General features: G+C 41.9%; 2 protein-coding genes across 2 annotated transcripts; both read left to right on the top strand.

The window, feature by feature from the left end:
* Window positions 1-47288: 47288 nt before the first annotated feature.
* sncb (synuclein, beta) lies at window positions 47289-61561 on the top strand (the record flags this gene model as incomplete). The annotated part of the gene is made up of 5 exons (XM_080415393.1): window positions 47289-47409; window positions 53130-53159; window positions 53591-53676; window positions 58335-58415; window positions 61467-61561. The coding sequence occupies 5 exons, from the start codon at window positions 47289-47291 to the stop codon at window positions 61494-61496; spliced, it is 348 nt and encodes a 115-aa protein (XP_080271519.1). The 3' UTR covers window positions 61497-61561.
* Window positions 61562-63857: 2296 nt separating this feature from the next.
* adirf (adipogenesis regulatory factor) lies at window positions 63858-65552 on the top strand (the record flags this gene model as incomplete). Its single annotated transcript, XM_080416564.1, has 3 exons — window positions 63858-63936; window positions 64661-64723; window positions 65449-65552. The coding sequence occupies 3 exons, from the start codon at window positions 63858-63860 to the stop codon at window positions 65550-65552; spliced, it is 246 nt and encodes an 81-aa protein (XP_080272690.1).
* Window positions 65553-72089: the final 6537 nt, after the last annotated feature.

Raw genomic sequence — 72089 nt, 5'->3', positions numbered from 1 at the left:
GAGCGGACGTGTCAGAACAGAGGTAGGCAATTATGTGTGATGCAATGCAGAGCGCGGGAAGAATGCGGGGCGATGCTGCAATTGGCAAAGGTGGGACGACTGCACTAGGCAGCCCCTTTATTAAGATTAGAGCACAGCTGTCATATATTAGTTGCAAATTAGACACTGCAAAAGCCCCTCAGCTTAACAAAGCAGAGCAAGTGGGCATCCCTGTCTGGTGCATGCACTGACAAGTGCATCAGCCACGTCCGGCAGGCCGTGCGGTCAATTCCCCGCCGCTAAGCCCAAACACAAGCCAACCAACCACAGCAGGTGACGATGCGGCGCCACCCAGTTTCGCAATGCATCGCTGCTGCCGAGATGCAGCCAGGACTTTGGTGCTTTAAACAAACGTCCAAACGAAACGGCGCTGTCCTTGTTTACTCTCTGGTGGCAGCCCGTGGCGGGCCGGGTGGTTCGTTCACCTTTAAATGGGGACGGCCGTGACGGGGGGAGCTAATGTGCTGAGAGCATCAGGCAGGGATATGTGTCGGTGGGCCCCCCCTTAGGAACAGTTTCAGAGCGCGGGGGGAGAGAGAGAGGGGAGGGGGAGACACCAGCCCCATCCCAGCCTGTCTGTCTTAGCCAGCAGAAACAGGTGTAAGCTGTGAAAGTGCTTGATGAATGTTCTCTTTAGTGTCGGTGACTGACTGCCCTTATTCAAACAGCAGACAGCTCCTCTGGCTAAGTACCCTGGGAGTAGACACTGTGGATGACTCACACAGACGTGTGCCCACACACACGCGCACACACACACACACACACACACACACACACACACACACACACACACACACACACACACACACACACACACACACACACACACACACACACTGTACTGTAGTGTAGTGTACTGTACAGTACAGTGCACCCATGCAGAGACGGACACACACAAACACACGGGAACATACATTATAGTAAACATGGAAACTGTCTCCCTCCTTCTCGCGTTCTCTCCCTTACACGCACTCACACACACAATTGTTCATACAGTAGTATCAATGTTGGTCCGCCATACCCATGTTACAATGTACAAATTAGGCATTTAGCAGACGCTCGTATCCATAGTGACTTGTGTGACATTGGAATAAGCAGAGTAAGCATGAACACTATAGTCAACAAACAAGGTAAATAGTCATATATTGCAGAGAGAACAATGTTGTCCCTTTAAAATAACTATTGCCATTAGGGAACTTTGACCTGTTGCAGTTTGGGGCCTTGAACCAGTCACCTACATATAAACCTATACGTATAAACCCCCCCCCCCCCACCCCCCGCCAAATGACGCAGTGGACGAGAACGAGGCGGTCTGATCCGTCTTGATGACGCAAGGCTGAACAGGCTGTCAGGGGGATGCAGCACGACAATGCAGTCACCCAACGAGGAAACGAAAATAGGCATAATGGTGACAGGAAGTGAAGGAAATGCAAAAGACAGCGTTCACTCTGCTGTCCATGAATATACCCCCAATTCAAAGAGACAGCAGCTGGACAGAGGGCCTGCTTGATGGAAACATATTGTTCCCCTCAGGGTTGAAGGCATTGAATGACAGGGGAGCCGGGTCAGGATCTGATTCCCTGCCAAGCAAAACGAGAGAGAGAGATGCATCACAATATGAGAGTCTAACATCTGAACACAGCTTTCATCTTATTGTCTCTGACTGTGAGAGGCATGAGGGAGAGAATAACAGCATACATGAAACACTTCATATAGACTCAAATGAACAGGCTCACATTCTTTGCATTTTATGTCCGTTTGATGCCAAAATCACCTTTTGGCTAAATATGCCGTTTTGAGATCACAATAGTTCACCTATACGAGATTTAGATTCAAGTATTTAGATTTTTCCGGGTGGGTGGGGAGAGGTTTTCTTAGTCAATTTGAATTTGTCAGTTCTACATGATGATTTTCCGATTTCTCCCCCTACCCCCCCCCCCCCCACACACACACACACGCACACGTACACGCACACCGCTGCCCAACAGCCATGCCTCCTCCCACTCACAGCGCTCCGCTGCTCCCTTCTCCTCTCTTCCACTTCACTTGTAAATATTCTGCAGGTCTTGTCATGGTGTCATGCTTGAATATGGAAAGAGCCTCTCGTGACGGTTTTGAAAAAGGAAACGGCAGGAGTGCCGTTTGGAAATGTTTCACAATCGCAGCGAATGACCAAGGAAAGGCGAAGGATAATGGCACTAGCAAGGCTGCTAAAGCAAAAACATTTAGCAAATCACAACCTTAAAGTTCCGACACAGGCGGATTCTAGTCTATAAAGCATTTCAAGAGGTTGGTGACAGCTCTCCTTTCAACAGCACTGAAGCATTAAAGAAGAGGTCCCTGAAAGCTAAGCTAACCCCTCCACAGAGCTATCAGGCCTGAAAGAATAAATCCTGACTGCTAGACTCAAAGAATCTCAGTCGACAGAGGGGTTGTCTGATGGATGATTCAGCCCTACCATACAAAGCCTTGGTTTGAAGCACAGAATTCCAATTCGTGTTTTGTTTCGTTTTTTTTAGAACGGGAGAAACGCTCACAGATTTGACATAGTAGCTGATGTTATACTTATTATGTGTCATATTGGTTCCATACTTAACCATCAAACTGACAGTTAAAATCAATAATATAATATGTATGTCTGGATCTAGGTTTGTGAACGTTGTCATGCCTGATAATGGATTGGAAGAGTGCAAGTAAAGCGGCCACTATCATTTCCTACATACTACAGTATTTGATCTACTCTTGGTTTTGTCTTGTTGAGTTATTCATCTGAACATCTGTTGTTTCCTTTCATTCGTTTTATGGGGTTGTTTTACCCCTTAATGGCTGTTAGAATTAAGACCCGCCGGACCCGCCGGAACGCATCTGTGTCATTTTAAGATTTCTGTGGCTATTCAAAAATAGCAGATCTACAAACTCATAGCGCAACACAGAGTGCCGCGCTACGAGCTTGTAGAGCTGCTATTTTTTGAAAAATCGTGGAAAATGTGTGCAAATCTTTGAATATTTGAATATTCAAAAATAGCAGATCTACAAGGTTGTAGATCTTATAGCCAAAGAAATCTTCAAATGACACACATGCGTCCCAGATTGAATGGGCTAAACTACGGTAGTTATAAAAGTAACTAGCAATGAGCATGTAAATCGAATATCTTTCAAAATGTTCTCCCGGGCCAGCATGCCCACAGACCCCCACCTAGATGTCTATCCGTATCCACACAATGTAATCACCTGTATTACCTCTTACTCCTCCTCACCTCTTTACCTGTTTGCATCCCTGTATGCTTTATTCCAGTCGTTCTCAAACTTTTTCATGTCAAGGACCCCCAAAATGATATGTATTTGGCTGCGGACCCCCCATCTCAAAAATATTTTGTGCCAGAGACTTTTCAAAAATAGCAGATCTACAAGCTCGTAGCGCGGCACTCGGTGCCGCGCTACGAGCTTGTATATCTGCTATTTTGGAATAGCCAAAGTATAAAATACGGTTAAAAAGTGGTTTCTGATTGCCCCTCGTTACTGTGCAACGGAAACCCCCTGCTTCCCAGAATGCAACTCTCCCCTCTTGAATACACTTTTGTGCAAACAAGGCCGTTTCCTTCCTTCGCAAATTGAAAAGTTGTGTAAAAAGTTGTGTAATAAATAATTAATCCAGAGAAAATGTATTCACAGCAGGAACTGCCGTACTATGGGCATGTCACCAGCCACCCTATAAGCCCCTCAAGAGACAGTTGGGGCAGTAGCGTGCCACTTAATGGACACAGGCCCGGGGTCTGATCAGCCTCGGTCGGGTCGCCTGGAGGGGAGGGTGTCTGTTGCAAGACACCGAAACACCCAGTGACTCCAGGGCCCTATTCCTCGAAAGGTGCATTAGAGCTAAAGCCTGGCTTTAACCCCTATCCTGGCTTAATTTAGCCAGGATTAGGGCTGAATCGGTTCCATGAAAGCTGAATTATCTTGAAGATTAGTTTAGCGGCTACATTTTGCCAGGGTGAACTGGCTAAACTTTAGCCAGTTCACCCTGGCTAAGTTTAGCCATGACCCGATTCCACGAAAGAGAATTGAAGCAAGCCTACCTTAGTTACCATGGCAATTTAGCTGTGAAGTTGTGAACAGCCAAGCTTACTTAATCCAGTGCCTTTGTTCTTCAAGTTTTTCCACAGTTAATTCAACACATGTGTTTGTATATGGACTCATTTGAATGACCCTGCATTCAAATAAAATGAAATAAATACAATAAGATATAATCAAATTAATTATATTACTGAAATAGTGTGTGACCATGAATCATAATTGTTTCACAATGACTCATGTGATATGTCATTGTCACTCTGTTAACACTATAGTTCATATTGTTGTTAGATGTTTGATAATATATTACCGATTTTTTAAAATATTATAAAAAATGTCTGACAATAATTTATATATATATATATATATATATATATATATATATATATAAATTATTAGTTACGGGATTAAAAGAGCCTCTTCACTGAATGTAAGTGAGGAGCATATTTTAAATTATCAATTTCTAGTCAATGGAGATTTTTTTTTTTTTTTCTTGTCCACCTTTGGCGCTACATCATGATGGCAAGGTAACTACACAACCCAAACCTCTACCAAAGTGGTCTTGCAAATGTGGGGTTATTGCGCGTCAACCCACCCCCCCCCCCTCTCCGTGCGTCCCGTCACGGCCCCCGTACGCTCTCAAGGGTAAGATTATTGTTAAACATCTGCATTACTTAATTAAAGAATTGTTATTTTGAACGACAACAAAATATTCTAAGTCTTGGGTCTGAGAGGCTAAATATCACCAAATGGTGGTCCGTGGCTCAAATGTTGAATACATAATGGACGCTTTGCGCTCGCGCGAAAATGTGCGGTTATTGCGCGGATTTTGGGTGTTTCTGGGCGTTTTTTTGTTACTTTATTTCGGTTTTAGGGTTAGGGTTAGGTTAGGGTTATGTTATTTAATTCTTATTTTTGCCTGATTTTACCGATTTTTTAAATTAAAAAAATCATCATATATATATTTTTTTTTTTATTAAATTATTTTTTTTTTTTTGCAAAGTCGATTGGGTGGGCCAGCCCCTGCTTGATATGAAAAGGGTTGAAAACCACTGGCCTAGGCATGCACCACGTTTCACTGGTTGAAAGGGAACTGTAGGTACATTCCGATGGCGTGATGTGAATCACAATGAACATGAAGGTCCTGGACAAGAAAAGGACGAGTTTGTTTTGTGACATTCAAAAGGTTTGACAGGAAGGAAAAACTAAAATGAAATAAATAAAAGTACAATACGGTGAACGAAGCAACAAATCTCATTTTCGTCTTAAGAGCGACATTTTAGTAAAGGAGAAGGTCATCTTTAAAAAAGCAAAACACTTTCAACTTGGTGTCCCTTCAGAACTCGCGTAAATTGCCGATCTACAATCTCACAATATGTCGCATTGGGATGCGTTGTGGGCTTGCCTTGTACATTCCATAGTGCCATAGTCACTGCATTCATTAGGTGGTTTCAGAGTTAAGAAGTTCTCTAAATGTATTGTGCAAAAAAATACAGCAATGTGTTGATATTTTTTTTTTAAAGTGCTTTTGTATACTTAGGTATTTTAACAGGAAGTACTCCAGTATATAACTTAAGTAAAAAAAAAACACTTTCAGTAGTACCAGAAATATTTATACTTTGAAGTAATGGTGTCATGTACTTTGTCCAACACTGGTTAGACCATCCTGGGTTAAACCCTGTTTGTATGAATGTGTACTCCCTACAGAACACATTCAACATACAGAGCTGACCAAGGGCCTCTCAAAGGCAAATGGAGCATTATGATTTTTTTTTCACGTTATGTTTACGGGTTGTCCGTCCGTCCGTCCGTCCGTCCGTCCGTCCGTCCGTCCGTCCGTCCGTCTGTCCGTCCGTCCGTCTGTCCGTCCGTCCGTCCGTCCGTCCATGTGCCATGGATGAACTGATTAGAAGTACTGTAGATGGTCAAAGGTCAAGATCCCTGTGACCTCACTAAACACGTTCATTTAATTCCTTCAGTCTTTCCTATGAGTGTTGACAAACGCAGATGTAAATGTTAGTGGTTGGCCGAGGCATACAACCGTGATGAGGTATCTCGAGTTTGTGGGCTTGTAAAGCCCACGCTATAGTTAACAGAGGAAATAAAACATCACCCCCTGATCCCTCAGTCAGGAAAAGGGAAAAAAGCATGCAATCTGTGCAAAGGCCTATGTGCAATATGACAATGTAAGAGGTTAAACACATGCATGGGGCTAAATCTTGTACAAAACAACATAATATGTTGTTGTTGATTTTTTTTTTAGAATGTTATGATCATATTATGATCATAACATTCTTAACTCTTTGACTGCCAGAGTATTTTCATAAAGTACTCCCCCAGTGCCAGCAATTTTCGTGTTTTTTTATTTTTATATTTTGAATTTTTCTCATGAAAATAATTTAAGGACACATAATGTAAAGACCCAGCACAAATCCGCCACTAGAGCGCAGCACATGACAGCTTTGATCATGTCGTTGGGTCTCTCTCACCCTTCTTCATAGATTAGACAAGGAAAAACATGAAAACGGATGTGACGTCCCCCCCATTGTTTTGATCGGCGAAAATTACGTTGTGATATACGACGGCGATGACTGATCGTCACCCAGACCATAGATTATAGAAGAGAAACTGTCCGTTTGTCCGTCATACCGTGTGAAAGACCGTTTATTTACCTATTTTGGACGAAAATGACTGGGGAAAAGAATCAAAAACCGGAAACGGAATCCAGGTCATGAAACCGGATGCAGATGTCCGTGAAGTAAGTGGAACTCGAGAATAACATTGAATATTAAGCAGCATAGCGCAATCAGAGATTAAACAATGAACGCGCGTCCAGCGCGTCGAGCGCGTCGACGGCCAACTGGACAAAGTAGCACTTGACGCGTTATCGCGTCGTCCGCAGTCAAAGAGTTAAAATAAAGTCAAAATACTTAATTAAAAAAAAGATGATCTACAAGCATGTGTCGTGACGTGACGCGTTGTGAGCTTGTGGGAAGGCTATTTTTGAACAGTCAAAGTATAAAATAGGGCTTAACTGGTTAATGAATGTTTTGTAATAATAATCTAAATCTACAAAGTAACTTGTAAATAATTGTAGTGGAGTCAAATGTGCAATATTTGCCTCTCCAGATGTAGTGGAGTAGAACTAGATGTATACAGTATACCGTTTTAAAATGGACATACTGTATGGACGTGTGTGTGTGAGAGAGAGGGCTGGTAGGTAGATAGATACTTTATTTATCCCCAGAGGGAACTGTGGTTGTCCTGCAGCATAACAGAATGAGGTAGTAAAACATAGTGTACACTGTACACACTGTACAAGACTGGACAACACACACATAGTGTAACAAGAAAGAATTCAAGCCTCTACTCCTGTCCCTAAAATCATTGAATATGTGACTAAACATTACATTGAAACAAAAAAAAGAAACGGCGCAATCGTCAGAAACAATCCTATACCTCTACTTAACACTTAAAAACAAAAACTACATAAAAAGACTAATTTACAACTCCATTAAAAACACATCTCATGAATCATTTAGTTTCTGGGGCCGATGCCCCCACAACAACTTCATTAAAAACACATCTCACCTTCCATTTTAGAGAGCCAGTTCGCCGCTACTCATTATGCTGTACAGTGCCGGATGGCAGCTGGAACGAAAGAGCGCCTAAAAAGGGTCCAGTGGAGCACCTCATCATTATGAGCCAGTGGCTGTGTGGGTGCTTTGCTGGACCTGGCAGGACGCGGCCCCTAGCAGCGGGCCGTCCTCCTCGCTGGGTGGTCCATGGTCTGACACAACGCATGGTGTGCTCCTGCTGCGGGGTGGAGGCGTTTTAAAACTCTGTACCCATTTATTGCAGTTAACATACAGACATTGTTATATAAGCTACCTGAGAACATAGTTCACTGTTTTTTCATTCCAGATCGACAGAAAATATTAAAGCACTAACAAATTATGAGTTTAAAGCCACAATCTGGGACTTATTATTTTAAAGGTTTCATGACATTCAGATTCACAAAGCATTAAACGTCTTTATCATGGTCCTTCAAACGTATATAAAAAGGTTTTAACTGAAAGATCCACTCCAGTGAGCCATGGCGGGTGTTTTTCTCTCTGTGTTCTCAGGGCTTTTCAGCTGCAATGGAAAAAAAAAATAGTTTTGAGGGATTTTTCCTGTCAATCATTGCCTCTGCTCCCCCCCCCCCCCCCAAAGGAGAAGAATAGGGCAGGGGAAGGGCGGGGAGGAGAGGGGGCGGGATTAATGGACTGTGACGTCAAAGTCCAGGGGCCAATCCCAGCACTTTTTTTAGCCGAATTATTCCGAAAACCCCAGACCACCGAAAATCCACTGAAGTTCAGTTCTTCTGGGTGTAATTGAGGTCCTAAAACTTTTTTTTTTTTAATGAAAATGAATGTCATGAAACCTTTAACTCATTCAGTGCCTGACTTATTTCTGGCAGTTTGGCTCTGAGTGCCAGAGCCAAGATTCATTGTAAAAAAAAAAGTGCTTAGGAGCCGAGATACAGCCTTTTTCAGTAAGAAGTTAAACAAAGAGTGAATGGAGCAGAACATTTTCAAATCATCATATCTTGGGTTCTGATTTTATTTTATTTGTATTTATTTTTTTAACGTCTTAGACGTCCAGTGGCACAGGGCTTATGATACAACGGACGTCTTAGATGTCCAGTGACACTGAATGAGTTAAGATATTATATCAACCAGGAAGTAAAGCATTTCAATTGAGATTTTGAGATGAGATTTTTCTAAAAGTTTATAGGAGATGTAGTGCATGACAGCATGGTGACAGTAGACAAGTGACGGATTACAAACATACTGTATGTTGAGCTTCTTCTAAGACTCTCTTTCCCTCACTGCTCCCAGATCTGTTGAAAGAAACCCCTTGGCACCTCCCTGTCTGCTCACCTCCTCCCATACTCTCCTTCCCTTGTTGTTTCCAGATCTGTTGAAACCCCTTGGCACCTCCCTGGCTGCTCACCCTCTCGCATGCTTCCCATTATAGCGGTTATCTAGCTATCCGAGTTTGTATGGCTTTGACTGCAGTAAGTCTTGTGAACGGGGGGGAGAAAGCTAGCTGGCTAGTTTTGACACAACTGTTCAATTCCCCTCATTTATTGTGGTTCTGCAGGGGTCTAGCCATCTCTAAGAGGGTCACTCTGCGTGTGTTTGTCTGTGTCCGGCGCTAATCTCGCAAATCACTCGACCGATCAGGGCCAAATGTCTTGTGCACACTGCCAGTAGGCCATAAATACACGTCCACAATTATACATATTTTTTCACATGTTTTATAGCCTACTTATAGAAATGTGAGTTGCATTTTATAATGTAATGCAATGGGGCTCTGATCGGACTGAAATCGTGCCCAACGTCATATACAATTATTTTTATATTTTATATTTATTTTTTATTTTACTTTTATTTAAGGCGGAAAACTTGACTGGGATTAAAAAGACAGACAGCTCATGTAAAATAACACATAATAACATGGTCACATAGAAAGACAGACAGACAGGCTTTTATTGGTCCCGCGAGGGAAATTTTGTTGTCATGGCAGTACTGCAGCAGGACAGAAAAAATAGATACAGCTAATGGGTATAAATAAATAAACAAATATATATATAAATAAATAATCAAATAATCAATAAAACAACTACAACTATTATTATTACTATTATTATTATTATTATTATTACTACTATTATTATTATTATTATTACTATTATTATTACAAGAATTAGGCATAAAGTAGCAGAAACCAAGGGAGATTAAGGTACTCTTGCATAGCCCTCTGCACGTTTTACTGATTACCTGAGGTTTGCTTGTTATATGAGCTATTAAGTAAGTAAGTAGGTCTGTTTGTCTGCTACTAACAGGTATAAACATGTCAGATAATTCATACAGTGAAGAAGACTGAAGTATACGGTAAGAGTTTAATGTATGTAACCGACTCAATAACATAAGGAGTTATGCTAACAATGTGGTTAGTTTAAAACTAAGAGCCTGAAGGCCCCACTAGTGACCTTGATGCAGTGTTGCTCACAGACCAGAGAGCCCCGAAAGCTTATAGTGAAACAAAATAAAGCACCATGAATTAAAAAATAATAATAATGTGGTGCCTTTAACACAGAAAACAAGTGGAAATTGTGGTCACTCAAATAAGTCCTCTGGGAAGCATGAATGTGCCCAACAAGTTTCACGGCATGGCATATTCTGGACCAAATTGTTGTGTCAAGTGGAAATGTTGGCCTAATGGTGGTGCTACTGTAGATGATGACGGGTTATGCACTTTTACTTTCACTTTAGCTGCATGTCACTCTCTGACTCTCTCCCTGTTACCTGTACCTCTACATTGTGAACTATCAATCAAGACAAGAAAAGCCTGGAAAAAATATCTTTAGAAATATGCTTCCTTTCCATTATGTAGATTTGGTAGCGCAATAAAAAATTACGTATGGTTTCATACCAGCTTGCTGTGTGGTGTCTGGCTTGCCAACATACTTTTGACCATATTCATTCACACAGCAGCCATTTGCTCTGGGCGGGGGGTGGGGAGGGGCTTGTCCCACCATTTGTTTTGCTGTTGCGTCGTAGCATCAGGGATGAACGATCTATTCTATTCCAAACCACTGTTTTCACGAGTCTCGATCGCTAACGTGGCTATTCTTAAGGCAACTTGACAACCCATTTATTCCAAGCCATTGATCATATCCCGGTGCATGGCTAAGAAGAAATATGAGCCGGCACATTAATTTTAGAATGAACCTCCAGCACAACTAATGCCAGCAGGAACCCCCATAGAATTTAAAATGTAGGTATTTAGCGTTCTTAGCCAGATGGATTTACAAGTGCAAGATCAGAATGATAATCTAGCAGTCAACAAAAGACAGGATAAATGCTCACGTAAGTAGAGTGCAACAAAATAAATGTAGTGCTTCAAAGAAACCTAGCATTTGTACAGTCTTAGCATTTGTGGCCAAGCAAAAACTAATCTAGATAACATAGCGTATGTGGAAAGAGTAATAAACATACAGTAGATCTGCATAGTACTGTTTAACTAGCATTTATCAAAAAATAGCACGTAGGGGCACAATGAATGGGGAATGCTGGATGCGAGATAGTCTGAAGAGGTGAGTTTTCAGACTGCGGTGGAAAATGGGGAGTGACACACGCACACACATACTGGAACACTCAGAAATACAGTTCTAAAATAAATTGTATTCCAAAAACCTGGTTGCCCCTATTACCTGTTTCACTGCTTCACTCCGGTGTCTGTTCACGGGATTGAATCACTCGAAACTTGAAGGCTGAATATGCGTTAACATATCTTATAACTTATAATTCAGTTTGCAACATTGCTGAGTGAGAGCACGGTTTGGGTACGGGAAAGCAAGCTATTCTCCAACGTGTGCAGTCATGACCTGTCTTGTATCAATGACATGCTGACGAGGTACAGCTGGGGCATTCTCTTGTCTGTCCAGAGAACCATATGTCATGGTCGGAGAGATGGAGAACTACTGTAGAGATGATGGTGTGGGCATGGGGGTTTGCAGTTTGCACCCCAGGGTGCTTTTGTACCGGCATGGCTCTGTAGGAGGTGAGCTGTCTAGAAATGAGTCTGTGTGTGTGTACAGGTATGTGTGTGCGCGCGCGTGTGTGTGTGTGTGTGTCCAGGGCACTGGTGGAAAAAGTACAAAAAAAAACTACTGCAAAGTAGAAATACTCTGTTACAAGTAAAAGTCCGGTATTCAAAATGTAGTTGAGTAAAAGTACAAAAGTATTTCAATCCAAATATACTTAAAGTTCCAAAAGGAAAAGTACTCATTATGCAGAATGTCCCATTGCACAAGTTTTCAAAATCTTTCGAAAATAGCCGATCTACAAGCTCACAATGCGACGCATTGTGAGCTTGTAGATCTGCTATTTTCAAATGGCCGAAAAGTATATAGGGTTGATGTGGTTAATGTATGTTTTGTAATAACATCAAAATCTAAGTAACTAAAGTGGTTACTAGTGAGTAACTAGTAACTAAAGTTTTTTTTTTTTTGTAGTGGTGTAAAAGTACAATATTTGCCTCTGAGAGTTTTGTAATAACATCAAAATCTAAGTAACTAAAGTGGTTACTAGTGAGTAACTAGTAACTAAAGTTTTCAAAAAATTGTAGTGGAGTAAAGTACAATATTTGCCTCTGAGATGTAGTGGAGTACAAGTGAAAGTACTGAAAACTGGAAATACTCCAGTAAAGTAAAAAATACCTCAACATTTGACTTAAGTACAGTACTTGAGTACGTGTATACTTTGTTACTTTACACCACTGGTCCAGGGCTAATTTTGCAAAACCCTGGACCGATTGTACCACATGACTTGCGTGCATGCTGCCATTAGGCCAAGGAAGTACCTCCGTAAATGTTTGCCACGTCTTATTAGAATGTTGAATTTTTCATCTTTAACTTTAATAAATAAGAATCAGGCAAGGGGCGTCAACGTGAACTATGATGTTTGTGGATGACATTATGATTATGTAGCGAGAGGAGGAAACGGTCTGAAGACAGTCTGGAAAGGTGGAGGTACTGTATATGCCCTGGAATGAAGAGGAATGAAAGTCAGCCGGAGTGAGATAAAATGTGTGTGCGTGAATGAGAGGGAGGACAGTGGACCGGTGTGTGGATGCAAGGAGTAGAGGTGGTGAAGGTGTGAAGGAGTTTAAATACTTGGGGCCAACAGACCAAAGTAATCGGTAGTGCGGAAGAGAGATGAAGAAGAGAGTGCCGGTAGGGTGGAACGGAAGGTGAAAGATGTCAGGAGTGATTTGTCACAGAAGGGAACCAGCGAAAGTGGAAGGGAAGATGTACAAGACGGTAGTGAGACCAGCTATGCAGTACAGCTAGGAGACGGCGGCACCGACGAAAAGACAGGAGGCGGAGCTGGAGGTGGCAGAATTAAAGATGTTCCAAATTCTCATTATGAGTGACAAGGAGGGACAAGATCAGGAATGGCCGTGTTAGAGGGACATCCCAGGTTGGAAGGTTTTGGGGATAAAGCAAGAGAGGCGCGAGGTTGAGCTAGTTTGGACATGTGCGGAGGAGGGATGAGGGGTATATTTGGAGAAGGTTGCTGAAGTTGGAGCTGCCAGGCAAGAGGAGAAGAGGCAGGCCAAATAGGAGGTTTTACGGTTGCGGTGTGAGAGGACATGCATGTGGCTGGAGTGACCGAGGAAGATGCAGAGAACAGAAATAGGATGATCCACTCACTGTGGTGACCCCTGACGGGAATTAGGCGGATCTTTGACTTTGATTTTATAATGGAAGTCAATGGCAGTAAATTTGGAGTCATGTCATAGATGCATCATAGATGACTGACGTCACAGCCTGGCCAGATGAGGTCCGAGATCCACGTGGAAGCCACACCCATTATTATACCCCGTCTTGTTAAAGACAACAAAGTTCTTTCACAATATTCATCCCTCCAAGCTTCTGTCTGCTGAACTGCTACTACTACTTTTCATTGTATACATTGTCAAAGCTTTTCAGGGGCAAGATTCAAAACTCAAATCTAATTGTGGGGTTTTGCCTCTAGTGGGATTAATGAAGTTGTTTGAAGTTGAGATGAACTCTGCATAGTAAACAATTTGTGTCATAGCAGACTCATAGTAATTAATTATGTAATAGAAATCTTTAAATTAACAAAAATGTTCCAGTAACACAAAAGTATGATTTTTAAAGCATGATAGTGTTTTGGGAGTAATGTTGTCATTTAATATAATACACAAACAGAGAAGAAAATAACTGCCTCGTACAAGTCTGTATGTAAATACTGTGCTTGTGTGCAATAGTTATAGCTGGTCAGCGATGTTCCTACTGTGTGCCTCAAGATTGAACTTTAATATGTTAAGGGGAAATTCTTCTTGCAATCAGGTGAACTCAAAATAAAACATAAGAAGAAGATTTAAGACAAAAAATACAAATGAAAAACATTTTTTAAGGCTAAAACCAACCTCTACAGTGACACTATTAGACTTTATTAGCTGAGTGAATTCAGTGTGCTTACGGCTCAGGGGTTTTAAAAGGTTCTTCACACTGCTGAATCACTGGAAGTGGTGAATCTCCAGGCTTGATCAACCATATTGGAATAGAGTGAAATACTTGATTGGTGGTTAATTATTGGTCTTAATTGCCAACTGATGAGAGCTTCGGGTGCAATCAGCACATCCTGACGCGTCGCATGCCTCCCTGAACCAAGACAGTCCCACATTCTGCCATTCCGGCAAGGCCAGGGAAAATTTACCAAATGGCCACTTGTGACATGTAGCAGCATCGTACCGTGTCAGCAATCAGGTCTGCATTATGCAAAAAGCGGGTAAACAACAGACTGAGGGACACAAATTGGCCCGACACCAGCTGTCTAATTAGCTTTGTGGGGTGCTCTTGAAAAGCAAACAAACAGTAAAAGCGGGACGGACTGAAAGTCGGCCAGCCACGAGTTAGTGCTCTGCTCCCCCCTAAATCAAACGCTCACCACTTCCGCTATAGCAGTGAGGTTTCAACCGGGAAAAAAACCCCAAATTAGATCATACATAAGTCCTCAGTAGGCCCTATAGCTCGCTTGGTTATTTTGGAAAACGCTGTAAAGACCCACAAGGGGCTTGGATAGAATTTACATTTTAATGAAGTCTTGGTTGATTGCTATTACGTCGAGTCTCTCGCAGCTGCCTGGCTTAAGCTTACGAGAAACGCACAATCTGGCACGCACGCACTTCAATGCACACATGTACAGTAGCCTATACGCACATAAATGCATATTACATACGCGCATAAAAATGCACTTAGACACACAAACGCAGACACACACACACGCGTGACAATTAATTTAACACGAGCCTGCAGAGTTTGAGGTGAGCTGCAAATTGTCCCGAACATATAGGGGAACCAGTGCAGACCACAGCCCAGTGCTTGACATGACAAACACGCTTCACAGCGCTATGCAGCTGGAAAGCAATCAAAATACAATCTGTCCGCATTTAAGTACCTATTCCAGAATCGTAAAAGCCATGGTATGCTTTGGAAAATTGACCGCCGTAATGTAAAGTACGCTGGACTTGTATTCAATGGGCTGCACATGCAAAAAATGAGAAAGAGAATACTTACATAATCATCATCATGCTATGGTTGCTATATACGGTTCAGGCAAAGTGAGTACTAGATGAAGGTTATCGTTAATACATGGTGTGTACTAAGGTTAGTCATCTACTGTCATGAAGACTAGATGAGTGTTAGTTATCGACTGTTTAGGCGTGAATAGATTACATGAGGATCATCAGTAAAGCAAATTGAAGAAATGGTTCCCTTTCTTTTCTCATGTGTTGGTACATGCTTTACTGTACCAACGAGGAGTTAGGATGATGCCGGGAGGGAGATCAAGCGAGAAAAAACAAAAAGCAAATGATCTACATATTTACACATGGTACCTGAGATAAGACATAAAGGTGTGGGCATAGCAGCAGGTGTATGTATACTGTGCATGATATACTTATGGACGTTAGTTAAGGTGCTAGAAAAAAACAAAAAAAAAAGTATCTAAAACACTAGGCTCTCTGACAATAAAGCCTACAGTTTATGCACTCAAACCCCAGCATCCGTATCGTGGGGAAAGCATTCACTGAAAATAGCAGATCTGGAACACGTTGAGCTCGTCGATCTGCAATTTTCCCGCGAAAGATTTTCCCACAAAGACAGAAAACAGAAAATACACTAGTATAGAGCCCTGAGGGACTCCGCTCAACCATATGGGGTTTCAAGTGGTTATATTGCGTAACTTATACAAGCTATGGCTCATGGCTCATAGCTCTGGGCATTTATACTCAACACATCATCTCACAGACAAGTGTCCTGTGTCCATGGCAGAGGTGTGTGTGAGCCACTGGATATTTCAGGAGGTACACTATGAGCCAAGTTGCTCACAGCCTGTGAGATGTTCCATTACGTCAATGAGCCAAAAAAAACAAATCTGGCTCGTATTTAACCCACTAAGACCGGGGCCGCATCCGTGTAATTTTTATTTATTTATTTGGCTATTAAAAAATAGCAGATATACAAGCTCATAGCGCGGCCGCGCTATGAGCTTGTATATCTGCTATTTTTGGGATTTTTTTTTAACATATATTTGAATTATTCTTTTTTTAAGCGAACATTTGTAACTCAAAACTTTGCTTCTGGGGATTCTACAAATGTCTTCTAAATCCTAACAGCTTTCTGAAAAACTTATGTTACCATATCAGGGTTCTCAAACTTGTCAAGGACCTCCAAAATTATGGGCCGCGGACCCCCCCCCATCTGGAAAGAAGCAAAGTTTTGAGTTAAAAATGTTTGCTTTAAAAAAATATGTATATTCAAAGATTTGCAAAAAAATCATGATTAAAAAAAATTGCAGATCTACAAGCTCATAGCGCGGCACTCGGTGCCGAGCTTGTAGATCTGCAATTTTTTGAAGTATAAAATAATGGTTTAAGTGGTTACACAGATGCGTTCCGGGTTTTAATGGGTTAATGTAGAGCGAAAACAGAAAATACACTAGTAGGGCCCAGGGGGACTCTGGGGTTTAAGTGGTCCATCTGTGGCCTGTAGAACGTGTCCCCTATTAGGAGAGACACACTGACATGTGATGTAGACCTAATCACATTTGATGGTTTGGACAGAAGATGTTTGCCTAATTTTGACTAACTAACCAGTTTTTGATATTTAAAATGAATGTTTATGCTCAGAACAGGACAAAAAAGTTTACATTTTCATTTCTGCTCCTCGTTGAATATTGTTCGCTTCTTTCGGAGCTCGAACCGGCTCAGAACCCTGGTTCCTTCTATGAGCCATAGGACATGACTCATAACCACTGTCTGTATGGATGGTAACTTTTTTTATGTCCATAGCTGTGTAGCTACTAATGGAGGTGACACGACTGAATCAAACACTGCTTCTTCCTCTTCTTTTGCTTTTCGGGCAGGGCCAGCAGGCTCGATCATTGTTTCTCGAAGTGGGGTCCGGGGACCCCCAGGGGTTCCAGAGGGTCCCTAGCAAAATGTGTTAATATAGCATCACAATAATTGTAACCACTGTTATACTTTGGCTATTCAAAAATAGCAGATATACAAGCTCATAGCGCGGCACCGAGTGCCGCACTATGAGCTTGTAGATCTGCTAATTTAGAAACATCGTGAAAATGTGTGCAAACCTTTGAATATATATATTTTTTTAAAGCGAACATTTTTTAACTCAAATCTATTGCTTCTGGGTGTCCCTGGAACAACATATTTTGATATGGGGGCCAAATACATATCATTTTGGGAGTCCTTGACATAAAAAAGTTTGAGGTTAGATGGTTGTCTTGCTGCGTATTATTGTTACAGTAGTAGTAGTACTCCACAATGACACGTGGGGCTGCAATGCAAGAGGCCAAACCCCCCTCGCTCTGCCCCTGTTCTTGAAGAAAATAATGGTCATTTTCCAAAATATTTCCTATGAAAAGAAAGTATTTGTCTGGCAAACGACAAAAACAGCCCCCTTTCCTTTTCCTTTTGTTGTGGTATCAGCGACGAATAGCAGGGTGACAAGCGACCGTGTTGCGGAGTAATCCCATTCTGCAAAATACTAAATGCGTAATGTCAAACTTCACAACAGCTGTCTCAGTGCCATTGACTAGCCGTCTCGGTAGAAGAAAACAGAACTTGACAATGTTGTACTATAAGGAACAATGGAGTCACCCACTCAGTAATAGTTAGACAAACATAGCGTGTCACAGTTCGGTTCAGTCCAAATTAATGACAAGCTATACTTAATGTCACCCGGCATGCAGCTGCTATTGTTTGCCTCCTTTGTAAGCAACGCTACTGGTGGTTTGCTCATGGAGGAGGCCTTCTCTGCACCCCCCCCCTTATCGCTTAGCCTGTCATATGACACGCTAGCACTGTGACACGCCACAGCTCAACGCGGCTGGGCCACAGAACCTCCATTTCCCATATGTTAGAGCCACGACACACCTGTATTGCACAAGTCCCAGATAGCACCGAGGGGAAATATGAATCTGGAACTGATTCATATCTGCCTTATTAAAGAGCTGACCTTGACCGTGGGGAAATTGGGATTAGCCTGCCTGCTTTTTTTTTTCTCAACAAAGAGGTTGAGGGTGATGTCGTGCTGTTGAAATGAGGGGCATCTGTGCCTCTTTATACTTTGCTCCCTTTTTCTTTCTTTCTTTTTTTCCCCTCGTTCTTTCACACTCTCTCTCTCTCTCTCTTTCCTCCGTCGGTCTGCTTTGCGTTTATTTTTTTGTCTGGTCTTTCCGTTAGTCTCTTTCACTAGTATACAATGCACGTTCACTGCATTGTCCCGTTAAATAGAAGGACGGGCTGATGCAACAGCCTGTGGCCAGGTTTCTCTATAGCTAGTACAACACAGATACCAACCACACTGATTCAGCACTGGCTGTCCGGAAGCATTGTTCAGTGGTGCTAGACACATACACACCCGTACACCCACCCACGCACGCACGCACTCACGTACACACACACACACGCACACACACAAACATAATTCCACACAGAAGTAGCCTGATCAGAGAGATTTTAACCTCTTAAGCCCTATATAATTCCGAAAATAGCCGATCTATAGCCTCACAAGGTCGAGATGGACAGACAGATTTGTGAGCTTGTAGATCTGCTTTTTTCGCCAAAAGAAATTCTCTTTCGTTTTTTTTTACATTTTTAAAATGTTGGCCAATGTTCGGCTACACACACACACACACACGACACACTGCCTTCTACTGATGAGAGATTTGAAAGAGGACTGAATGGATAGAGTGGAAATGATAGCAGGTGAAATCCACTTCCCTCTGACAGACACTGGAGTGTGTACGGTACCGTAGGGTCGGCCCTTTTGGGAGGACTCGCGCAAGGACAGTTAAAACGCACTGTAACCATTCTTATCCGTATTCCCTTCCTGCCCCGTAGGGTTTACGTGAAGCGAATACATTAAAGTCGGTGGAGACAACGGCCAGCGTTCCTTTTAGGGGGGGAAACTTTTTTTAAGGAAAAGCTTTCAAAATGCAAAGTGAAAATATTTCACAGGGAATGAAAAAAAATAAAACCCAGACAAAAGTGAAATATCCTAACAAGCAATAACCTTGGTGATGGTGACCTGGGGTAGGCAAAAAAAATCAATTTCACAACACGGATAATTGTGGAATGAGAACTGCTGAATGAGGATGGATGAAAGCCAGTGTTTAACTAAATTAATCGAACGGTATTTGCTGCATTGAATTGAGTGGACGACATTGAATTCACCCCATATTATAGAGGGTCACACCACACACTCTCTTCTTTTGCTTTGTCTCACAAGAAACATTTTCTCTCTTCTCTTCTCTTCTCTTCTCTTCTCTTCTCTTCTCTTCTCTTCTCTTCTCTTCTCTTCTCTTCTCTTCTCTTCTCTTCTCTTCTCTTCTCTTCTCTTCTCTTCCATTTTGTCCACTGGTCCCTTCCTTCTCTTTCTACATTTTCCTCACAGTTAGATGCTATCTCAAAGTCTATCACCATGGCAACAATTAGTCTCCCCACCATCACTGCTTGCGCCTCTTTTAGATCAGTCTTTCTCAAACTTTTTCACGTCAAGGACCCCCAAAATGATATGTATTTGGCTGTGGACCCCCATCTCAATCTATTTTGTGCCAAGGATTTTTCAAAAATGACGCTATATTAACACATTTTGCTGGGGACCACCTGGTACCCCCCCCCCCCCCCAGGACCCCTGGGGGTCCCCGTACCCCACTTTGAGAACCAAAGCTTTAGATGACTGTTATTATTTTTGATTAGATTCTTTACATTGGAGGTTTTTGCCACACAGTGCAGTTCCTGCCTCATATACTGGCAGATTGTCAACTAACCTGTTCTGCTGCTGAAGTGTTCTAAAGGGCAATGTTGCCATCTGTTGGAGCGGTTGCATTCCCATGCATGCATCGGGATGTGATTGAAAAACATCCGCCGTGGCCGCAATGACTCATGACAGGCAATCATATGCCAATAAAGAAGTCTCAGGCCTCTGACAGGGCCACGTGACTCCATCATATTTCACGTGTTGCAGACAGATCTCATGCAGCCCGTGGCATGTAGATGACTCAGACAATAAGGCCTCCATTTCTGAACAGATAACGTGTGCATATTTTACCATCCTGTTTTAGTCTATAAGGACGGTGACTCTCAATGTTTTTTAATCTCAAGGACCCTCGTTTGCTACAGAGCCTCGTTTGATAATGATGTGTTTCTCTGAGACTCACATTTACAATGTGAAATGGTCAGTTTGAATTAAACTCGGTCCATTTGGTGTATTGTAGAATGTGCAGTGGTGGGGAAAGTACTCAAATGTTTCACTTAAGTAAAAGTGTCAATACTGCAATGTAGAAGTACTCTGTTACAAGTAAAAGTCCGGAATTCAAAATTGACTTGAGTAAATGTACAAAAGTATTGGTATCAAAATGTACTTGAAGTACCAAAAGTAAAAGTATTAAAATGTTTGAAAATAGCAGATCTACAAGCTCACAACGCGTCGCGATGCGACACGTTGTGAGCTTGTAGATCTGCTATTTTCAAATAGCCTAGGTAAAAAATAGGGATAAAGTGGTTAATGTATGTTTTTTATATTTATATCTGCAAAGTGTCTATAGTAGCTAAAGTTTTCAAATAATTGTATTGGAGTAAAAGTACAATATTTGCCTCTGAGATGTAGTGGAGTAGAATTAAAAGTATTGAAAATTGGAAATACTCTAGTAAAGTACTTGAGTACATGTACTTAGTTACTTTACACCAATGAGAATAATGTGTTATGGAATATAATGGAAAAGACAGCAACAATTGAAAGAACATGTGAGGAGCTCTCTCGTTACATAGAATGGGAGTAGCTCTGATTGCTAATGATGCATATAGTGTGCATGCTCGCATTGTCTCCTAGACCCTAACTAGGACATGAAAAAGCAAAAGCTGCATACTCTAATGGTTGTGAGACTGGTCTGCAAGTGGCTTAATTGCGATGTGGTTAATCAAACATGGGAATAAGACCAAGGGTTGCATTTATTCATCAACACCTGCCATATTGTATTCCTCTAAATGAAAACAGCACTTCCCTCTAGAGCCACTGACTAATGTGAGAGATAATATATTGGCTGAGATTTTGGCTGTGCGTTACCCTTGAAAACTTGGATCTGCCTGCGTACTCTTGAGGCGACCTAATGATTTTCTGTTTTGTTTTCAAGCCTTTCTCTTAAGTGATGCAATACTTCATAGTCACACATAATGTTCCACATGGGATGCATCATGGTTTTCCATTACGTATTCTGTTATATATTATATATATCCTTTGACAAGAAAATAATAGTTGAAATGTTTATTCAAATTTTCTGAATTTAGTGCAAGATTGTGGAAAGCACCTGGTTGATGTCATTTACTAAAAAGTCAACCACGGCTAGAGTCTCTACTTTAGTTACTTTGTAAAATACTTATTCTCCCCGAACTCTTAATTCCTTGACCACTTCACCTAGCATCATGTTTTGGGTATGATAGGCGAAACTTCTCTAGGAGTTTTTTTTTCTTCTTTTTTTTTCAACAATAGCAGATCCATAAGCTCACATTACGTTGCATTGCAGCGCGTTGTGAGCTTGCAGATTGACTATTTTCGCTATTCGTCGTACGATAAAACATGTTGTTTGACAACAACAGGGTATACAGGGATGGTTCATCATACTTACTCCGACCGTGTACTTTGTAAGTCACTCTGGATAAAAGTCTAAATTGGAATTGTACTTGTAAGCCTCCTACTAGCCTCCTATAAAATGGCAAAAACTGGTCACTCTGTCCTCAGTTGCTTGACCAATCGATCTGGCACTGCAAAAAAGCATTTCCATTGGCATTATGCATGTAGTGAGGAGGAGATCTTTTTACATATCCCAAATCTTCCCCTTTTTATTAGCAATTTTGCCGTGGACTATGGCATTGGTCCTCAAAGTAGGGTCCGGGGACCCCCAGGGGTCCTTGAGGAGTTCCAGGGGGTCCCCAGCTAAATGATGCATAGTTAGGAACCAAATGGACACTTATGGGTCCATTTGGTTCCATTTGTACACTCTCAGAGTTACATTAACATTGATTTTACAATTTAATTGGGATCCCAGATATAGAAATGCCATTAAATGGGGGTCTGTTGCCTAATGCATGTCAAACTGGGGGTCCTTGACATTAAAATGGTTGAGAATCACTGAGAGCAGTAAAAAATCTTCTCTTATGGGGGTCCCATTTTCAAATGGGGATCCGCGGGACTATAATAAGTGTCAATTTGGGGGTCCTTGACATGAAAAAGTTTGAGAACCACTGGACTATGGGATCTACAGTCACGGTTACGGTCTCAAGTCTGCACGAGCACTACTTGGGGAACGCACACATCCCCGGCCAATGGGACTGGTCGTAATCTGATTGTTAGGGTGCCTTGGTGGCTTAACCAGCCGTTAGCCGTCACACCTGGGTTTGAATACATGTAGAATCTGTTTGAGAGAAATGTCATCTGTGATGGGGGGGGGGGGGGTTAAACGTTGGATAAAGGACAAAATGATGTAAGTACGTAATAGGTGCATAGAGCGCGAGCCTTGAGGACGTTTACTGTACTGTACTATACTATGGCTCCATATATTATAGATGGTGGTTCTTTCCTACAGTACGTAAGCACAAAATCGCGTCTTTGATGCTGGTTACTAACTATGGTGTACTGTATAGTGCATTACAGTAGGAAATGGACCAAAGTATTCATATTTCAAAGGGGCGTACCCTGAAGAAGGCCGTGCTGGCCGCTACGTGCGGGTTATCCCCGTTTTTAACAACTTCTATTATGAACTATTAGCCACATCAACAAAGGCTTTTTAACTTTTTTTCACCAGAAGAGTGCCTTGGTTTTTTTTCCCTTTGTTGCAAGTTTGCAGTCTCCCACCAAAGAGCACCTTCGCTTTTTTGAACTTATTTTACCCAGACCCTTTCTTTTCCCCAAAGACAGCAGCTTTCCAGTTCTCTGGCCATGCAGGGATTCTAAGGCCCGATCTTGCCAGACACAGGAGAGTAAAAGAGACAATTGGCCTGCAGATACCCCACAAGTCTTTTGGAAATTGAGAAAGTGCTCTCTTCATCTGCTGTTGTAGCAGTAACTGGTACACGGTCAAATCTAAAGTGTTCTTTTAACTCTGAGAGTGTACAAAATGGAACCAAATGGACCCTTACGGGTCTCACTCAGTGTTACAGACCCACAGGACTTTACCTTGTAGAGCTGCAATACAATGCTTGTAATGGTTCTACGTAATCATATATATGATGTATACATAAATGTATGCATATCTAGGTGGATTTTATGAATATGATTAACACAATACTGTACAAAAGGCTCGCATCAAAACATCAATTTTGATAATGTGCATATAGGCATAAATTCTTACGGGATTCCGCTGTAAGTCAGCATTTCGGATGTTTCCCTGCATGCTGCAAAGTAATGCTATTTTTGGCAGTAGTATTGTTAAACCCCCCACTGAGAAGTAAATGATCCGAGGGGGGGGGGGGGATAAAACTTGGCTCAAAACTCCGTGAAATTTTCTCGCTCTCGCTTTTTATGGCTTTGTAAATTAATGCGAGCACTACTTTTCCTTTCATCATTTATTCATTGGAAGCAAATGTTTTCCTCTGTAGCCACGCAGAGAGGTATATGCTCTCTCTCCCTCCGCCAAGGAGGTTCAGGGGACCGAGATGAAGCAACCCAGGTGTCATTAAAAAATAAATGAATGCAGGTATACGAGAATAGCTTCCCTGTGTCGCTGGTGAGAGTGTATTTTTACGCTGTCGTACAATGAAGTATAAATCGGGCTTTTACTCGGCATAGCCTCTGTGGCTTTGAAGTATCATTTTGACACAGTGCGGGGGGGGGAGGTATTCACCGACTAGTCAATTACTGCTTAGTTTTCTAAATTAAATGGTGGTCTTCAAGAGACAAGAAGGTGCGCCACACACACACACACACACACACACACACACACACACACACACACACACACACACACACACACACACACACACACACACACGCTGGTAGCCAAAGTGCCAATATTCTATTATAGGACACAGAGTAAAAAAGAAAAAAAACAATGTTTCGACAGGTAACTGGCCTTCTTCAGGGTTTTTCGTTTTTGGTTCTCTAAATGAAGTCATCCCTTTTCCAATGATTTGCGTGACGTTTTCTGGAGATTAACGGTACTGTCCGTGTACACGGGGGGGGGCACCCTGGCGCTTGTAGCGCGAGTGCAGCGCTACGAACTTGTAGATCTGCTATTAAATCGTGAAAATGTGTGCAAATGTATCTTTAAGGCGAACATTTGTACTCACATTTTCGCTTCTGGGGGGGTTCTGGAACAAAATATTTTGAGATGGGGGTCCGCGGCCAAATACATACATTTTGGGTGGTCCTTGACATGAAAAAGTTTTGAGAACCACTGATATTATAGCAACATACGTTTTTTTCTTTTTTTAAACAATTAGGATTTAGAGGACATTTGTAGAATCCCCAGAGGCAAAGATTTTAGTTAAAAATAATTCTCAAAGATTTGCACCAAAGAAATAGCAGATCTACAAGCTCATAGCGCGGCACTCAGTGCCACGCTATGAGCTTGTAGATCTGCTATTTTTGAATAGCCAAAGAAATGGCACATGGACTCTGATAGGGATACATAAGAGAGATGAGGGGGGGCAGAGCTGGTGAGTTACAGTGTAATTAAAGTAGGGGTGGGGGAATGGGGGGGGGGGTGCACTGTGCTGTTGGCAGGCCCCTTGCCATGTACTGTATATGAATTGAGTACAAAAGACCCCAATGGAAGCAAGCCATAGTGGTTTATTGGGTTTAAACTCCTCTTAACAGACTTTGTATTGAACTGTACCTCCCTGTGCTTGTCTTTGCAAACTGTTAATAAAGCATTCATTCAATCAATCAATCAATGCTAATATCGCTGAATAGCCCCAGAGGAGGGATGCGAGGGTTGCAAGCTTGTAGATCATCTATTTAAGATAAGTTAAGATATTTGGTGTAGAGGTGGAAAAAAGGAGTGGGTCTAGCATAGAGCCCTGGGAGACCCCACGAACTAAGTATACAATATATATATCGTTTAAGTGGTTAACAACACAACAGTGGCAAACATTTACAGTTCTTCTGCCTGCATGGCTTTCAGAACCTAATGAAATGAAAAGCATCTTTTTGCGTCAGCTTTTCCAAAAGAAAAGCCGGAGAATCTGCTGTACTGCCCATGGGACTTGCTCCCTAATGAGCTAGTGGTTAAATTAGCATTTTTTCCATTTTAAGTCATCGTTCCAGCCACAGGACCTTGCCTAACCCCCCCACCCCACCACCACCTACCCCCTCAGATTGAGATCTTAGCGCAGTCAGACTTGTGTGTAGATTGCTAAAGCTTCTCCTCTAGAGCCTATAAACTTTTGTTGTACCGTACCTAGACATCCTCGAGGCTTGTATTGATCCTGCAGGGTACATTAACCTATCAATGCACGAGCGGGGAGTGCGTTATGATTAAACCCTCCACGGGTGCCTATACTCAGGTCACAGCGTGAGGCGGTTATAGTAAACCACATACAGCACAGAGCGCCGGCCATTAATATTGATGAGCCCCGGAGTCCATGCTATGGCATATTTATCATAGAGCTGGGATGCCGTGGTTAAGTGTGGCCCGGCAGTATCTTGGGGATTAATAAGCTTAAGGCACATGGACTCTATAAGTGGGGACCAAAGGCATTGATAGGGGATACATAAGAGAGATGAGGGGGGGGGGGGGGGGGCAGAGCTGGTGAGTTGCAGTGTAATTAAAGTAGGGGGGGAGGGAGGGGGTGCACTGTGGTGCTGGCAAGCCCTCTCGCCACGTACATACCATTGACTTTCAACCGGGGCTGAGGAAGGTCACCAAGCAAAAAGGTGTTTAGAACAATCTCCACAAATTGTTGGACTGCAGGCTTGATAATCTCCCGGGCTTTAATGGATCTCAGATTTGTTTACCAAGTGGGCGCACCTTTTGCAAAGTCATTTGGCAATTGTTTTCCCCTCTAACAGAATAATAGAACTGGAATTGGCTTTTTGATCAATGACATCACTGGTTAAGTTGATATATTCAATAAGCGCGACAACCTTGAGCCTCGTGGAATTACGCTCTCTCTGTGTGTGTGTGTGTGTGTGTGTGTGTGTGTGTGTGTGTGTGTGTGTGTGTGTGTGTGTGTGTGTGTGTGTGTGTGTGTGTGTGTGTGTGTGTGTGTGTGTGTGTGTGTGTGTGTGTGTGTGTGTGTGTGTGTGTGTGGGAGGGGCTGCGGACAGACATGTAAATAGAAAAAAGAATAGTGTCTGTGTGTGTGGCGGTTGTACTGTACTTCTGTGAGAAATACTGTATAATTTCATCTTAAAGTTCCCAGTACCTCATTAAGTAATTTCCTCGTTAGTCTCTTTAATATATTGACCCGCACATTGGTCAGGTAATATACTGTACATTAACACGACGCACAATAACAAATTGAATTATAGGCCACTGAACGTTCAATGGTGGAAGTGTATACAGCAAATGATACCTGGGTTTTAGCTCACTGCAGGATCAAAGAGGTTGCAACTGTACACAAATAAATGCATAAATAAATACATAATAAAAATGGCAAAGGAGGGCAGAGAGAGAGAGAGAGAGAGGGTGCTCTGCTGTGTCCTGCCATGTGAAATAACTGTGGGATTTGTTAGCCACGGCTGGGCAAAGAGAAGCATGCACACGCTCCAGGAGGGAAGGGGGGACACTGGTTGACGCGATGGTTATAATGTTTCCCCCGGTCTCGTCACAGGCGTTAATGGTTGAATGGATGGGAACGGACAAGCCTGGAGACTCGACCAGCCTCCGGATTTGCTCCCGGTAAATCTCGGAACAGTCTGCTTTCTTGGACTCACTCGGACAAACAGTACTGCTGCTCCACTCCCTTCCCCAGTCATTTAAATGACACCCGGGTGTAAGAACCCCCACCCCCCACCACCACCACCCACCCCCCCTTCCACTTGTAAAGCAGTCATCAGATAGCTGCACAGCTTGCCAAGACACTAACAAACAGAACGAGAAGGATCCAAGAGAGAGAGAGAGAGAGAGAGTATGCAGAGTGAGAAAGAGAACAGACACTTAGAGAAAGAGAACAGAGAGATGACTGCGGCCCAGTATGACCAGTCTAATCTATTTCCACTTTTTAAATGGTTCAAGCGGCAACTGAAGGGAATCGGGAGCTCGTCATAATATGCACATTATTCAGGAAGGCTAATACTTGCAGATAGCCGTGACCTAAAAGATTTCCAGAACTAAGTTTCTCTCTCTCTCTCTCTCTCTCACGCACTCTCCCTCAGACACACACACACACACACACACACACACACACACACACACACACACACACACACACACACACACACACACACACATACACACGCACGGTAACAGTAGAGTGCCAGTCAAGGAGGACAGAGCAATATGCTTTTGTGGAGTGCCTAACAAGGATAACGTATGACTTGTTACACTGCAGTGCGGCTCAATTGCCATTTCTAAATTACATCTCTTTGGAGCCATTTAAGGCGGGATTTGTTTCCTGCCATTTCTTTGTCATCTTAATTTCACTGCATGGGCCATATCTGTAATTCATTGTGATTTTTTTCTTTCTTGGCGCCGTCGTTCTCTTTCCCATGTGAAAGAGTTTCGCAGACGGATCCCCCAAGTTCTGTGAAGAAGACTTGAGATTCACAGGCGGACAATGAGAACGCCATTACGAGACTTGGCACACAAAACCCCTGAAGGCCTTGGCACAAAAGCCCCTACAAATTGCACAAGATAGAAGTGCAAACTCATTAGCTTACCAGGTTCCCAATCAAAGAGGATTTATGTGTGTGTGCGCGTGCGTGCGCGCATGCGTGTATGCATATATATATATATATATATATTACAATATATTACAATATATATGCTTACGCATATATAGATAGATAATATAGATATATAGAGGTGTGTGTATGTATGTATATATATACAGTATACTGGATGTGTATATATACAAGCCACTGTCTTAGCTACGCTTGCTCCTTACAACTGCTCCTTAATTGAGGCCTGAGGTTCCGATTCATTCAAAATGTCTTCCAAAACAGTTTTCTGAAAAACGTATGTTTCTATATCAGTGTTTTTCAAACCCTTTCATGTCAAGGACCCCCAAAATGATATGAATTTGGACCCCCAGAATTTTGGACCCCCAGAAGCAAAGATTTGAGTTTGCTTTAAAATAATATAGATATTCGAAGATTTGCACACATTTTCACGATTTTCTAAAATAGCAGATCTACAAGTTCATAGCGCGGCACACGGTGCCGCGCTATGAGCTTGTAGATCTGCTATTTTTGAATAGTGCAAAATAATGCTTTTTAGCTCAAGTGAAAAAGTGACACAGATGCGTTCCAGCACGCACATTTCTGATCAATGCATTTAGGCATAATCTTTGAACGCATGAAAGCATGGTCGGTGATGCCAGACGGGCTGGTCTGGAGTATTTCAGAAACTGCTGATCTGAACAATCAGAACCTTTTATATATAAATTATATATACATATATATACGCAACTCAGCTCATATTACAGTATATACTGTATACGTGTGTATATATATATATGGATATATTTATTTATGCATGATATCCCAGTCAGAGGCTCTCATCTGATAAGAGGCATCTTGCAACAACTTCAAAGGATACCGTTTTGCCTTACAACTTGAGGCTATTGCTGGGCGGAGTGGGCGCTCATACATTTTGTCAGAACCCAGATAGCAAGATATTTTTCACCTTAAAGACCCTTCAGCGTTACTCAATGAATCAACCCCATGAACTTCCATCCATGGCTTTGGCGCGTATAGCATTCTGCCTTCAATTTCTATTTCAGTAAGCCCCCAAAAAATCATGCATTATTATGCATGGCCAATTCTGCTGCTTGCAGGCCATTTTGTGTGCTACTGCTGTCGTGTGACAACAACAACCTTCCCTTCCCTGCATTTTATCCAAGCACCTTTGGAACATGACTCTATCTGTGTACACACAGTACATCCAACGCAGGGGCTGAACGGCAGCCAAGTGATTTCCCTGCAGGCAATACTGTCATGGAAAAACAGTACTGTGTTTTGGGCAACGGCGATTGGGAAAACGGAATGGATACAGCAAGCAGCTGCTTAAATCTCACCAGAAGTACTCGACTCGAACTCCAATTTTTGAAATGGCCAATTTGACGAGGTAGTTTGGGAAGACGGGGGGGAAAAAATGCCCCTGCCTCACTTTTGACTTCCAGCTCCACCTTTAAAAAGACATGTCAGGACAATGCAAAACAAATGTGATGAGTGATTACCTGAATTTGCTAAATCATTGGTTCTCAAAGTGGGGTCCTGGGACCCCCAGGGGTCCTTGGGAGAGTTCCAAGGGGTCCCCAGCTAAATGATGGATAGTTAGGAACCAATTGGACCCTTATGGGTCTGTAACTCAGAGAGTGTACAAATGGAACCAAATGGACCCTGTCGGGTCCATTTGGTTCCATTTGTACACTCTCAGAGTTAAATTAACATTGATTTTACAATAGAAATTTTGGTCCCAGAGATAGAAATGCCATTATATGGGGGTCCGTAGCCTAATGCATGTCAAACTGGGGGGGTCCTTGAAATTAAAATGGTTGAAAATCACTGCTATAGAGCCGTAAAAGATCTTCTCTTATGGGGGTCCCTGGCATCTTTTCAAATGGGGGTCCGCGGGCTAATAAGTGTCAATTTGGGGGTCCTTGACACGAAAAAGTTTGAGAACCACCACTGTGCTAAACCCCCCTGCAGAACAAGCCCTTTGTAATGCAAGTGATGCCACTGGAAACAACTTCACCTTTTGATTTATCACAGAGAAAGCCCATTTTGGTTGTGACTCTCTCCTTTCCCATCTCATTTTGTAAGCCCTAATCGATATCTTTATTCCCCACCATACAGAGGACTTAATCTGCCGGGGTGGGAAGTTATTATTAGACAACCAACGTAAATTCATTCATCTAAGTGATTGGATTCACAACAACAGCAGCCCATATGTATGTATGCATATACATCCAGTGCAGAGTGCACCCTAGCTATGCAACGTGCTCCGCTTTGAACGGTCCCCCGGGCGCGCCATATGGGAGATGCTGATAGACGCACCACAGTCATTTGTAAGTCTGTCGTTCGCTTTGAAAGGCACTGCCGTCTGCAATGACGGTACATGAGGAATCACACTGTCACCCATTTAACCACTTAAACCCCATATGGGTAACTGGAGTCCCTCAGGGCTCACGCTCAATACTAGTTTCTTTTCTGTTTTCTGACGTGCAACGTCGCAGTGTGAGCTTGTCGATCGGCTATTTTCAGCCAAAGATTTTCATCCACAATACGATGCCGGGGGGGTTAAGTGGTTTGTACCCCTCGGAATCTGCACCATTCTGCTTCCAGACAGCCCTGTCTGCATCATCATCATCATCGTCACTGTCACACACACTCTCGGCAGAGTGGAGCCTCTGTGGAGCTATACTGCCATCTGCTGGGCATGAGACAGAGTCGTTGCCAGTCACATCAAGTGGTCCCAATGTCTTCCCCCCAGTCGCTGCTCTGTGACACAGACGGATTAGAGGAGATTATATCGCTATCCATCAGCAAGTGCCTTCGATAGAAGAGTATAGGGATCAAAATGCCTCAAATAGAATCTTGCAACAACACGCTATGCATGACGTAGACATTTGATTCTCAAAGTGGGGTCCGGAGTTCCAGGGGGTCCCCAGCTAAATGATAGTGATGATAGTTAGGAACCAAATGGACCCTTATCAGGGCCGGATTAGCACTATGTGGTGCCCCAGGGCGACCTCAAGTTGAAGTGCCCCCCCTGCTCCCTGGGGCGGAGATATGGCTTGAGGCAGGGGGAGGTAGGCCGCACGCAAAGCGCGCGGATTTGGCTGGATTTTGTTAGTTTCTTTTCGGTTTCTGGTTACTTTATTTAGGTTTTAAGGTTAGGGTTATGTTAGGGCTATGTTATTTCGTGCCCCAGGGCACTCGCCCCCTACGGCTTATGGGTAATCCGGCCCTGACCCTTATGGGTCTGTAACTCTGAGTGTACAAATTTGTACACTCTCAGAGTTAAATTAACAATGATTTTTACAATATAAATTGGGGTCCAGATATAGAAATGCCATTAAATGGGGGTTCGTAGCCTAACGCATGTCAAACTGGGGGTCCTTGAAAATAAAATGATTGAAAATCACTGCTAGAGCCGTAGTAAAAAAAATCTTCTCTTATGGGGGTCCTTGGCATATCTTTCCAAATGGGGGTCCGCGGCCTAATAAGAGTCAATTTGCGGGTCCTTGACATGAAAAGGTTTGAGAACCACTGACGTAGACTACTGTAGAAAGTACAGTAGGCTAAGTGAAACACCACGAGAATTAGCAGTGAGCATGTGAAACGTTATGGTTGGCTAGTCGCTTGCCAATGTACCAGCAGAGAGCATTTGATACTGTACGGCACAGACAGCCAACAGCCACAGTTGTTTGACTTCCCAGAAAGACAGCAGAATGCATTATGTAATGCAACTATACATCAACATTAATAGCAGCCAATTGTGCAGGCAAGCAGCCAGCTGGAATTACTTTATATAACTGACAACATTTTGACATATACGTACATGAAAAAGGATTGGCAACCGCAATGTGAGGAGCGGATTCATACAGTGCCGCACACGTGCACGACGTGGCTACTGTGTGCACGTACAGTACACATGCACAGACACACACCCAGCGGTGTAAAGTAACTAAGTACATTTACTCAAGTACTGTACTTAAGTACAATTTTGAGGTGCTTTTACTTTACTGGAGTATTTCCAATTGTCTATACTTTTACTTCTACTCCAGTACAACTGAGAGGCAAATATTGTACTTTTGCTCCACTACAATTATTTGAAAGCTTTAGTTATAGTTACTTTGTAAATTATTAGATTATAAAACATACATTAAGCACTTCAGCCCTATTTTATACCTACAGTAGGCTATTTGAAAATAGCAAGGTCACAACACGTCGCATTGTGACGCGTTGTGAGCTTGTAGATCTGCTATTTTCAAACATTTTTGTACTTTTACTTTTGATATAAGTACATTTTGATACCAATACTTTTGTACTTTTACTCAAGTAAATTTTGAATTCTGGACTTTTACTTAGAGTACTTCTACACTGCAGTATTGATACTTTTACTTAAGTAAAACATTTGAGTACTTTTTCCACCACAGACACACACCCAACCACACATATCTTGAGTGTAAATTATCATTCTGCCCATACACGTGGTCAGCCGTGGGAGACAGTTTAATAAATTGCAGTGACATAATTATAATATGGGCCCGTATGTCACATCCTTCACTGATATGACTTGGCTTGCAGACAGCTGGTATACAGAGCTCAGTTTGACATCAGCGAAAGCTCTCACTCTCTATACAGATTCCCTGAATTAAAGCCCACGTGCATAAAGAAGATGGAGAATTGCTTTAAGCACTTTCGTGTGTCCAATTTGCATAATGGTTTTAATTCCAGTGCATCTTTTATTAGGCCCAACGGATATATTTAACAGAAGACTATAGGCATGTCTACAATATGTATAATTGATGCGCGGGTAAAATATCCTTTAAACAAATATGTTAATAGGAATTGTAATATTACCATAGGTTGCTCAGTGTGCTGGTGAAATAATTCCATAAAACGGTTGTCAGAGGTATATGTTACAGTGGTGGAAAAAGTACCCAAATGTTTTACTTAAGTAAAAGTATCAATACTGCAGTGTAGAAATGCTCTGTTACAAGTAAAAGTCCGGAATTCTAATTTTTCTTGAGTAAAAGTACAAAAGTATTGGTATCAAAATGTACTTAAAGTACCAAAAGTAAAAGTACTAAAATGTTTGAAAATAGCAGATCTACAAGCTTGTGAGCTGCTATTTTCAAATAGCCTAGGTATAAAATGGCGCTAAAGTGGTTAATGTATGTTTTATAATATAATAATTTATATCTGCAAAGTAACGAATAACTAAATTTGTCAAATAATTGTAGTGGAGTAAAAGGACAATATTTGCCTCTGAGATGGAGTGGAGTAGAAGTAGCGAAAATTGGAAATACTCCAGTAAAGTAAATAAATACCTCAAAATATTACTTAAGTACTAGTACTTGAGTAAATGTACTTAGTTACTTTACACCACTGGTTACGGTTCAGATCAGCAGCATGGGCACATCTGACCAACGTGCTCTCATCGGTGTGTGAGCAATTTACTGCCGTATCCGCGTGACGACGCCATGCACACACACACTGTGCAAATGATAGACAACAAACTGCACGCTCTGTCGTGGTCATGAGGACGACTGAGAAGTGAGAACTGATCTAATCCGACTGCGTACTTTCAGCCCTGGCTTTGATGCTTAGCTGTAGGCCTACAGTATACAGTATACTTAGTTGTACGACAAATGGCAAAAAAGAAATAGCATATCTGCAAGCTCAACAAACGTCTCAATCCATCATGTTGTGAGCTTTTAGATCGGCCTTTTTAAAATCTTAAAATATTTTAAATGTTTTTAATTTGAGTGTTTTTCTTTTCTGTCTTTTGACCTGACTACATGACATGCCCAAACTAGGTTGAAAGGACTGCATCCCTGTAACTTCACAATGTGGCAGGTTTCGCTGCCCTCCACACCCTCCTGTCTATAGCATCAGGGTCTTGAGCTCTGCAGTGTTTTTATCTCCGCTGTCACACCGCAGTGTGTCTACGTAGGTGGTGTGCCTCTTTCCCCTCCTATAGCTGTGCCTTAGTTGGGTTATCTTCCACTGTGTCGGTTTGCTTGGTACCAGTTCCAGATGCCTGATACAGTGCCCTCACATTTTTTTTACTTACGTAAAAGTATCAATGCTGCAATGTGGAAGTATACTTTGTTACAAGTAAAAGTCCAGAATAAAACATTTACTAAAAGTACTAAAGTATTGTTATCAAAATGTACTTAAAATACCAAAATTAGAGAGTACTCATCATGCAGAATGTCCCATTTCACAAGTTTTCAAATGTATAAAATGTCTAGAAATCTTTTGAAAATAGCAGATCTACAAGCTCACAATGTGTCGCGATGCAACACCTTGCGAGCTTGTAGATCGGCTATTTTCAAATGGCCGAAATGTATAGGGTTGAAGTGGTTAATGTGTGTTTTGTAATAATAATCAAAAACAAAAAAGTAACTAGTAACTAAAGTTTTCAAATAATTGTAGTGGAGTAAAAGTACGATATTTGCCTCTGAGATGTAGTGGAGTAGAAGTAAAAGTATTGAAAATTGGAAATACTCCAGTAAATTACAAATACCTCAAAATTGTACTGTAAGTACGGTACTTAAGTAAATGTGCTTAGTTACTTTCCACCACTGTCTCATTATAGGCCTACGTTTCTGATGAGGTCCCGCCCATGTTCACTCACAGTGAATACACAAAGTGATGCTATAGGAGGCTGATGATATCTCAACATCTAAAGGGGCGGATTACCATGAAACTGGCACATTTATGCTCCCCGGAGAATGAACCCATGCTGGTTTTGGTGACCCCAAGGCCAAAATTTTAATTTTCCCATAAGATATCTGAAGATCTAATGGATGGATTGCCATAAAACTTGCTGAGCACATTCACGGTCCCCGGAGGATGAACCCAACTGATTTGCATGACCTCCGTGACCTTTTCCTCTAGCACCACTCGCGGCCCAAAATGTCATCTCTTCACATGAAACGATAATCTAAAAGGCAGAGTGCAGGATGAACCCTACCGGTTTTGTTGACACCATGACATTTCATCTTGTGGCCGCCTCGGGCCAAAATGTCAGCTTACTTTTGTTTTATATAAGTTTCAGCTTTTATGTAAAAAAAAGATTGTTTACAGCAATGGTTCTTAAACATTGTCATGCCTAGGACACCCAAATTGATATGCATTTGGCCACGGATCCCCATCTGGAAATAGCTTGTGCCAGGGGCTCCATACAACATACAGTAAGCGTTGTTAAAAAAATTCAAAATTATTCCACGTTATATTTATATTTTTTTCGTCAATATTTAAAAAGAAATAGCATATATACAAGCTCACAATGCCACGCGGTGGGAGCTTTCAAATAGCCAATGTAATAGAGTTGAAGTGGTATTGATGGTATATTATTTATTTTGCTGGGGACACCCTGGAACCCCCCCCCAGGACCCCTTGGCATCCCCCAACCACTGGTTTACAGTATTGGTGCAGTAACTGTTATCAGAGAACTTAATGTTTGGAACTTATGTTCCTGTCATTCACAGGCGGGCAGTGGTGCAAAGTAACTAAGTACATTTACTTAAGTACTGTACTTGAGTACAATTTTGAGGTATTTGTACTTTACTTGAGTATTTCCAATTTCCAATACTTTTACTTCTACTCCACTACATTTCTGATCCAAATATTGTACTTTTACTCCACTACAACTATTTGAAAACTTTATTTACTAGTTACTTTGTAGATTTTGATTATTATGACAAAACATGCATCAACCACTAAAGCCCTACATTTCGGCCATTTGAAAATAGCAGATCTACAAGCTCACAATGTGTCGCATTGTGAGCTTGTAGATCTGCTATTTTCAAAAGGTTTTTATACATTTGAAAACTTGAAATGGGACATTCTGCATAATGAGTGCTTTTACTTTTGGTACTTAAAGTACATTTTGATGCCAATACTTTTGTACTTTTACTCAAGTACATTTTGAATTCCGGACTTTTACTTGTAACAGAGTATTTCTATATAACAGTATTGATACTTTTACTTAAGTAAAAAAATGACTACTTTTTCCAGCACTGCAGGCGGGGCCAGTACCTGTTTCGGGGCTGTGATGTCATATTGATCACATTTATGACTGCTGTAATTGTTGCGGCTACTGAATTTCCCTCGTGGGATATAAAGGTCTATTCTATCTATCTCCTAAACAGATTCCTGGATTTATGGGTGGGTAGATGTGTTAATCCTTCAGTTAACATACATTATACTCTCTCTGCCCCCCGATAGGCTCTATGCACAGCAGCCATATTATGAAGACATTCAGGTGTTGCCAATGATACTAATGAAGGCTCTGTTTAAACAGAGTCAGGGTGCTGATAGTGTCAGTGTGCATATTGGCTCACTGGAAACACTCTGCTACACCAGTGGGGCTAAAATTGGGGTCCAAGAACCCTCATGGTTCCTTGAGGGCGTTCCAAATGGCCCCTTACGGGTGTGTAACTCTGAGAGTGTATAAATGGAACCAAATGGACCCGTAATTTGGTCCATTTGGTTCCATTTGTACACTCTCAGAGTTATGGGGGTCGTGGAAATTAAAAAGTCTGATAACCACTGTGCTACACTAAATGGAACAACAGAGCCTTTATTAGTATCATTGGTAAAACCTGTGAAGGAAGTGATAATATGGCTGCTGTGCATAGAGCCTATTCTGGCAGTAATGGTGACTGATTTTTTCTTTCGTTTTTCCTTTTTAGCCCCACTAGTGAGACTGTGGAGTGTCAGAGGACTGCAGTGTCAGTCAGTTCAAACCACTTTGGTCCAAGACAGGTTGGGTGTACGGTGCAGCACAGCCTCTAGGGCCTGCTAGCCAGGATTTTACGTTTGTTTCTTTTAAAGGTAGGGTACTTGATATTTACTTGTTAAAATACATGTTAAATAGCTCTATATTCTGATGGTACTCATTTCTATAGAATGTTTTGTTCAGTAACAGGAGACTTCCATGTCTCTCCAGCTCTTTGGCAAACAGAATATCGGGATGCTAATTTTATCCAATCAGGAGAGAGAACTCACACAGGATGCAGGATAAACAAGTGAAATTGGAAGTGATGACACAAAGAAATGAGCAGACACAATTGGAACTGGAACACTCTCTCCTGATTGGCTGAACATTTGCAACCCTCCTAAAAATGAATATTCTGTTTATTAAAGAGCCGGAGAGACAGGGAGACCCCCTGTTACTGAAGAAACATTCTATAGCAGTGATTACTAGCAGAATATAGTGCTTTCACCTTTTAACAAAAAAAGTTGAGTCGTTACATTACATACAACTTAATCAATTCTGGTTATAGTTGTATCCAATCACCTTTAGACAGGTAGTCTTTAGTAGTCTCTGCTTCCACCTAGTGGTGTTGAGGGAGATTTCATTCGCTTGTCCTAACCACTTAAAGGAGGAGTTCACCCAAAAAATGACTTATTTTCTATCAATTGCACACCCCATGAAGCCTTCAATTCAGGGATTTATTTTTGTTTTTGTGGCATTCCTAAGCCAATAATTTGATGACCGGGTGTATTTCCGGTAGGAGACACAAAGAATCTACTTTGTGTCTCCTGCCGGATACATTAGCCGGTAGGAGACGGAAATCAAATTATTAGCTTAGGAATGCGACAAAAGCAACAAGAAATCCATGGATTCAAGGCTTCATGGGGTGTGTAATTGATAGAAAATAAGTAATTTTTTGGGTGAACTACTCCTTTAAGCCCTATTTTATACTTTGTCATACGACTGTACACCACAAATTAACCGATCTACAAGCATGCAACGCATTGTGATCTTCCAGATCGACTATTTTACAAAACATTTTAAAAATATTTTCACCTATAGCGCATTGTGAGCTTGTACCTCAGCTATTTTCAAATGGCCGAAAAATATGTAGGGCTGAAGTGGTTAGTGTGTTTTGTAATAATAATCAAAAATCTACAAAGTAACTACCGTAGTAACTAAAGTTTTCAAATAATTGTAGTGGAGTAAAAGGTACAATATTTGACTCTGAGATGTAGTGGAGTAGAAGTTAAAGTACTGCAAATTGGAAATACTCCAGTAAAGTAAAAAAAATACCTCAAAATTGTACTTAAGTGCAGTACTTGAGTAAATCTACTAAGTTATTTTACACCACTGATGGTTAGTAGAGGGCAATTTTTCAAAAAATCCTGCATGTCACACTACGTATACTGTATAGCATAACACGGTAGAACACACCACTGGGTCAGTCCCACCTCTGTCAGACTGTGCGGTCCCATTTCTATGCAGTTCCAGGCTCCGCCAGATGAGCTGTGTTTGCACATGTCATTGGGAAATGACTTGCAACCCAAATGGTTGTAAATTTCAACAGTAGTGGCCTATTAGGTTTTATAACTCGGATTGATTGAAACTAAATAACGCCTGCCATGATTGACTGACTGACTCCACTCATTGGATTTGACATAAATAAAGAAACGACCCGTCCAAAAGCTGAGACCTTAAAGGACGCGGGGAATTATACCTTTGGTAAAGATTCGATTGATAATTGAGTTGTGGGTTGCCGGCATTCTGTCTATTTTAGTCTGGTGCTTGAATTTACATTTGCCATGTCCTATTGCACGTGTGTCCTGGATATCCACATACAGAGCCTACTTTTTCTCTATTGAACTGGAGCCTAATTAAGTGTTAACTGTCCTATATTGCTTCATCACAATGTTGCAGTTATGTGCCTCGCAGTCAAATCTTGTGTACTTGGCTGAAATAATTTTTAGTAGGCGTTAGGCCTAAGTGGTAAAATTAGATGGCTTCACTTTACATTTTATCTCATATTTTATTACAACAAATCCAAACCAGATGCGCGCCTGAACTTGTTGCAGGCCACTACAGATCCCATCCAAAATGCTAATGGTACAGCTTAAATGTTGGAAAAGTTCAAACTCAGCTTCAATCCATTTCAGATGAAATTATACCATCCCACTGAGGAGAAAACTGTGAACAGCCACGTAGCTATAAAAGTTGCCGTCAGCCAGTTGGTCATAATGTCACTGTAGCACACTACACTCTGTGTTACAGTAAACAGAACAAAGAGCAAAGACTTTTAATCTTATGTACTTGTACACAAGATGTACGAAACCTTGAACCCTGTGGGCTGTTGCTGACACAACTAATGAGACGTTTTAATGAATGAGATGTTTTGTAATTAAAGGTTCTGCGCCTTATTGATCACACACACACACACACACACACACACACACACACACACACACACACACACACACACACACACACACACACACACACACACACACACACACACACACACACACACACACACACACACACACACACACACACACACATAAATATAATAGTGCACCAAGTGTATATAGGCTATGTGTAGCCCTGCCTGGATGGGCCTGCTTGCTATGCATTTGAATCAAAGTCATGTATAACTTTACGCCATAGAACCAGCTCTGTCTCTGCTGCCGCTTTCTCTGGTGTTGTGTGCAGTGGTGTAAAGTAACTAAGTACATTTACGCAAGTACTGTACTTAAGTACAATTGTGAGGTACTTTACTTTACTCGAGTATTTCCAATTGTCTATACTTTTACTTCTACTCCACTGCAAAGTGGAGTAGAAGTACAATATTTTGCCAGAAGCAAATATTGTACTTGTACTCCACTACAATTATTTGAAAGCTTTAGTTACTAGTTACTTTGCAGATATAAATGATTACATCATAAAACATACATTAACCACTTTAGCCCTATTTTATACCTAGGCTATTTGAAAATAGCAGATCTACAAGCTCACAACGTGTCGCATCGCGGCGCGTTGTGAGCTTGTAGATCTGCTATTTTCAAACATTTTCGTACTTTTACTTTTGGTACTTTAAGTACATTTTGATACCAATACTTTTGTACTTTTTAAACTTTGAATTCCGGACTTTTACTTGTAACGGAGTACTTCTACATTGCAGTATTGATACTTTTACTTAAGTAAAACATTTGAGTACTTTTTCCACCACTGGTTGTGTGTGTATAGCCCTGAACCCAAGTACAGCATGCACAAGAGAGCACAATTTGAAAATTGGAAACATCTGCTGATCAACTAACCCTGGCACTGCTCCTGTGAGTCACTCCTCTGTGTCCACCCACAGCTCAGTCTTGGTTGAGTAAGAGTTCACAGAAATGCTACTAAACAGCTTACATTTGAGAAAAGTGAAGAATATGCTTGCTCACTCCCTGCATAATTATGCCAATGGTCCATGCCCATGAGAAAGTTCAGATACATTGGTCAACCCACTGAGGAGAAACATGGATGAGGACAGACAGAAAGATTAAAGGACCGTTTCCTTCATTTTATTGTACGATATAGGATTATAGTACACATTCCTATATGTGTATTTCAGTTAAGTCTGCATAGAATTGAGAATGACACAAGTTTGCCAAAATCTATAACCAATGGGATTTTTTTCATATTATCTTTGTATCCTTAAGGATAGCTGTGCAAACCATCGATTTTATGATGTAGCATTGCTAAAGCACAGTGTCTGTAGTGTACTTTGTGGCAGAGTGCCTGAGGCTAATAAAGTTTCTGCCTACACCAGGCATAAAATTGGCAGTTATTTTTAAAAGCCTGAAGCTTGAAAGTAGCTGCACTTTTTGATTAAATATTACCTCAGTACTAAGCCAAGATGGTCATGAATAAATCTGAATGGGATAATAGCAAATAAATTAAACTTCAATATACCCAAAATATAAAATAATCTGAATTTAATAATAATAATAATGCAAGAGGGACATGATTCATTTCAACAAAAGCCTTTTAGATGAAAGTACCATATTTATTTCGATTATTGCTACACATAAAGTTTTAAAGGTCATCAAAAAATATGTTTTTATGTACTGTTGGATATTTTGTATTGCCAGTAAAAAGGTGATTGTGTCATTCTTTCAAAAGACCACAAGAGGGCAGTTGCAACTTACAAGTCACAGGGACTGAAAAGAAAGCCTGCATTGGGAACTTTAAACTTCATGGTTCCTATATGTGAGGGTACAAAGTAGTTTTTTTTAATGTTTTGCAGGTATGAGACCAAAATAAAACACACACACACACACACACACACACACACACACACACACACACACACACACACACACACACACACACACACACACACACACACACACACACACACACACACACACACACCCCTGTTCAGCACCATGGGCAGAGACACAGTCACATACACTTTGCTCTGTTCAGCACCATGGACAGAGGCACATCATCAGTGTGCTGTGGCGCCTCTGTAGGAGGCACAGATGCGTCATCCCAAAACCTATACCATGGCAGTTGGGGCGCAAACGCTCTCACCAAAACATGATTTACTATTCTGTCCCTATAGGCTCAGCAGCCATATTGGCAATGAATTGGGAATTGGCCCTTCCTTACTTCCTTCACAGGTGTTACCAATGATACTAATGAAGGCTCTGTTCCATTTAGTGTGGCATAGTGGTTGTCTTATTTTCAAGAACCCCCATAACTCTGAGGGTGTACGGGTCCATTTGGTTCCATTTGTACACTCTCAGAGTTACACACCCACCATAAGGGGCCATTTGGGAACCAAAATGGAGTGTTTCTAGTGAGCCAACATGCACGATATCAGCACCCTGACCAGAATGGAACAGAGCCTTCATTAGTATCATTGGTAACACCTGTGAAGGAAGTAAGAAGAGGCCCAATTTCTTTTCACAGCCTATTGGTACATAACTCGAACGGCGCTGAGTCGGCCCAAGCGAACTCCGCAACGTTCAGCACGGCAACTCGCTCGCTTTAGCTCACTCGGTGGTGCCTTACGTGGCTCAAGTTCGCTTGAGACGGTGCGCCTCCGTCGCGGTTAAAAACTATATGGGCTAAAAAAGAATAGCCCGCAGTTGTTATAGGCAGAGCCGAGGCACTTCCGCGTTGGCCACAGAAGGTGGGCGTGGTTATAGCACAAGTTGTATAGGCTTAGTATGTCACGGCACAGCTGTCTTGAAGAGGGTCAGTCTGTCCTACACATTCTCACCATAATATGGCCTGGGAGTTGTTGACGGGTAACATCAATTTCCTGTCAGACATTTAACGTGACACTTTTCAACGTTACTGGTAGTCCTGCATGACGTAACTGACCATGGAACGTGGACGTGCATTATGATAGGCTGACACCCCAGTAAAAACATGTAAACACTTAAACTCAATACTCACTAGGCCCCCTCCTGTTTTTGCCGAAAATACAAGCTCATGAGCCTGATATCCACATAAAGCTCAGTTGTGAGCTTAGTTAGCTATTTCAGAAAACTCTCGTCTATAATGACATACCCAAAATAGGGACACCAGGTTGAAATGGGTCAATGCACACACGTTGCTAAAATGGTTTCAAATGGACTTTGCCCTCTTGCTAAAAACAGAAATAAGTATGTGGACATCTGTGAATTAAGCCAGCCCAGCAGAGCATTTTTGTTTAATTCTGACAAAGCCTGCTTTGTAGGTTATATGAGAGGGATTTGTAGTATAAAATTCACAAAACATCCAAGTAATAAAAACCCAGCTCCTGGACAGAGCACGTTTAAAAATAGAAATATACAATCTGCACACTGGATCATGCTCCCACGGTGTATTTATTGAATCAATACGCTATGGGAACATGATCCTGTGTGTGGACGCTCTGTTTTAGGGCTGTGTAGTATAACGGCTCACTCCCAGAAAGGACCTGATTGCAGAAGATGAAATGGATCAAGGAGGGGTTGGAAGTGAAAGAAGAAAATGGGCATCAACTGAAAGACAGAGCATATCTATGTAACACAATTATATCATATCATTATATTATACATCTGCCGCAAGAAAGTAATCTACTGAATGGAAAACGAGCCTATAGAGTAAATGATATTGAACTGCAGTCCACATTGAAAATCAAGTAAATCCAGTGTGATAGCTGGGAATTCCTTGACCAGGGGGATGGGGTTGAGAGGGGGAGGGAGTGTTACTCACTCACCACCCACTACCACAAGCATGACATCACTTCACACACATCAGGGTAAAATGGTTGATTTGAACCATTCCGTGATTCTACTGATCAATTGAACACTCCATAGGACATTTATTTTGCATCAGCATCCTCCATCTGACGACATCACAGTCTTGTTCAATATTCTATTCAGGAAGAAGATTGTGAAGATGTCAAATTTTGAATTAACCCCTGGAGGAGAAATGGTATCATCCTTGGATTCCCCCCACCACCCCTTTTACTTGGTCCATGCAGGGTTGAGCACGTCATTAACAGCATGCTACTACTACAACTACAGTTCACATGACAAGCTAACATGGCAGTATACATAAGACTGCCATGTTATCAAATAAAGTAATAATGGCAGAGGTGTTTTATAAAAACATTTTTTTTTTAAATAATTGCTGGCAATTATAAAAAATAAAGTGATGCTTGCAAAACATCATTTTAGAATTTGTGGGGTTATATTTCAACAACAAATTGCATTAGATATGGCCAATAAATACGCTAGAAGACAACAGTCTTCGAGCATAGACAACAGAGTTTATAAATTCAATCCTAGGGTTCCTTGACAGTTTAAGGAATCCCAGATAATCTGGGTTCTTTTATTTTTTTATTTTTTTTACCCTTTATCAATATCATTTAATTTATTACACAGCTGCATACAGACTATCCTGATAATCTATATATTGATAATGTATCTACTATCTATCAACTATTTTCATAGTAGGCCTACATTCATACACAGGCTATTATTAGGCTAACCAAATGAAAGGCCTACTCGATAACAATGTCTTCCAATTATAATAATCCATAAGAGGTCCTTGAAAATATTTGATAACCCCTAAGGTGGCAAGGCAGTGTTATTACTGAGCTGTAGGGAAAAACGAATAAGGGTTCTTCTAATCATGAAATAGAATATCAGAAAGATAAGGGTGACGTGGTGCACCTAGGGCCATCGCTACACGACCGTGCTGGGTGTTACACCGACGTTGGTGACCTATTGAACGATTTGGTTTCAGGGGTCGCTCTTTTGTTTTTTCGGCCAAGTCGTTGTGTTCGCCGTGAAAATGTGGCTTGTGTTTGATTTTATTTATGTTTGGCTTTTGCCGATGGCATTTCTGCGGGATTGGTTGTTGGTGGCTTTTTTTATTTATTATTATAGGTTTTCCTACCTTTTGACATCACATGCAGAATTTCTGGCAGCATTGGTATAAATATAGGTCTAATGCATATAAGATAACAACTGCATGTATCACTTTAGTTTACCGAAGATGTTCAACATGTTGATTGAATATCATGCGCATCTTCTTCAATCTCGGCAGTACAGTAGCCCTGAAACATGACTGTCATATCATGACAGTCATGGACTTCAACCTGGTGTTTGCATTTTCATCATTTACGACCCGTACATCTACATATACGGTCAGATTTCAAATATAAAGTACTGACCTTATGGCTACGGCCGTTACAATTATGTACGGACCCTCAGAAGTACCCGTATCTTCCATATTGTTCAATAAAATGCCTTTTAATCCGATTAATGGCCATTTTCTCATAGAGTTATACTGTGTCAGCGTGCAATACACCTTCCAGCCGATAGGGTCACGTAGTGAAAAGCATGGAAAATATACGAAGAAAATGGCCACCAATCAGATTAAAATGTTTTTTATTGAACCATACGGACGATACGGGTACTTTTGAGGGCCTAATTGCATAATTGCAACATCGGTGGTCATGGGGTAAGCACTTTATATTTGAACGTTTATGCACATGTACGGGCCGTAAATAGAAAAAGTGCAAACACCAGGTGGAAGTTCACCCATGACTGTCATGATATAATGACAGTCTTGTTTCAGGGCTACCTCGGCAGCTAATTGGTAAAACAGCGACCCCTGGAGTTACTGGATTCGATGGATCCCCAACTCCGGTGTAGCCGCTAACAGCTGACATGTTCCAGGGATGTTGGGGGTGGGGGTGGGGGTGGGGCTGGGGGGGAGGGCGTCGTGATTGTATGAGCCGCACCGTGAAGGGGGACGTCCCTATTGGTGGAGAGAATCCAGAGGAAGACCCACCTACAGTGATCACTTGGTGATATATCTCCCATTTACTCCATATTTTGAATCAGCTGTGTGTGTCAAAAAGGGGACGAGAGTCAAAGGCTGTTTATAGTAAGTAAGAACTGCTTTTTTTCTGGCGTTAATTTGCGTTGGCTTTTGTATTTACAAACCATATACGATCGTCGTGAAGACAGGCTGGTTTGGACCGTTATTTGATGAAAGGCTGTTAAACCAGCTAAATAGGCCTATGATCACAATATTCGTGCATGTGCTTATTTGTTTTATTTTATTTTATTCCCCCCCTCAATCTATAACACAATGGTCGTGGCTTAAATATGTTTCCAAGGAATGTTCAATATTCACAGTGGGTGTTGGAAGTCTGAAATGTCGACAGCGTTGCCGTTTATTATAGTGACTGGATTTTACTATGTCCACGACAGGATTGGATCGGTTATTCACAGCATGCCATCCTATTTATGAAGGGCTCAGAATTGGTGTTTTTTTTTAAAGTGTGTATTAGGCCACATAATATTTTATTTCACATAGCCTATGTGAAATAAAATATTATGTGGTCATATGTCTAAAATAACCAATGTAAAAAATAACCAATGTTACATAGGCTATAATAACCTACCAACATCTGACATTCGCTGTAAATGTGTGAATGTATGTAGTGACAACGTGTGAATTATATCAAAACGATATCAAAATCATGTTGTCGTCGTCGTCGTCGTCGTTGACCCCCCCCCCCCCCCCCCAGAAAAAAGCTGTCGAGCCCTCAAATGTAGGCTACTTGGTCTGCCAGATAAATCTATATTTAGCCTGTATATATTATCCACTCAGATAAATCTCTATTTATCTTATCTATATTTATATTTGATCTTCTCGATATTTATCTTATAATATACCCAGATACATTTATATTTAGCCTGTAAATATTAATATCTACCCTGCGTTATTTTCAAGTCAAAGCCATCACCATGTCCTTTATTGGCAGCCATGGTGAGATGGATAGCATTACAAGCGACCAATAATTAATGAGCGCGTAACACAATTAACCGTTTCACTGATGTGTTGAATATTTCATGCAATGACGGACGGATAAAAGAAAAGGGAGCTGGACGCGCGTCATTGAACAGCGCGTCCATGGCGGGTGTACAGTGGCGGCCCTAATGCTTAATTTATTCTCCGTGGTGTAAGGGTGTCGAGTGCCAAAAACGAACAGATCTATAAGCCAATAGATTGGCCGGAACTGTTCTGTTTTTGGCCAGCGACACCCCCCGCGAGATTGAGTAAATTATGCTTTGACCACTTAAACCCCATATGGGTTGAGCCGCGGAGTCCCTCAGGGTTCAATATTAGTGTCTTTTCGGTTTCCCGTTATTGTGGGGAAAGCTTTTGCTGAAAATAGCAGATCGACAAGCTCACAACGTGACGCAACAGCTCACGTTGCTCTTGTTGTAAGCTTGTCCATCTGCTATTTTCTGCGAAAGCTTTCCCCACAATACTGATGCTGGGGTTTAAGTGGTTAATTGCGTGAGCTCTGTCACAGTCAGGTTTTACAGATAAACTACTACTCGGCCTACACAGGAGGCCAGAGATTTTGACAGGGTTAGAATGCTACTGCTGAAAATAGTAGATCTACAAGCTCACAGTGTCCCATCAGACGGGACGCGTTGTGCAGATCTACAATTTTTAGACGCTGCCACTGTCACTAGATTGTGACAGCGGCAGCAGTATATACTATTCTACTGCTGAAAATAGTAGATCTACTTGTGGCAGCGGTAGAATACTACTGCTGAAAATAGTAGATCTACAAGCTCACAGCGTCTCACGATGGGACTCGTTGTGAGCTTGTAGATCTACTATTTTCAGCAGTAATATTCTACCGTTGCCGCTGTCACTAGACTGTGACTGAAAATAGTAGATCTACAAGCTCACAGTGTCTCACCATGGGACTCGTTGTGAGCTTGTAGATCGGCTTTTTCCTTTTCGCGGCGCGCGACACCGTCCCGCGACGAAGTATGAATAAATCATGCTGTAACACATAACGACATGTCATCCATTCCATTCCTCTGCACAAACAGCTTGCTGGCCAAGATGGATGTATTTATGAAGGGTTTGTCTAAAGCGAAGGAAGGCGTGGCGATGGCTGCCGAGAAGAGCAAGGAGGGCATCGCTGTGGCGACTGAAAAGACTAAAGAAGGGGTAATGTTTATAGGTAAGATGGTTAACTACCCGCTGGTGCTCTCTCACACACACACACACACACACACACACACACACACACACACACACACACACACACACACACACACACACACACACACCATATAATGAGAATGCATGCAGGTGACTCTCTGTGCTTCGTGTAGGAGGCGAGCGATCAGCAGAGAGAGAACATTCAGCATCCCCAATTGTCCAGAGATAATTGTATACTTTATTGATTGGCTGCATTGAAGCTCGAGTCGATTCATACTTCGTCGCGCATTGATGAAAATAGCCGACCCACACAGCTCACACCGTGTCTCAAGTCAGTGTTAATACTATATAACTAGCACATGGTTGGAAGTGGTCTCTCCCTACTCTTCCATTGAGACATTTTGATCCTGTTGTCCAGTAGGACACCTGCAGTTTGACTGGTTGAGTAGCCCCGCTTGGAACTTAAGCTAAATATCTCTCCAAGCTAAGCAGTCACAGTGCATCTGATCAATAATTGATCAGCTGATTGATAATTTTGTTCTGCTGCTTAGAGAGGTCATTCTTTGAAGCTGTTCTATTAATCAGCACTTTTCTCTGTAGTAGGACCACACTGCTCTGAGTGAATACCCTGTCTCTCAACACATGTTATCGTCAAGTCACTGCAGACCGTATCGTATATAAGCACATGTTCCAGTCAATGGATTTATTTTTAGATTTTGTCATCGTTTCGATTTTCATTAAAACATTACCAAACTTAGCTGAATAATTGGGGGGGGAAAGGAGTGGACCAAGTATAGACCCCTGGGGGACCCCAGTCAACTAAGTACGTAGGATTTAAGTGGTTCAATGAATTAAAATGGAACGATAATTGACCAAAAATAAAGATATATTTGATAATAAAGCTTACTATGTTGGATTACCTGAACGTTTGATTTTCATATTGTACTCGAATGAATAGAATCCAGAAGCTTCCTTGAAAGTCAAACAAAAATTGTAATGTCACGTTTACTGTGATTGGAGTTACATACTAGACCGCTGGTATGGTCCTTTAACCCAGTGGTTCTCAACCTTTTCACACCCCAAAATAAACACATTTGAACTGGGGACCCCCCAAAATAATCATATTTGAACTGGGGACCCCCCAAAATAATCATATTTGAACTGGGGACCCCCCACCCTGATAAGCACTTGGAATGTAGGAGTTGAGGCATTCAATTGTCAGTTCCACAGATACATATTGTGGAAAATAGCCGATCTACAAGCACCCACAGGTTGAGAAGCACTCCTTTACCCACTTAAAGAGAACCGGGGTCCCCCAGGGGTCTGTACTTCGCCCCTTCCTTTTACCCCCCTATAATAAAATATCTTGTAGATCAGCTATTTTCACGGGAATGTTTACCAAATGTTCGCCTATTACGACATGTCCAGAATAGGACCGATAGGGTTCGTGTGGTTTCAAAAGCATGACTCAGAAAAGATCTGTAATTTGGGAAACAGGACAGTGGCACCGGGGGTGACATTGAGTCACGGGGCACTGTACTGTGGATGGCCTCGTTGTCTGTCCTCTGAACAGGCTAAAGGGAATGGGGGTGGGGCGGTAGAAACGCAGGGTGGTGAGAGCTCACGGGCAGCGTTGCCAGATTCTGTGAGAGAAACAAGCAACCAGGTCTAGGAAAACAAGCCCAAAAGAAGCGACTATGGGCCACATGAGCACTTTAAACATTATGCATCTGCTATTTGAAAATAGCCGATCTACAAGCTCACAACGCGTCGCGATGCGACGCGTTGTCAGCTTGTAGATGTGCTATTTTCAAATAAAATCTTGGGGGAAAATTATAATAAGCAGACCTGGCAACGCTGCTCACGGGAGGTATACGCTCGTGCCACATGTCATTGGACTGCAACAGATTGTGGAAACAGATTCACAGTGAGTGTCCATCTCTTGGAGGAGCGACAGCCATGGACTTGTGTACTTGTCCTTCTGCCGTCGCTGATCAAAATAAAATAATAAATCACAAATAGGCGGAAACAGATGGTTTAATTAGTTTTCATTGGGTGCTGCTGTATATGACTGACTGTCTTAGTTCCTACGTATGTCCACGGCAACTCAATAGCCAAGTGGTTAGGGCACATGCCATATGGCTGCAACATGTCCTAATCAGAGTCCCTGGTTCGATTCCTGGTCGGTGGGAGCATTTGCAGTCAGTGGGACGGCATTTGTTCCCCTACTGAGTACACTCTCCACCTTTCCTGTCTCTCTCCTATGACTCAAAAGGTTTAAATATGCCCCCAAATAGATGAATATTACTACTACTACTAATAATAATAATAATAATAATGACTATGTCCATGACACTTGATAAAAATGACCAATTGTTCAATAAATGACACACACAATGTTAACAAGGTATAGTAGGATTTGGTTGGACAACGGTAGTGTTGACAGAAATATGTCAAAACTGTAATTCAAAAAAATGTTTTTGTAATCATGATCCATGCCGCTTGATAATTATAGCCACATATACTGTACAGTGGATTCAGGCACACACAAATGAAAAAGATAGGAAAAGAACAAATAATATAGGAAATGCATGAATAACTATCAGAAAACCACCGTCCACACAGACAAGCTGGCGGCGCTTCCAATGAGCAGGTCAAAATTTCAATGCATGGCTGCATTTAAAGTGAAAATAACAGATCTAGATGCTCTCAACATGTTGCATCCTGATTCTCTGTGCGCTTTTTTTAGTTCTTTTTTTAATTAAAAATATTCCCTATAATGACATGCCCAAATAGGATGGCAGGTTGAAATTTGTTCCATATATATGTCTGGCTGGGGCTATACAGAGACACATTCTACCTCTGTATTGAGTGCACACAGTATTGATATATTAAATTAAAAAATAATTCATTTTTGTATAGTTGTTATATAGCAATAATAATGTGTGGTTGTCACAAGATTCCAAGGCACACCTGGAATTGATTCACGGCGCATCAGTGTGCCTCACACCATTTGAGACACACGTAGTAGTAGTAATAATAATAATAATAACATAGGTTGGTCTTTTCTTCAGTTCTGCCCATGCTGTAGTAGCAAGGAGGTGAGCGGATATTAGCGCTATCTGTAGCATCCTTGTACGTCTGTGTCCTGCTTGTTGAGCACGGTAGGGTCGTCCTAGAAAGCGACGCGCGATTGGCTGGTAAGCCCCCTTGTGGAGGAGGGGTGAGAGGGAGCTGATAGGTCTATGCTGCAGCCCACCTTTGATGCTGCAGCCCACCCGCCCACCCACCCAGCCAGCTGAGAGGAGCAGCCAGTCTGAGGGAGGCAGAAAGACCCTGCTTTACGAGACACCATTTAATATCACATCTAACAGTCTCACAGAGCATGTGCCACCCTGTTGAAGGTGCAATGCTGGCCAAAGAATCTCATCTCATGTATTCTATGTATATTTAGAGCAAAATGCTGAAATGTCCACATGAATACGTTCCTTTTTTTAAGAACCAAGTTGAATCCCCTGCCAAAATCCTAACTAAAATGAATAAGTAACTTATTTTTTAAACCAAGTTGAATGCCCTGCTAAAATCCTAATCTATTACTAATTGAGTCATTCAGAGAGGGTTTCACTGGTGCTTTTTGAGCTGCAGTATTACACTGTAGTGTAAAGTACGGGTTCCACGCGCTTATGTGCTTCATCGACGACCAGCACTTAAATAGACGCCTCTCTCAGATGTACGTACGTGGTGCTTGGAGGCTCGTCTTTTGAACACACCGTTCCTGCGCTTCTTAAGGTTTTCTCCTCTTTCTCCAATGGGCTTTTAGGAGCCCCAAGGGTGCAGTGAGAGATGGACGGTAGAGGATGACGGGAAGTTGAGCGGGTGCACCAAGTAGACTGCTCAGATAGCCGACTTGATCACTGATGGAACTAGTCATGACCAAAGGTCAGCGGTTGTATTTCAGCCGGCGGGGAAGTTTAATGGCGCCTCTGTCTTAAAGGGCAACGTCTCCTTTTTTGTTTTAGTTTTTTAACCACATGAACCAGTGTTAATTTAGTCGACTAAGACTAGACTAAGACTAAACAATTTTCAGAAGACTAAAATAGGACTAAAACTAAATGGTGTGTTATTCAAAAGACTAAGACTAAATCAAAATTTGCTGTCAAAATGAACACTGACATGAACCCTAGCGTCTCTATTCAGGGGTGAACATTCTATGAAAATAACCGTTGCCTTTTGAGCTTGTAGGTCTGCTATTTTCTGCAAAGTCGATGTCGTATGAAGTATATAGGATTTAAGTGTTTAAACCTGAATCCTGTCGTTCTATTGTGAGCCTTTGAGAGTGAGCTCTCAAGATACAGAACACACGAGAAAGTGATAATGTCAGATTCTCACATCATGTTATCCTCGCAATAGAATGACGGGATTCAGGTTAAACGGTGAAGTGGCCCTTTAAGGTGCCTCGGGAGAAATGGTAACCTGACGACCAATCCACAGAGCTGTCGGCTTGATAAATCAACGATCAATAAAACCGAACGGTTTGAGACGCCTGTTCCTAGACTACCGTGGCAGCTTGCAACAATGAGAATATAGAAGTGTTCCTGACCATCGCTATGCTATATTCGCTCCCTGGTGTTCCTGTTTGGCACACAGTGTTATGCATTGTTCTTTTATTTATTTTATTACATTAACCCATTAAGACCGGCAACGCATCTGTGTCATTTTTAGATTTCTTTAGACTATTCAAAAATAGCAGATATACAAGCTCATAGCGCGGCACCGAGTGCCGCGCTACGAGCTTGTAGATCTGCTATTTTTGTAAAATCGTGAAAATTTGTGCAAATCTTTGAATATATATATATATATTTTTAAAAGCGTTAGGATTTAGAAAACATTTTTTTAATCGGCCTCAGATCTTAATGGGTTAATTAATCCTAAGCAAAGTTCTGAACAGGACGCTATGTCTTCAACTTCAAGCAACTTTATTATTATAATCCCACTAGAGGCAATTAGTTATGAGTCTGGGAATTAATAAGAGTCTACATCGTTATATAAGGCCCTACTGTACTAATGATGACCTAGCTTCTTTGTATCATCTAAGTAGATGACATTATTTTGACCTGTACATTTTCCACTCTTTGTGAGATTAGCATGTCCCCTGTGCACTGTGAATATACGTAGTGTGAGACATAATGGTCCAAATAGATGCTAGTAATTCATGCCCAGATTCATGCCTGCTTTATAGTTAGTATACCGAAAATAGCAGATCTACAAGCTCACAACGCGCTGTGGACTTGTTGATTTGATATCGTCAGTGCACGACACCCACACCCAAGTATAAATAAAAAATAAGGGCCAAACTCATTTGCCCAGGCTCCACAGACTTGCAGTCCAATAAATTCAAAAAAACTGAATGAAACAGCTTTACAGTAGCTTAAAATCCTAACTGCATTCTAAAATCCTAACTGCATTCTATCTGCTGTAGCTTTCTTTCTTTTACAACTTATAGTTAACCTGATCACAGTATAGACATTACATTTGCATGCGTGTATCTATCAGAGAGTATGTACAGTATGTATGTATGTTTGTATCTATATCTAAATTATAGGTATTTATGTAAGACAAGAGTAAGCTTGTACTTGCATCTGATATGGAACCTGTAGCCTAACCGTTTATCTGTTTGAATGTTGTAGTTTGTTCGTAGCATTGTTTATTTCACACTTGTGCATTTTTTTCTCACCACAGGCACCAAGGCCAAAGACAGCGTTGGTTCAGGTGAGTGTTCCGCCCGTGGGCCACATCATTAGATCGTTGCCGTCGAAGGTGTTAAGAAGCTTAGATTGTAGTGACAAAGGCACTTAGAGCTGATTAAAAAACGGAGTGTCTAGCCTGAAACTGTGTCGCACTGTGGCGGCATGACCTTAAGAACAACAGGATGAGACTGCATTAGGGGTGTGTGTGTGCACGTGTGTGTGTGTGTGCGTGCGTGTGTGATATACACTGAAAAAAAAAAACATGAAAATGCTTAAGATGGTGTGTGTGTGTGTGTGTGTGTGTGTGTGTGTGTGTGTGTGTGTGTGTGTGTGTGTGTGTGTGTGTGTGTGTGTGTGTGTGTGTGTGTGTGTGTGTGTGTGTGTGTGTGTGTGTGTGTGTGTGTGTGTGTGCACGCCGGCTGTGTGCTTATGCATAATGCATGTGTGTTGCAGTGGCGGAGAAGACCACCGGAGCCATGGGGAACATTGCTGCTGCCACTGGACTTGTGAAGAAGGACGAGTTCCCTACTGACATGAACGTATGTATACTGGACTGTACGGCACTGGTTCTCAACATGGGGTCCTTGAGGGGGGTCCCCGACTAAGTGATTGATAGTTTGGAACCAAATGGACCCTTAACCCTCCGGGAACTCCGGGTCCATTAATTTAACTTTGTTGTTCCATTTGCACACTTTTGTACATTTGAAATAAATGAACACTGAGGTTTTTACAGTACATATTAATTGGGGGTTTGTGGCCTAATGCAAATGAAACAGTCTAAATACACATTCACATGTAGCAACTTTATTAGAATTATTAGAAATCTCACATAATGTATAAATAGACCTGTAAAGGTCCACTTGTACATTCTCAAAGCAAAAAAGATTACTCTCAGAAATTCTCTGTGTTCAGTTATTAATTTACGACCGCTTGTGTAAAGGATATATTATCTTCTACCCCACCAGCAGGGGGTATTATTTTTATTAATAATTTCTACACCACCAGCTGGGGATATGTGCTTAGCCTGGAGCAGTTGACTAACCCTTAATCTGTGAAATAAATATCCCTTTAGATTAGTCTTGTTTTTATTTAGCTGTTTTGTTGTTCAGAAAGAACATGTGAATTTAATTAGCTTGCTCTCTGAGGATAGGGAAAACGCAATTATCATTGGCATTACAGACTGAGACAATTGCTTTTAAAAAGCCATATGTATCTTCATTATCCCTAATGATCTGCTTCTTATGTTCGGTTGGGACTAACTTGTAATGGTGAATGTAATGCATGGTTTTGAATAATCTTAAGAAATCTTCCTCAACACATTGAGTGCCAGAGGTTTTTTAAAACAGGGTACAGCCAATGCCAGCGTTTTTAACATTTTGTTTTACCTTTTCAAGTAGTCACAAAATATTTTCCGTGATACCGTCCTCACGGTGATCCCCTCATTACACACACAGGGGTCTCGTAGAATCGGGGTGAAAAAAGGTAAACGTAATCAATATCAGCCTCAAAGTCGAATGATGAACAAAGGACTAACCTTCAGTCTAACCTGTCTGGGAGTCACTGCCCTAGCAGACATACAGTACACAACAGCAACAGCTCCGTGACATTGCACGACATTTCACAAGCATTTATATCTGTCTCTTAGTCTAGCCTAGCGGATATGAGAAAGTCATAGTGCTCTGATTTGTTCCGACATTTATTTGGACATACAGCATTTCTGCCCTGAACTCTGTGTGTTACAGAAGTATAGATTAACAGGACCAATCACAAATAAAAGTCAGCACACTGGCTTACGCGGCTCCCAAAAAGCTTTATAGATGTGCTAGCTCCATTGTCTTTTATAGATACACAGGACAACCCACTAGGATAGCAATTGGTTTCTTGAAATCTGACCAACCCACGTCTGTTTCACTCACTATACGGGCGTTTGTGAGAGAATTGCTGGTATTGAAAGTAAACACAGTGTAGAGTAAGGAATAGGGCCAGAGACTAGCTGACTCTTTTGGCCATGGTGCCTCACATAAAGTGAGCAGGTAGGGGTTCAGTGGATTGCACCTACAGCAGTGGTTGTCAAAGTTGGGTCTATGCATTGGTTCCAGGGGGTTCCCAGCAAAACGAACAATTTAACCACTTAATAATACCACTTAATTAATAATAATTCAAAAATAGCTGATCTACAGCTCACAACGTGTCACGGTGCGTTGTGAGCTGCTATTCTTTTTTGTGAGCATTGTATTTTTAAGTTTTTGCCCGTGACATGAACAAAATCGGGACGCCAGGATTAACTATTATTTGTACTGTAAATGTATGTATACTGTAAATGTTCTGTATAAGAATGATTTATTCAGATCATAGGTTTCTCTCTCTCCCCACTTATAGTGTAGACAGGTTGTAGAATGATGTACTGAAGTCGAATCTTACAACTAAGATATTCTCTTCTGGGGGTCCCTGGCACCAAAGCTTTTCAAAAAGGGGGGGGTATCCATTTTGGGAAATCTTGAAAATGGGTGCAAATCTTTGAATATATATATATTTTTAAAGCCAACATTTTTAACTCAAATCTTTGCTTCTGGGGGGGTCCCTGGAAAAACATATTTGAGATGGGGGTTCGCGGCCAAATGGTCCTTGACATGAAAAGGTTTGAGAACCACTGCTCCATCAGCTCTCTCCACCAGCATGCTCCATTATTATTCTCTGGGTAAACGTGGTCAAAGTCAGTATAATGGTCAAGTCACAGTTTATTTATAATGTAGCACATTTTAAACTGCATACATAGACTCAATGTGCTCAGTGTCTCTGCTCACCTTCAATTAGAACACGGGACATGATGAGAGGAGAGAACAGGAGAGCAGAAGGAGAGGGGACAGAGGAGAATAAATAACAGGGGAGGAGAGGGGAGGGGAGGAGAAAGGACAGGAGAGGGCGACCGGTTAGCGGTTAGGATAGTAGAGGGGAGACAGGATGGGGAAGGAGAGGACAGGAGACCGCAGAGGAGAAGAAAGGAGAGGAGAGGGGGGACTGGAGAGAGAGCAGAGGGATGGAGAGGACAGGAGACCGGTGGACGTGAGAGGCGGAGAAAGAACAGGAGAGGACAAGACAGGGGGAGGAGAGGGAGGAAGAAGAGGAGAAGGAGAGTGGCGGAGGAGGACAGAAGATGGAAGTTGGGGGGGCAGGAGAGGAGTGGCAAGGGGGGTTAACCCATTAAGACCTGGGGCGATTCTTTAAAAAAATCTAAATCAAATAATAAATAAAGAATACAAAATATTTTTTCACGATTTTTCAAAAATAGCAGATCTACAAGCTCGTAGCGCGGCACTCGGTGCCGCGCTACGAGCTTGTAGATCTGCTATTTTTTAATGGCCAAAGAAATCTAAAGTGACACAGGTGCGTTCCAGGACTTATATAGGGATGAGCTTTTGAGGGTTTGGATGTGGAGTTCCTGTACATTCCAAATACACCACCCTTTGATATGACTGTAATCTCATTACCTGCCTGCCCAGCAGGGGGCGTTGCCCTGCATTTGTAGCAGCAACCTTAACCCCATTAAGACCTGAGGTTCCGATTCTACAAAATGTCTTCTAAATCCCAACAGTTTTCTGAAAAACCTATGTTGCTGTATCAGTGGTGCTCAAACTATTTCATGTCAAGGACCCCCATCTGAAAACATTTTTGTTCCATGGACTCCCAGAAGCAAAGATTTTAGTTTTTGATTTTTTTTTAAATGATTTAAAAAATATGTATTTTCAAAGATTTGTACAAAATTGTCACGATTTTTCAAAAATAGCGTATCTACAAGCTCATATGAGCTATGAGCTTGTATATCTGCTGTTTTTGAATAGCCAAAGTATAAAATAATGGTTTAAGGGATCTCTATACTTCTAAACAGTGACACCTTGCTTGTGTGGGTGTTTCAGTAACAGGATGGTCCTCCTCCTATCTTAAGCCCTCCTGGTTAGGGACCCCACCCCACCCCTCCCCCTCCTCTGACTCACTATAATCTATTAAATCTCCCAACCGCCTCGTTTAAGAGGCTTGTTGAAGGCCTCGACTGTAGGGTATAGGTGTTTCTCAAAACGAGACCCTGGTAACTAGTTAAAGAGATAGTTCACCCCAAAAAAACTTGAATTCATGGATATCTTTTAGTTTTTGTCGCATTCCTAAGCCAATAATTTGATGACCAGTGGACCGGTGGGCAGCGGTTCCGGTACGAGACACAAAGGAGACTCTTTTGTCTCTTGCCGGAACCGCAGCTGGTCATCAAATTATTGGCTTAGGAATGCGACAAAAACAAAAAAATATAAATGAATTCAAGTCTCCATGGGGTGACTAATCGATAGAAAAAACAGTCATTCCGGCGGTGAACTATCCCTTTAACTAAATGTTTATTTTTAGGGGATTTCAGTGCTATTTCATACATACAGTATATTGCATACATATATTGGAGTATGTTTCACCACTCCTAGTGTTGATATCATTATTGTTACCTATTTCATACTTGACTCCGAGGGAGGAAGATTTTTCCTTGGCTGTATCCACACATTGGATAAGGAAATTCTGTTTATGTGAGCGTATTTGCTAAAATGACGATCACGTACGGTGGACCGCCCATATAAACTTCCAGACAGCTTTCCATCTCATGAAGTTGTTTATCGTGGTATTGAGGTTAGGTCGTGCTAATTGCATTGGTGGGCCCACAGTAATAACATCAGCTTCGATACAGCACGCGGGATTATAGTGTGTTCTGACCTAATTGACTTTATTAGCGCAGCTAGTGTTTAAAAATAACGGTGTGATGGCCCACTAGCTTTATTTTCAGGGTCCATTGTACTTTGTACTAGGTTGCACTTGCAGGAATGATGAGCACATGGTGCTTCATAAACCTCTTAGATTAAGAGATACTTTAATACCTATGGTAAAATGAAATGGTTAAGAAGCACAATTGTTTTCTCTACAGTTATTAGACGTTCAATGTTAGCTCAGATATCGAGTGATATATGTTTTGGCAAAACTGATACAGGCTGTAAACTAAATTAAAGGTCCACTTAATTTTATATTTCATGCTTCTGTCTCTCGCTGTCTCTCTGTCTATGTCTCACCGTCCCTTCCTTTCTGTATTATCTCTTTTACTGTCTCTCTCTCTCTCTCTCTCTCTCTCTCTCTCTCTCTCTCTCTCTCTCTCTCTCTCTCTCTCTCTCAGCCTGAGGAGTATGGTCAGGAGGCGATGGAGGGGCAGGGAGAGGCGATGCCAGAAGGAGAGACATACGACGAATCCCAGCAGGTAACCTCCCCCACAGAATGCCTTACTTCCAAATATAGCAGTATGATGCATGTCGCTGCTGTAGGGTGGAAACCTTGTATGTCCAAAACCGTTCCTTTTTATTCTTAATTTGTATTTATTTTATCAAATAGCCAAAATAGCCGATCTTCAAGCTCACAACTCGTCATGATGCACTGCCCGACAGCGACAATACACTGCTGAAAATATTGCCACATTTTAATGCACTCAAGTACATAAAGATTGCATTTGCACAATATCGCCCGGCATAGAGTAATAATTTTCTTTTAGATAACTGCTCAAACGACAAGCAGTGGTTGTGATTTGGGATTCAGCGAAGGCGACAGGGAGGCATGGAGTCTTCTCCTTTAATGCCTCACATCAATATTCACCAGCTCGGTTACATTTCATCGTGTATTGCATTTCAACAGCTCTATACACCCTACACCCCTGACCCGCACAATCACTACTGCGTTGACTTTATACTGCCTTTGCCTATAAATACAAATAAATCAATAAATTAGCTCTTTGAGTTAACCACTTGAACCCTAGCGCCCCATACGCTGGAGGAACATTCGCCCGAAATTGCCGATCTAGAAGCTCACAATGCGGCGCGTTGTGAGCTTGTAGATCTGCTATTTCTTGGGAGGTAGAGAGAGGTTTTTCCTAGTGAAACAGGATAGGGAGGCGGAACATAACATTGAGCAGAGAACTGCGTGCGTGCCATCCATTCACAGCGTTGGGGGTGGGGTTGAACTGCATGGAGCTTTGCCACCTACAGAGAGGGATACGCACTGTATGTGAAACCTATTTTTGTGATTTTTAGTTTGTAAAGCAGCAGCCATGTTAGATACGTTAACTGCATGCAGCTCGATTGACAGGTCATATTACATTGGTTGAAATTAGCTACCTGCCGACGTAAGCACGCGTCACATTTAGTTTTACAGGAAGAAATCACAATTGGATTTTGATATTAAAATACCTTATGTTTTTTGCACATAATTAAATGTTAAACAGGCGTCCAATATGACGTGGATGTGCTCTAAAATCATCAAAAACGTTTTTATTTTCAGCTCGACTTTAACTTAAACACCTACATTTAGTATGGCATGCCTGGGCGTCTGTGTGTCTGCGTGTGTGTCTGTGCACGTACAGTATGTGGGTGTGGTCTGAAGAGATGAGAATGTGAGACAGATGGTTATTTTTGGAAGGCGGCTCTCAAGGGCGAGACAAACTACACTGAAGCCATTCGTTGTCTATCAGATCGATAGACCCACAGTAAACAAATGGCAATAAAATGAAACAAAAGTCACACGAGTCACGTGACGTTTAATTGAATGGTTCTGCTAGATGGTATATTCGCTGAGATGAGAACATAGGATTACATATCACATCAAATCCCTTGAATTGTGGATGCCAGCTGGCTTGCTTCAGTAGAACATTGATTGCATAATATTAAAAATCTTAACAATGTTAATGATCATAATTGAGAACGTGAGACCATTCACTTTATTTCTTTTTTTCAATTAAGCCTCCCCATCATAATCTTCTGTCAATATATTTGTGTGTGTGTGTGTGTGTGTGTGTGTGTGTGTGTGTGTGTGTGTGTGTGTGTGTGTGTGTGTGTGTGTGTGTGTGTGTGTGTGTGTGTGTGTGTGTGTGTGTGTGTGTGTGTGTGTGTGTGAACATATATATATATATATATATCAGTGTGTGTAAATATATAGGCATTAGGCAGGTGCCTGTTCTTGTTGCAAATTTAAAGTGATTCGTCAGAGGGAGCGTTGCATATTCCATTCACGTCCTTCAGCCATATATTTCTCTCTCTCTCTCTCTCTCTCTCTCTCTCTCTCTCTCTCTCTCTCTCTCTCTCTCTCTCTCTCTCTCTCTCTCTCTCTCTCCATCCTCCACATGTCTCCCCCTCCCCCATCTCTTGCTACACCAGCAGCATGCTAGGTTCTGCTTGAATGGGTGTGGTGATGACGCTCGCTGGCTCCGTGCATTGTGGGTAGAGTCAGGGTCTCCCTGCATTGCTGTAAATATGGAGTCTCTCTGCCGACCACTCTCAGTCGCAGGACGAACCTTTCTGTTCCACCCGAGGAATCACTGTCTCACTGAAATATCAAACTGTAAACAAATAAGCCCCCATCCTGCATCATACTTCCCTTTGTGGGGACGTTGCGGACGGTTAGAAAGTGTATCGCGTGAATGATCATCAGAGGCAAATATCTTGTCTTTATGGCGAGGGAGGGGGATGCTGAGGATGTTGAGCACGACATGTCCTTGAGGCTGCTGCGAGGCGCTGCTGCCCTCTGCAGGGCCGAGAGAGAGACGCACTCAACCTGTACAGTGACATCATTACCCAATAGAGAGTGATGGATTGATATTTATCAAAAATAGCAGATCTACAATCTCATAGCACGGCACTCGGTGCCGCGCTATGAGCTTGTTTATCTGCTATTTTTTAATAGCCAAAGGAATATAAAGTGACACATATGCATGCCAGGTCTTAATGGGTTAATCGAACTAATCTATTTAATCAATTACGATCCCATTTGTCATTATAGGCTGAAAGTTTCAAAAAATCTCTAGATTTTCTAAACTAGCATGCAGCCGATCTACCAAAAATGTACAAGAGTTGAGTTTGTAGATCTGCTATTCTCACGATTTTCATGATTTCTGCATGAAAAAAAATAATTCTATATGGAACCTCTATATGGAACCATGGTTCTATATGGAATGAGAAAAACCTTTCTGAGCTTTAAAAGGTTCCATTGAACATTTAGTTCTATTGAGCGAAGAATCAAGTTGGCTCTTTATGAAGAACTATATTTAAAAAGGTTCCATACTGTAGAACCCTTTTTGACCTAAAAAAGGATCCATCTAGTTCCATATTGAACCTTTTTAGACCTAAAAGGGTTCCTTATACCTTTTTAGGTGGCTTGCATAACAGTTTTCAGGTCAATATAGACCTTTTTTGTTTGTTTGTTTAGTTTAGAAAACAAAGTGTAGAAGTGAAGTTCTTGTGTCTTATTGATTTTGTCTTTGTTTCAGGGGAGCCAGGATTACGAGCCTGAAGCGTAAAAGCATCATTCCAAATGATCATCCAACCAGCAGCACAATAATATTTCTATAAAATAATAACAAAAGGACAAATGCTGAAACGATCACAATTAATACCCCCACCCCTCTCCCTCCGTTGCAAAAAACTACATACAAAAAAAAGCATTCCCACTGAAAAATTGTTCTTCCTTCAAGACAAATCTTTTATTATGATATATATTGTAAATGTCATGTTCTTAATGTAATGTGTTGGGTGTAGGTATTTATTGACACGTAGGAAATGTCCTTTCGGTCTCACTTCCTTGCTTCCCTCCCAACGAAGTGAGACCTGAACGAGGACTTGTGACTTTGTACTTTGTGTGTATCTATATTAAGAAACATGTGTGATAGATGTTCATCATCTTCCAATGACAACATTGGGATAGAGAAAAAAAGATTATAAATACATTAAGTCCGGTTGCAAACAGATCTACAATAATATCCTCTAAGTGTCTACAATGCCTGTTTGTGGGTTTCTCTTTTGCATTTGATTTGAAAGCGAGTTATTTATTTATTTAATGTTTTTTGAAGTAAGAGTTTTATACATTGTATCTTTATAGTTGCTCGTGAAACCATTCCAGTGTATTATCCGTTTAGAGATGGACAAGTTATACATGTTTGCGTGCGTGTGTGTGTGTGTGTGCGTGTGTGCGTGTGTGTGCGTGTGTTCAGATTTTAACAAGTTAAAGTCGGTATATTATGTCTTGAAATCATAATGGTTGTCATAAACAATATGTGCTTTAAAATTGCAGGACATGTCTATATAAAGGTTTATGTGTCACGCCAGACAAACAATCCTATGTAAATAAAAAAGTGAGAAAAAAAGTGTTTGGTGTTACTTTTATCTAAAAATAATAATAATACATTCAAAACACGATAAATAAATGTAAAACTATAGATGGATTGTACCGTAAGAGCCCTACTACCACCTACTTTCCTTGAGGATCAGATGACTTATTGCTATGGAGACCACATAACCGCTTCATAGAGAAACGGAGCCCCCATGGATTCCTCTTTCCCTCAGCTTTTTCATCAATGGTAATGTCTAGTCATGTAACCGATTAAAATCGATTCAAACTGGTGACAATTTAAATCGATTTAATACAAAAATATATCGCGATGCAAAAAGCAGAGAGCAAAAAGAAGAGCAGAAAATACAGGACATTTGTAAGAGAATTGATCAAAAAAAAAGTGCTACTGTATTGAAAAGAGGATAAGAGACAACACAGTTATTGTAAAAAAAAAAAAAAAGTCTGGAAAATAATTTTGTGTTTGAAAAATCGTATCGTGAACCTAGTGTCGTGATTCGCATCGTAATTGAGTGAATCGTTACATACCTACAGTAGTATGTTTTATACATGTATTTCTGTGTCAGAATATTTAGATGCTCACATGACTGTTAACCCATCTGATTTTTATCTATCTCGCCTGCACCCCTCCCCCCCATCTCTCTCCTGTCCCTCTATTTCTGTCTGTCTGTCTGTCTGTCTCTACCCCCCCATCTCTCTCCTGTCCCTCTATTTCTGTCTGTCTGTCTGTCTGTCTGTCTCTACCCCCCCATCTCTCTCCTGTCCCTCTCTGTCTGTCTGTCTGTCTGTCTCTAACCCCCCCCCATCTCTCTCCTGTCCATCTCTGTCTGTCTGTCTGTCTGTCTGTCTGTCCGTCTGTCTCTACCCCCTCCCCCATCTCTCTCCTGTCCATCTCTGTCTGTCTGTCTGTCTGTCTGTCTGTCTGTCTGTCTCTACCCCCCCCCATCTGTCTGTCTGTCTGTCTGTCTGTCTGTCTGTCTGTCTCTACCCCCCCATCTCTCTCCTGTGTCTGTCTGTCTGTCTGTCTGTCTCTACCCCCCCCATCTCTCCTGTCTGTCTGTCTGTCTGTCTGTCTGTCTGTCTTTACCCCCCCCCCATCTCTCTCCTGTCCCTCTCTGTCTGTCTGTCTGTCTGTCTGTCTGTCTGTCTCTACCTCCCCCCCCCCCTCTCTCTCCTGTCCCTGTCTGTCTGTCTGTCTGTCTGTCTCTACCTCCCCCCCCCCCTCTCTCTCTCTCTCTCTGTGCTCGGGGTGATCTAGCCTTGGTGATGATGCCATGTTGTGTAGAATCTGCTGAGGTGGTCCAATGGGGGGGCTCTGCATAGAGTCAGGCTGGCCCTTGGCAGGGTTCTGCCATAGTCAGGATGCCAGGCTAATCAGGCCTCTTTGCCCGGGGCTTTGTTGTGCTAATCCGGTCGGAACGCGCGGGCCGGGGGCCGTCGGGCCCAGACGGAGGGTATTAAACAGGCGTTCCAGCCACATTCTGGTCAGACTGATGTGTGGACGCTGCAGGGGACGGGGACACACGTTGGAGCCATGGCCTCGTTCAAGAAGTCCTTCGAGGGCCTTAAAGGCAGCAGCCACTCGGCAGCCAGAGGAGTGACGGAGGCGACAGGTACAGTACAGTATACTGTGTTCAGTTAACCATGGAACGTCTCGCTGAGCAGCAGAATATACATGGTTGCATGACACTCGTTGATACACTTTAAACATTTAAAGGGGGTGTATTTCTTTTGTTAAATAGCTCTATATTCTAATAGCAATCATTGCTATGGACTAGAGTGCTAAATGACAGTTCTCCAGCACTTGAGTAAACAGAAAATATTTTTTCAGGTTGTGATACCCATTTTATCCAATCAGGAGAGAGCACTCACACAGGATACAGGATAAATAAAAAGTGAAACTGGACGTTATGAAACAAAAAACCTGACGCTGGGGGGGAATGAACCTGATAAATTACCTATGTGGAGTCCTCTCTCCTGAAAATCTATTTTCTGTTAACGAAAGAGTGGAGAGACGGGGAAACCTCGGTTACAGACCAAACGACTACTATCAGAGTACCCCCTTTTTTTTGTTTTCTTTTTTACAAAAACATCACATCCCTTTTGAGATGGCTTATATGTTACACTAAATGTGAATATTGATTTTCAGAATGTAAAAACCTGTGACCCAATGATATTGTAAACAGTGCCTGCAATATATAGACACAAGTGAACTTGAGAGTGGTAATATTCATGAATGCATAATTGCAGTTTAACAAGGTAGAAGTTTGTGGTATTGCTGCTAATCTGGATAATGGATATATGTGGAAGAAATGTGTCCCTGTGATGTGACTGCAGTGCAGGCAGCGCAGGACGCCGTGCAGCAGGTGGCAGAGTCCTCCAAAGAAACGGCCAACACAGGTACAGTACAGCTGTGATTCTCAGGGACCCCCAGGTTGATATGCATTAGACCAGTGTTTCAACCGGGACCCATTTTTTATGGGACCAACATTTTGCGTTTCCAAACAATTAAAAAAAAATCATAATTACTCCTTCAAAAGATGTTCAAAACTTAAAAAAAAAAAACTAATTAATCAAAACAAATATTTTTCTTATTTTCAAATTGGCTTAAGGGAGGACTGGCCAGCAGGCCTGCGGACCACGTCGTCACTATGACCGTCACTATGACGTCGTCACTATGACCTCACTATGTCCATATATGAAAGAAAATGGGGCATGCCCATATATGGGCATATACTGATGACATCAGCGTTCTCCACTTATGGGCATAAAAGGGACAAGGACTGACACATTGGTCGGATCGGTGGTGCAACATAGGTGTGAGGGCCGCATTGCGGCCTGAACTCTAGATGTGACCTCTAGAGTCTAAAGCTCATAACGTGTCACATCAAGACGTGTTGTGAGCTTGTAGACGGATAGATGGATAGAATTTGAAGTCCTTGTATCTAATGTCTGAGATGAAATTACAGTAACACTATCAGTTTGATGCACTTTTTGGAGACATTTGTCTTTGTCTTTATTATTTATGTGCAGTATGAAAAAGGTTATTATTACTTAGAGTATTGGTTGTGGTATTATTATCTTTCTGAACATTCACTGTGTGCTTCTCTCTGACTTTGTGAAAGCTGCTCAAGAGGCTGGCAGACAGACTCAGACTGCCATAGGGAAAGCTGCGGACAAAGCAACAGACAGCATCAAGGAGTTTGGACAGAAACTGGAGACCAAGTGAAGCCCCCTTAACTCAACTCGGTTCCGCTCAAAACCTGCGGAGCCGCCTTTGTCCGTCGACGTAGTATACTGTATGTACTGTAAAAATGTGTATTGGTCTGGTTACTGCACCAGAAAGCAAGAACGCTGAGATACAAGAAGAAGGAAAAAACAGAAGAGAACTGAAAGAGTTTCATAATCTCAAAGCAAACATTCCACCGGGAAAAGTTTACAAATGGGTCATTTTCTCTCTTCCCCCTCCCCCTCATTTTGTGTTACCTGCTTTTTCTTTTTCTTTTTTTCCTCTATCGCATTACGATAGATTCTATTTAATCATAATGTGATTATTTTGGCAAATAAAGACAGATGTCAAGTTGTTTTCTCAGTTTTATGGAATTTAAAACCTAATGAAACACGTGTTGACATACAGTACGGCACCAAGGGATCAAGTTGCCATGAATTCATTGTGGGTGTGTTTAATTAAATGAAACAGGAGCTGTCCATGCAGTCTGGCACACAGACAGTTAACACCTACATGTTGGGTTACTGTGTGCCAGCACGGACAGCTTCTGTACAGCATTGCCGTCGGAAAGAAACCTCTTATAGGTTATATTTAAACTTTAAATATACGCATCTGTGTCATTTTAGATTTCTTTGGCTATTAAAAAATAGCAGATATACAAGCTCATAGCGCGGCACCGAGTGCCGCGCTATGAGCTTATATATCTACTTTTTTCTTTATCGTGACATTTTTGCAAATCTTTGAATATATCTTTTTTTAACCCTGTAAGACCCGGATATATTTGTACTTGCAAAAAAAAATTAAAAACCTTTCAGATGGTCTTGTAGGAGTATTTAGAAGAGGAAAATATAATGTTTTTAAAAAATATATGTTTTGGTAAGTTTTTATGCAAATGTTGACATTTAGCAACGTTGGGTCCATCAGGTAGCAAAATTTCCTATAGGCCATTTTTATGGATAACATGGCAAATGTGTAAATACTTCACTAAAACAACTTAATGATTCATTTATATGGTTTATTATTTGGCCTCAGATCAATTATGAATAATATTTGGCCTCAGAACAGTATACATTATGAATAATAACACCAATAAGCAGGTGAACATTAGGCCTGCCCTTGTATTTTTTTGCAACCAAGAGGGCCCAACGTTGACCAAAAGCAACAAGTATGAATCATGCTATAATTTAAATTTGGGACATATATTTCACAATAATAACATATGTACATGTTCTAGACATTGTAATGTTCACCAAAACAAATATTACAGGCATATTACTTACGTTTTTGTGAGGAATATCTTCCAGAGAAAAAAGAGATCTGTTCCAACAGAGATTTTTCAAGTTGTGATGATTCCTGGCTCTGTGGGGGGTATTTATATGCAAATATCCTGGCCAATGGCATTGTAAGACTAAACAATAGGACCCAATGAGGATTTAGAGGTGAAAAAATAACAGAAAAACAAATTATTTAAACTCCTTTCTTTATAAAATATAATTGTTACTCTAAAGCGACGCTGGGTCTTAGAGGGTTAAAGCTAACATTTGTATGATGATGACTATTACTTTAGAACAGGGGTTCCCAAACTATTCAATGCCATGGACCCCCAAATATCGCTGCGCTGCGGCCCCGTATTGCAAAAGGGCTTAAAAAAAAATAGAAAACATAGCGAAAGTAGCCTACAAGCTCAGATGGGCTTAGATGTGCCATTTTTAGGGGGCACAGTTTTATTCTGAACACAGTTAAATTAAAAGTTAAATTCACCACCAGCTGGTGAGAAATATACCAGTGAAATATATCTATCTACTAGAAAAGTGCTCCTCGGAGCACAGGTCTCCGCCAGGTCAGGTAGGTTATTGTGGCCACCTGGTGGCGCTATAATAGGCCAATGTGAAAAAAGTGCCATTTCTTCCTCGGGCTAGTGGAAATGTGCGTGCATTCATGATTTGAGGCATTTTGTTGCAAAAATGTGTTTTGGTACATTAGACCTGCTGGTGGCGCTATAACAGGCCAATGTGAAAAGGGTGGCATTTCTTCCTCGGCCTATTGGGAATGTGCGTGCAAGTTTTCACGGAAATCGCACGCTGTGTTCATGATTTGAGACATTTTGTTCAAAATGGACCAATCCTGCAAACTTTGGAAGCCAACCTTAGCCAATCTGGATGGAATATGAAATATCGGACAGATCCGTCTTGATCACATAAAGATACTGTGTACCGATTTGCGTCATGTTTGGATAAAATCTGTAGGAGTAAATGGGTTTTGCACAAATCGGCCTCCTGGTGGCGCTATAACAGGCCCATGTGAAAAATTTGGGGCAGAGGTTCTGAATTGGCATCCAGGGAGTGTGTGCGCACAGTTTCGCAGCGACCGGGCCAACGGTGCCTGAGATCAGCTGCTAACACACGGACAGGACAGGACACACGGACGGACGGACAGGGGGTAAAACATACTCTCTCGCCATGCCTTTCGGCCTGGCGGAGACAATAACCGTTGTTCAATTGAAAAAGTTACACTGTATGACTTTAAACTATGTGTACACTTTAGCTGAAAAGGTGAATGACAACAGTGTCATGTATCCTATTTGATGCTTACAATACCTACTATGCATGAGCTCATTATCATTGCAATGTGAAGAGGACCTGGCAAGCTGAGGGCCACACTCACACACACATACACGCCACAAACACACATGCACACGCACACACAAAAAAACTCTGAGTTGCTAGGCAACAGATCCCAGTGGTGATCTGGGATCGGTGGAGGCCTTTTGAATGGATGATAATTCTGCTGTCGGTACACAGTGTACTGTTCTGGGCCAAGCCTTCGGCTCACTGCAACAATATGGAGATATATATATTGGGAAGTTACTTTTAAATGAGAAATACATGTCTGAGGCCTGTATACAGTAATTACTTTGGGTGGGTTGATTTACTGAGGCTGGAGGGAAGTGTGTGTGTGTGTGTGTGTGTGTGTGTGTGTGTGTGTGTGTGTGTGTGTGTGTGTGTGTGTGTGTGTGTGTGTGTGTGTGTGTGTGTGTGTGTGTGTGTGTGTGTGTGTGTGTGTGTGTGTGTGTGTGTGTGTGCGCGCGCGCGCGATAGTGTTGTGCAGAAGTGTGTGGGAGTATTATATCTGCATCCCCCAGGCTACTTTGCACCAGCACTGTGTTTTCATGCACCTTCACAGATACAGAAACACATTGCTTGCATAATACAAAAAACAATGAAATAGAATATCCAGTAACATTTGAGTGAGCATTTTAAGATATACACTCCACACACACTTGGAATTAGTTGAAAAGGCCATTTTCCTTTCAGAATGCTTTCCTGCTTTTTGTTATTTAATGTGTTTGTCTTTTAATTGTGTTAAAAATATTGTGGCCATGTCTCACCAAGAGGCAGTGATGATTATTGACAATTAAAATTATTCTCTTTCCAAGTCCAGAGACGGAGCCCTGATAGCAAATAACCAGTGATTACATGAAATCATTATCAACATGATCCGTGCCTCTTCTTAAATGGTCTCTATAAAAACCTAATTCACATCATTTGACCCTTTGCATATACTGTATACAGTTGCCACTGTGTTGCTATGAGAACCTGGAGTTAATTACTGTGATTTGCCAATGATTAGAGAGCTGAACAGAGATTATGTCATTATATTACCACTCATTGCCAGATCCCCACTGTGGTTTCCACGGAAACTGGGAATGTGAATCTTTTCGATAGACACAGTCACAGCTAAAGCCCAAGGAGTGCCTAAGATAGATTCTTCTAGAGGCAAACCTGTAGCAACCACAGCAATCCATCGACAAGAGAGAGACGGATATACAGTGCGGAGAGCAGCTGTGAGTTTTCATTAACAGTGAGATTGGACAGTGTTGGACTTGGCTGTGAGCGAGAGCAATGGACAGACCTCAGTCTGACTTTGACTGTTGAGGTACGTAGCTTTGATTCCTGATTTTATCTCCGTAATTTTTTCTTCTTTGCAGCTCTGTTTTTGAAACTGTTGTGCATTCCTATGCATGTGTTCTTACAGGTGATCGTCTTGAATCACACAGCTTGATCTTTGCTCCACTGACATGCAGTGGTATTTTTAGAGTAACTGCCAAATGAGATCGGAATCGAATGTTATCTAAAATATATTAATAATTTGATGATGGTGATATGATTAAGCATACAATTAAATATGCATATCATTACAACCTTCAATATACCTTATTTTAAATATGATTATATTACTATGAAACAAATAGCCATGGAAATGTATTTAAGGGTAGCTGCTTACATTTATGGTAGCTGTGTAAAGCATTTTCATAGTCATCCTTGTTTCACGAGGATGTATCACAAGAAATATAGGATTGTTTGTTTTATCACGTTGTTGCTGTTGTGATTTATTCAGCTGTTGTGGAATTAAAAGGATGTCGATGCTCTGTGCCATGTCTCCCAGGTGACTGTTGAGAGACTTCTGTGCAGCGAGAGAATGGGAAGCATCAAGGATGCGACCAGCACTCCTGCAGAGGGCAGCCTGCACTGTGAAATCACGGAGGATGAAGAGCACCCTGGTGCCACCGGTAGCAGCCTTGCCACTGAGGAGCCTCAGATGAGCCCCAGTCCAAACCAAGGAGTCACTCAATCACGGCTCACACAGAATGAAGCAACAGTCCCACCACAATCAAGTGCCAACTCTCAGAATACGTTTAAGAGCAAAGAAATGGACGAGGGTACAGAGAACATTTTGTCAGAGTCATCTGCTCTATTCTCCCCTGTCCCGTGTTCCCCGGCACCTTCCGGACAGCACCACATCCGGACACAGGTCAGCCTTGAGGTGGTCCAATGCCACTCAGTTGCGACCAGCCCTATGACGCCTCCTCAGGGGGATAATGCCTTCGTCTTCCCGACCTCCTCTGGGCGGTCGCCTGGGGCCACTAAAGATGCTGAGCAGCAGGTGGGTCAGCAGGTCGAGTACCGCTCTGTAGCCACAGCGCCCATGACCCCCAAAACACCCACATCTGCATCGTTTCCCGAGCTAACTGAGGAGAATACAAGAGGGGGCGTGGAGACGGGTTCTAAGTTGGAGTGGACCCCTGCTGTGAAGGATACCACAGCGATGGATGTGTCTGAAGCAACCAACTGCGTCTCAACAACTGCATCTCCAAAGAGCTCCGTCGACTGCCCTCCTATTGGGTCGGTAGATTCAAAAGCAACACCGCAGGACAGCAGGAAACAATCCAAGCAGCACACGCAAAAAATGGGGAGTATGGATCAAGACATTACGATCCTGGTGACACACCATGGCACTTTGGAAGAGTCTGAAGAGGGGGGGTTGCATTCATCCCTCCGTTCCATTGAGCTAGAAGTGAAGATAGACGAGTGCAATGAGATTAATGCACCGAGTACTGAGGCAACTCCCATGGATGAAGTCCCCACAGCAAACACCAATGAAGGGGAGAACTTTGACTCTCGCCATGAACAGGAAGCACTAACAACAGAAACACAAATCACAATAAAGCATGAGAGCTCCTCCCTACCGACAAGTGAACCTCATCAAACAGAAACAGACCCCCTGACCAAAGATAAGCAATCCACAAATTCAGAGGTCAAAGCAACAGAAGAGGAATCTTTTGGTGAGGAGCTGGAGAAAGTTCCCCAACCAGAGCCCTCCATGACGCCAAATCCTGTACCAAGTTCTCCAGCTCCCTCTGGGTTTCAGCACATTCGGACCCAGGTCAGCCTTGAGGTGGTCCAGTGCCACTCTGTGGCCACCAGTCCAATGACGCCTCCTCAGGGGGATAATGTCTTCTTCTTCCCGACCTCCTCTGGGCACTCTGGGGCCACGGGGCCAGAGACTAAAGATGCTGAGCTGCAGGTGGGTCGGCAGGTTGAGTATCGCTCTGTCGCCACAGCGCCCATGACCCCAAAAACACCCACCTCTGCAACCTTTCCAGAGATCAGCAGGAAAGAGACGGAGCAAATGAGGGAGAATACGAGTCGGGGCGTGGAGCTGGGCTGGACTGGCCACCTACCTCAAGATGATAGTACTGTGATAAAAAACGCTGCTGATTCTGACACGGGTTCTAAGTTAGAGTGGACCCCTGCTGTGAAGGATACCACAGCGATGGATGTGCCTGAAGCAACAAACTGCGTCTCAACAGCAGCATCTTCAAAGAGCTCCGTCGACTGCCCTCTTATTGGGTCGGTAGACTTGCAAGCAACACTGCAGGACAGCAGGAAACAATCCAAGCAGCACACGCAAAAAATGGGAAGTATTGATCAAGATATCACGATCCTGGTGACACACCATGGCACTTTGGAAGAGTCTGAAGAGCACACTGATTCATTCCTCCGCTCCATTGAGCTAGACGTGAAGATAGATGAGTGCAATGAGATTAATGCACCAAGTATTGAGGCAGGGGGGGAAGCCATGAAAATTGAAAGAGATCAGAAAAAGGAAGCTCCCACGGATGAGGTCCCTACAGCAAACACCAATGAAGGAAAGAACTTTGACTCTGGCCATGAACAGGAAGCACCAACAACAGAT

This window comes from Gymnoscopelus braueri (genome assembly GCF_963280865.1).
Source record: "Gymnoscopelus braueri genome assembly, chromosome: 20".
In the NCBI taxonomy this organism is placed as follows: Eukaryota; Metazoa; Chordata; class Actinopteri; order Myctophiformes; family Myctophidae; genus Gymnoscopelus; species Gymnoscopelus braueri.
The sequence above is the reverse complement of the archived record's forward strand: the minus strand, read 5'-3'. Positions and strand labels throughout refer to the sequence as shown.